Here is a 72,089-nt window from a genome sequence, read left to right as displayed (position 1 = left end):
TTAAAAAATAACACTTTCCATATTGCTACAGTATGCAAGGGACTTAGAATATTGGTTGGCACATAGAAAGCTTTCAGTCAATTTAGCTCCTAAATTTTAAATTATTGTTATATAGTGGCTGAAGTGGTATTATACAATGGGTAAGGTGCTTGCCTTGCACCTCAAACCCTGCCAGGAGAGATCCCTCAATTCAGAGTCAGGAGTAAACTCTGAGAACAGTTAGGTGTTGCCTGAGAAAAAAGGCAAAAAAATGTTATTTGTAAATAAAATCACTGTCTACTAAAATATTAAAAATTACATAGAATCATGATAGTTAATATCCATCTAATAAGCCTTTAAATGCAAATTTGTCTAAAAATATGCAGCTTCCTCAGGCTAAAGTTACAAAGAAAATAAAATAAAAAACAATCTTATCAATACTATAAAATGAAAGTTTAAAAAATGTAGTTTAACTTCTTATTTTAACTGCTTATTTGGCAGAGATTAAAATCAACAATTTTATTGATAGGAATATTAATATGTTCAAAATATTTATAATGTACTGTTTTTTTATTAGAATTCAAACTAATGATGCTAAGATGCAAAAATAGAAAGTATGAAATGAAAGTATGAAAGTATGAAATGTTGACCTATTTAAACCTAGGGAAAATTGCATTCTGAGGTACAGGGACTTGGAATTTCAACTTATTTTCCAGGTTTTAACCTTTAACATGTCAAAATCACTTATAATTGAACATTGGGTGACACCTAAAAATCCAAGAATAAGGGAATGATTATAGAAATTTCAGCCCACCTATATGTGGTAGTAATCTTACTAGCACTCATCTTTTCAGGTATACATTTTATCTATTGACTCTTTTATTTATTTATGAGATTTGGGGCCACACCTGTGTGTTCTCAAAGTTTATTCCCTAGCTCATGCTCAGTGATAACTCCTAGAAATGCTCAATGTCAGTATATGGTACCTTGAATGATATCCAGTTTGGCCTTATCCATTGTGATAACTATCCAGCTTTCAGATAGTAGTTTATGACATAGAAATATAATCACTTAATCACTTAACTTCCCGTTAGTCGTCAATTTGCTAGAGTGGGCGCCAGTAACATCTCCATTTGTCCCTGTCGTGTGCTAGTGTAGCCCAATGGCATCTGTTCGCTCTGGGAACATGACGAGCCTCAAACCAATCATTCATGATCTTGACGAAGAAATCTGACCATCTGGTAGGTGGGCGGCCACGCGGTCTTTTGACATCCCGTGGAATCCAGTCGGTAACAGCTCTAGTCCAGCGGTGGTCTTTAAATCTCATTACGTGACCAGCCCATCTGATTTTCGACACCTTGGCAAATGAGACAGGTTCCCTGATTCTTGATCGTGGACGGATGTCAGAACTCCAGATTCTTTCTCTCATTTGAGTGAAACGTGATATTCCAAGCATAGCTCTTTCTATTCTTCTTTGAGAGACCCGAATAGCGTTCTCATCTTGTTTGTGTAGGGCCCAGGTCTCTGAGGCATATGTTAATGCAGGAAGAACAGTGGAATCAAAGAGATGTGCCCGGAGCCGGAAGGTCTTCGTCCTGTTAGCTATTTCTTCGACGTTCTTGAAGGCATTCCAAGCCGCTCTCTTCCTCCTGCGCAGCTCGGGTACCAGGTAATTTCTCATTTTGACTTCTCGACCTAGGTATACATAGCTGTTGCATTCAGAGATGGTTGTTCCGTTGAGAGCGAATGGGGCGTCAGGAACAAGGCTGTTTCTCATAAACATTGTCTTCCTAAGATTCAGCTGTAGTCCTACCTTTCCACACTCACGGTCAAAGTCGGCCAGCATTTGTGCCGCTTGGCTGATGTTTGGTGTTATTAAAACAATGTCATCAGCAAAGCAGAGGTGGTGTAGTTGCCGACCATCTATCTTCACTCCTATTCCTTCCCATTCCAGTCATCGCATGATGTTCTCGAGAGTGGCACTAAAGAGTTTTGGTGAAATGGTATCACCCTGACGAACCCCTCTCTTGACTTCAATGATCACTTCTTTGTAGAATGGTAAGATCCTGGTAGTGAATCCGCAATACAGTTCACAGAGGATCTTGATGTATTGGGCTTGAATGCCCTGATTGGCTAGGGCTTCAATGTCCGCTTCCGTCTCAACAGAATCAAAGGCCTTCTTTAAATCAATGAATGTTAAACAGAGCAGCATCTTGAACTCCCGAGAAACCTCAATGACCTTGGTTATCGTGTGGATATGGTCGATGGTGCTGAATCCTTTGCGGAACCCGGCTTGCTCGCATGGTTGTCCTTCATCTAGTGTTCTGCCAATCCTATTTAGGATGACTCAAGTGAACAACTTGTAGATGACAGACAATAGGCAGATCGGGCGATAGTTGCCATTGTCATGGATGTCTCCCTTCTTGAACAGTAGTACGGTCCTGCTGGTTTTCCATTGGGACGGAGCCTTGCATTCAGACAGGTAGCGAGTGAAGAGCCGAGCCAGTGTACTGATGAGTACTGACGGCAGGTTCTTCAGGTGTTCAGGTCTGACCTTGTCTGGGCCGGGTGCTGTTTGTTTCTTTACCGACGAAATGGTGTGTCAGATTTCGGAAGGGAGAATGTTGGGACCGACATATCCATCCTGTGGAATTTGGTATGTCGGCAAGTGGACATGGCTATCAAAGAGATTTGAGTAGAAGTCATGGATAATCTTCTCCATTGCCGTTCTGGAGGATGTGATGGATCCATCAGGACGTCGGAGGGCAGTCATCTTGGTGTTGTAGTTGGCGAAGGACAGGCTGGCTTTATGAATACTTTTTCCAGGCTTCTGCCGCATCTACGAGTACTTCTGCTCTTCTCTCTTTGAGTTCTTCCTTGATCGCCTCTCTGCACTGCCTTGTGAGCTTTAGCTTGCGGTTGCCTGAGGCATGCGCCAAACCACGCTGGTGAATTAGCTCAAGAGTTTTCGAAGACAGGCGATTTTTTGTGGCTATATCTCTCTTGGCGTTCCTCGTACATTCATGGAGGTGCTGAACCAGTCGATTGTATTCCTCATCAATGTTGTCAACAATGGCATCTTCCCATGTTGCCACAATAGTGCTAAAGAGTTCCCAGTTGGTGGTCGTTCTGGGAGTTCTCTTTTTGAACTTTGCAGCCCTTTCTCCCTGCTCTGTGAAGTAGAATTTTGCACGAAGGAGATGGTGGTCCGATCCCGTTTGAAATTTTGGGACAACAGCGACATCGGTCAGGCAAAACTGTCGATTGAATATGATGTGGTCTACTTCGTTATGGAATCGTCCACCGGGAGACTCCCATGTCCAACGTTTAGATTCTGCCTTCTGGAACTGTGAGTTACCATGGATGGTCTTGGTCGACATGATGAACTCAGAGAGTCTCTCACCCTGTTCGTTCCATTCTAGGCCATGGGTCCCGATGTGAAGTTCTTCAGCTGATCTTCTTGGTCCTATCTTGGCATTAAAATCACCCACAATGATCTTGTAGAAGGTGTGGTCTTCTTTATAGAACTTCTCTAGCTCCATGTAGAACTTCTCCATTTCTCTTTCATCATAATGAGATGTTGGTGCGTAGACAACAAATATAGAAACTGCAGGCAGTGAGCCACATCTATTCAAATGTAAACGTCCGATTCGTGTTGTTAGGCATTCGAATGAATCAATGCTCTTGGCCAAGTTTGTGTTGACAAGGACACCGACGCCTCTGACACCTCTTTTATCGCATGTTCCGAGGAACAATTCTTCTCCAGTGTCGAAAACAGCATGGTGAGATTTTGCCTTCTTGTCTCGGTCAGACCATGATCATTCGTGCTTGTACCATCAGGTCCTCGATGGATGCATCTGATGCTAGCATACGTGCATTGAAAGTACAGAAATATAGATAAAATGTTTATTATAAAAATTAGATCATATAACCATCTAACCAAATACATCAACATAAGTTAGCGCATAAAAGACTTGAAAGAAATACTGTGCCAAAATGAAAATCTTTGCAACATGTACTAGTGGGTAGCAAGATTAGTTTAGTATGTACTTTAATTTATTGTGAATAACAAAATGTATACTTTGAAATATATTTTCATTAAGACATTAAAAAAATTAAACCCTATTTTTCTCAGACAATTATAATCTGTTTTTGTTTTATATATTATAGCATTAATATATTTTATTTTTTCTAGGTAATTCTACGTGATCTTCCTAAGGATTTTGCTGCAGTAGTAGAGGAATATAATACCAGAATTAAAAATCATTTTGTTTCCTTCCTCATAACAATTTCTAAGTTGGCTGACATGAGTAAAGAATATCAATTACCTCTCTCAGGAATTGGTAAGATTGTGAATATTCATGAACAGAATATAAAGTAAAAACTGTAAATACTTAAAATTGAACTTTAGAATATAGGTGACAAAACTATTATAAAAAGAATATCCCAAAAAAACTAACAAAATCTTTCAGATGTGAAGATTATTCATTGATGATAACATTTATGGCAAAATACTTATTTTTGAATTAGGTACGCTATCAAGAATTTGGTTTAAGCTTAATACTTAATATATTTCCATGTTTCCATCGCTAGGCTGGAGCGATAGCACAGCGGGTAGGGCATTCGCCTTACACGCGGCCAACATGGCCGACCCGAGTTCGATTCCGCCGCCCCTCTCGGAGAGCCCGGCAAGCTACCGAGAGTATTCGATATGCCAGACACAGTAACAACAAAGTCTCCAATGGAGACGTTACTGGGCCCGCTCGAGCAAATCGACGATCAATGGGAGGGCCTTTACCTTTACCTTTATGTTTCCATATTTCCATGTTTTCTAGACTTAGATCATTTTGTGATTTAAATTTATTTTAGACTGTTTATTTTCCTAGTGATGCTATGTGCCTTTTGACATATAAATCTATTTGCATTCTTAAGCACTTAAAAATTTCAAATTAGAATAGATTTGGAAATTAAAAACAGGATTTGGGCACATAAAGCTTATCAATATGTTTTGACAAGTTCATAAGAATTATGGGAGATCAAAAGAAGTTAAGGTTTTGCTCAGATATCTGAAGAAAAGACAGAACAAGTGAAAAAGAAAATATAAAATATAAGAAAAATTTTATTATTGACGCCATATGAAGTGAAGATATTGGAAGTAGAAAATATACTTTGTGTCCAAACAGCAAGATGGAGAGAAGAGCTGAGAGATGAGAGCTAAGAAAATGAGGTGGTGAAACTTTGTTTTCCTTCATTTTCTAAGAATCAAGGAGAAAAAACATTAAAAAAGGGAATTCTTTGATTTAATTCTATACCTAGACAGATTATTATTTTTGAATATAAAAGTCTTATAAAGGATAAAACAATAGGTAAACTTTTAAGAAGGGTTATATAAATAAAACAGTGATAAATAATAGACAATATTCCCTCCAGGTTTTAAAAACCTTGGGTGAAACTTGTATATCACTGTACCACTGTCGTCCCATTGTTCATCGTTTTGCTCGATTGGGCACCAGTAACATCTCTATTGTGAGACTTACTGTTACTATTTTTGGCATATCAAATACACCACAGGAAGCTTGCCAGGCTTTGCTGAGTGGGCGGGATATTCTCAGTAGCTTTCTGGGCTCTCCAATAGGCACAGAGGAGTTGAACCCGGGTTGGCTGCGTGTAAGGCAAACACTCTACCCGCTGTGCTATTGCTCTGCCCAAACACTTGTATAGCCTATATTAATGTTTTTAAGTATATTCTCCAGTGGAATTTAGCACATTAAAATATTGTACAGCCATACTCAATACATAAACCAGTTAATGTAGGATGATTATTTTGTAAATTTGGGGGTTACTTTTTTAATAAATCCAATCATGCATTTAATTTTAAGTGTTGAGGGGCCAGATGATAAGTTCTTATATTTGTCTCAGAGGCATTGAATGAATTGAACAATTATGATGGAAGCAATATGAATAGAGAAAAATTAGAGAGCACTGTTTTCACATTCATTAGAATGAGTTTCAAAAAGCAGAGTATCATATTTTCCTGACTCCCAAATGATGTGGCAGTTCCTTTTCTTGTATTCTATTCTGTAAGTTACTGTTTCTCTACCAGCTTCTCTCTTGGGGTTCCGGATATTCCAAGGGAGTCACAAGTGAAATTTGTGTAAATGTTGAGCTACAGCAGATTAGGGGGCAACCAAGAGAATAGGGAAGCACAGAAAGGTAACAGGGGGTTCCAAGGAGGCCACAGTTGGTAAAAAGTTGAGAAATACTGATTTAATGAGAAAATGTTGCATAAGAGAACAAAGAAAGGCAGACATAGAGACAGACCTGGAAGTAAAGGGAGAGAAACAAGAAGAAGAAGCACAAATATAGCAGACAGAGAAAGCAATGTGCAGAGATAAAAATAGAAATGCAGAGAAATCAAAACAGGGTTGGAGGGACAGCACAGCAGGTAGGGCCTTGCATGCAGCTGATCCAGATTCAATTCCCAGCATCCCATATGGTCCCCTTAGCATCTCCAGAAATAATTCCTGAGTTCAGAGTCAGGGGTAACCCTTGTGCATCGCCATATGTGACCCAAAAAGAAAAAAAAAGAGACACAAACAAAGTAAAGGGCAGGAAGAGGCAGATACATAGAAAGATGCCAATTAAAAGAGATCATGACATTGAGATGGGGAAATGAGTAGTGTTCTCCCATTCAGCCTCCTATTGAGGGAAGAAGGAATTTCACTATATTGATGAAAGCTCCTTCAAAACACATTTTGGTCAGAGTTTTCATCATAAATGGGTACTAGATCTTGTCAAAAGCTTTCTCTGCATCTATTGATATGATCATATGGTTTTTATCTTACTTTTGTTGATGTGATGAATTATGTTGATTGATTTTCAAATTTTAAACTATCCTTGCATCCCCTGGATGAATCTCACTTGGTTATGGCGTGTGATCTTTTGATGACCTGTTGGATTCTATTTGCTAATAGTTTGTTGAGGATCTTTGCATCTGTGTTCATCAGGGATATTGGCCTATAGTGCTCTTTGTTGGTGGTGTCTTTGTTTACTTTTGGTATTGGGGAGATATGTGCCTCATAGAAGCTGTTTGGGAGAGTTCCTGCTTTTTTCAATTTCCTGGAAATGCTTGAGGAGAACTGGCAAAAGGTCTCCTTTAAATGTTTGGAAGAATTCACTAGTGAGTCTGTCGGGGCCTGGGCTTTTGTTTTTGGGAAGATTTTTGATTACAGTTTCAATTTCCTTGATATGAATGGGTCTATTCATGTATCCCAAGTCTTCTTCGTTCAATCTTGGAAGATTATAGAAATCCACGAATTTATCCATTTCTTACGGCAAATCCATGGCAAACATTATGCTCAATGGGGAAAAACTAAGGGTTTTTCATCTAAGATCAGAAACAAAACAAAGGTGCCCACTATAAACACTTCTGTTCATTATAGTATCGGAAGTAATTGCAATAGCGACTAGGCAAGAAAAACACATTAAAGGCATCCAGATAGGAAAGGAAGAAATCAAGCTCTCACTATTCACAGATGATGCGATACTATATCTCGAGAATCCTAAATCCTCTACCGAGAACCTTCTTGAAACAACAGACTTGCACAGTAAAGTCACAGGCTATAAAATTAATGCCCCAAAATCCATGGCCTTCCTATATGCAAATAATGAGACAAAGGAAAGTGACATTAAAAAAAAGCAATCCTGTTCACAATCGTGCCGCAGAAAATCAAATACCTCAGAATCAGCCTAACTAAAGAGGTAAAGAACCTCTACAGTGAAAACTATAAAATGCTACTCCATGAAATAAGAGGACACGAGGAAATGGAAACATATCCCCTGCTCATGGATAGGAAGAATTAATATTGTCAAAATGGCAATAGTCCCCAAAGCATTATACAGGTTCACTGCAATCCCTATAAGGATACCTATGAAATTCTTCAAAGAAATAGATCAAGCACTCCTGAAATTCATATGGAACAACAAACACCCATGAACCGCTAAAGCAATTCCTGGGAAAAAGACATGGGGAGACATTACACTCCCCAACTTCAAACTCTACTACAAAGCCATAATAATTAAAACAGCATGGTACTGGAACAAAGGCAGGGCCACAGACCAATGGAACAGTGTGGAATATCCGTACACACAACCCCAAATGTATGAACATCTAATCTTTGATAAGGGAACAAGAAATGTGAAGTGGAACAAGAAAAAACTCTTCAACAAATGGTGCTGGCATAACTGGATAACCACATGCAAAAAATGGGCTTAGACCTCAACCTAATGCCATGCCCAAAAGTCAGATCAAAATGAATTAAAGATCTCAACATCAGACCAAAATTCATAAGGTACATTGAAGACAAGGTTGGCAAAACCTTCCCGGATATTGAGGTTAATGACAAAGATGTTCAAAGAAAATACTCCACTGACCAACCAAGTGCTAACAGAAATAGACAAATGGAACTATCTTAAACTAAGAAGCTTCTGCACTTCAAAAGATACAGTGACCAGAATACAAAGACAATCTACAGAATGGGAAAGGATATTCACCCAATACTCATCGGATAAGGGGTTGATATCAATGATATACAAAGCACTGGTTGAACTCCACAAGAAGAAAACGCCCAAACCCATCAAAATATGGGGCGATGAAATGAACAGAAACTTTCTCAAAGATAACATCCAAATGGCTAAAAGGCCCATGAAAAAACGATCTACATCACTGATCATCAGGAGACGGAGATCAAAACGACAATGAGATATCATTTCACACCTCAGACACTGGCCCACATTCAAAAGAACAAAAGCGACCAGTGTTGGCACGGATGTGGCGAGAAAGGGACCCTTCACTGCTGGTGGGAATGCCAACTGGTTCAGCCCTTTTGGAAAACAGTATGGACAGTTATTAAAAAATTAGAAATTGAGCTCCTATTTGACCCAGCAACACCACTCCTGGGAATATAACCCGGACAGGCCAAAAGGTATAGTGGAAATGACATCTGCACTTTTATGTTCATTCCTGCGCTGTTCACAAAATCCAAGATCTGGAAAAAACCTGAGTACCCGAGGAGATTACTGATTAAAGAAACATTGGTACATCTACACAATGGAGCACTATACAGCTGTTAGAAATGATGAAGTCATGAAATTTGCATACAAGTGGTACTACATGGAAAGTATCATGCTAAGTGAAATGAGCCAGAAACAGGGGGACAGACATAGAAAGATTGCGTTCATCTGTGGAATATAAAATAACAAAATAGGAGACTAACACCCAAGAATAGCTGAGATAAGTACCAGGAGGTTCACTCCATGACTTGAAGGAGTGGAAAAGGCAGTTTAGATAGAGAAGGAAGCACCAAGTAAAGGGTGTTGGTAGGATCCTCCCAGGATGGTAGATGTATGCTGAAAGTAGACTATAGACGGAACATGATTGCCACTCAATGCTTCTCTTGCAAACCACAGCACCCAAAAGAAGAGAGAGAACAAAAGGGAATGCCCTGCCACAGAGGGAGGGTGGGATGGGGGGTGGTAGGGGGTAGGGATTCTGGGATCATTGGTGGTGGAGAATGGGCACCGGTGGAGCTATGGGTACTTGATCATTGTATAACTGAAACCCAAGCACAAAAATTTGTAAGTCTACAACTGTACCTCATGGTTTTTCACTAATAATTTTTTTTAAAATAGAAGGAATTTCATCCTTTCTACTGGAATGTGATCAATAGAATGAAGAAAGTGGGCAATGATGTGAACTTAAAGTCATATAAAGAAATCATACATTTAATGGTATGCAATAGAGTATGCTTCAAACTTTATAAATGGTGTCTACTTTCTAAGAGAATACTCCAATAGAGTGGAAATAACAGACTGCCCAGTAAATCTTAGAATAAGTTTTTTTTTATGAAACATATTTCTCAGTGATGATCTAGCAACTCTTAAATTTTCAATTTTGATATTTCCCTTCTTGAAAAAACTTTTAGTTGGGCTGGAGTGATAGCACAGCAGTTAGAGGTATGCCTTGCACGTGGTCGACCTGGGTTCAATTCCCAGCATCCCATATGGTCCCCCAAACACTGTCAGGAGTAATTCCTGAGTACTTGAGCCAAGAGTAACCCTTATTCTTTTCCGGGTGTGACCCAAAAAGAAAAAACCTTTAGTAATATATATGGTAATAACAATATACATGTATTTTGGATTTATTAAAGTTTTCAATCCATTCATTTTCTATTCACTTCTTATTAGAATTTTCAGGTAAAGAATGTGAAGACTCAGAACTGGTCTCTTATTTGATACCTGGAACTGAAAGCAGAACTGCTATTTCTCCATTTGCTTGCCTGTCCAATATAACTGATCAAGATTTATATGATATTAACGTGATACGTGATGTATGTGAATTTTGGCGTAAAACTGTCTTTTATTCTATTTATTCACTCGAAATCAATCATTTTTTCATTATTATAATGCTAAGTGTTCTGTAAAACAGACCATCTCACTCTTATTCTAGAATAGTCTTACTTTTTCCTGAATCAAAAAAACCTTTATTGAGTAGTTCCGAAATAAAAAATTGAATTCTGTAAGGAAAAGAATGTTGATTTTTCAATTAATCACCACATGAGAATTATTATATGGATCATGTTATAACGTTCAGAGTTTAAATTGCTGTTTTTCTCTCTATGTACTTGTTTCACCAGCAAAATTCTTCTTTTGTTAACCTAAAATTACCACCCTGTATATTGGGACAATTAGGAGCATCGGAGAGCCCGACAAGCTACCGAGAGTATTCGATATGCCAAACACAGTAACAACAAAGTCTCCAATGGAGACGTTACTGGGCCCGCTCGAGCAAATCGACGATCAATGGGAGAGGGCCTTTACCTTTTACCTTTAGGAGCATAAGCAGGTAACTGGAAGCAGAAATCCTAAGTAACTAGTTCTAGGACCTGGGCAAAAATGAATAGTTCACAAATCTTTACATTATGACCAGAAGAGAAGAGTAGAACCAACCTGGGGCCACAGAAAAAAATTAGTAGATGTCTATATGAAGCTAAAAACTGATTGAGTTAGCCATAGTGATTTCTAGCAACAAGGACTCACTATATGTTCCATATTGCACCCTCTAACCTTGATGTATTGTTTCGGTGAACCAATCGGGAAACTCCATTCTTCTGCCCCTTTTTGCTCTGTTCCACTATTTTTCGGTGCTGCCAGAAATTTTCCTATATAAGCAGTCTTGTGCCACTGCTCCCGACTGCAACTTCTGCAGGTTGCCTAGTTGTGGACTGTCGGCATCTTGCTTTTTCACCTTAAAGACTCATTGTGCCTGAGTAAGCAGATTTTGATACAACAATAGAACCATGAGCCCATGTTACACAAAGTATGAAACAAAATCCAGCAATATCAATACCATTTGCTGGAAATAAAGAATCTTGAGCATCATCTCAGAACGTTTTATTTCAGAATGTAAATTAACATTTTAAATAAAAGCCTGTGGACAATTTGTTAAAAATAACAAGCTCAGTAAATACACAACAAATGGTTCAATTTCTAAAACTGATTAGTGGATCCCTTTGCTCATCACTGCAGGATAGAGTATAATGAGTATGATGCATATGAGAGTCCCAGGTTCAATTCTGACTCTGTGAGAAGTCCCCAAAAGTGTATGTTTCCCAAGAAAAAATTCTTTTTTGGAGGGGAGTGGCGCTTCTCCACCCAACAGATTGAACCAGGGTTTGCCAAAGTGTAAAGCAAGTATTAACCTTCCTGACCTTTCAAAACCTTTTTCAGGAAAAAAAATAATTTTAACAATATTTGTAGTATATTTCTATAATTATAGTTCTGAGAGCTTATCCATAGCATATTGATAAGAAATAACTTTTAATAATTGTGTTTCTATTGTTGCCCAAAAGGGTAACTTAAGAAGGTAATGTGTATGAAAATAGGAAAGAGCATGCAGTATTGCCAAATTTGTAGCATAAAGCAATAAAGGTTTGTAAACTTAAGAAGTCGTTTTCAGCTTGGTGATATGACTCAACAGAAACATTCTTATTTTGTATTTTATTTAAAAATAATAGAAAAAAGTATACTTTTATTGGGACCTGGGAAAAAATTCACAGTAGTGGAAAACATGTATTTAGGAATGCATGTGAGAGTCCCAGGTTCAATTCTGGCACTAAATGAGAAGTCCCCCAAGGTGCTTGTTTCCCAAGAAAAATAATCTTTTTTGGAGGGGAGTGGTGCTTCTCCACCCAACAGATTGAACCAGGGTTGGCCATAGTGTAAAGCAAGTTACTTTACCTTCCTGACCTTTCAAAACAATTCTTTTTCAGGAAAAAAATTAATTTAACAATATTTGTGGTATAGTTCTATAATCAAAAAGACTATATTGGAGCTGAGAGAGAGTAATATTGTGGTGGACAGTGAGCATTGGAACATAGTATACTTGAAATCTTATCATGAATAGAATTGTCAACCAAAGTGTCTAAAGTATAAAAAGTGTAATTTTTAAAAATTTAAACAATCATAGTATTAATCTTTTACTGATTTTATTTAGTCATATATATTGTTTGGATTACATTAAGACTTTTTTGATATTTGACAATACTTTAATACTTATTATTAGTTGGCTAAATGTAATATAATACAATAATCTAATTTTCTGATATATTAAGATATCTCTAGAAAATTCTAGCAATCTAAAAATATCTGCATATCTGCAGGCTATGTTACAAACAGTTAATGTGAGTATCAGAAATGTTCCATTCCTTGACTTGGATAAATATGATAACACTGGAAGGAAATGCCCATTAAATGCTTATGTTTTTGGACTTCTACAAGCAAGGATCTCTGTCAGCACTGACTTTGGATAATTGGTATGAGCTTTTACATTTTAATCTTTATAGGGACATGTGTGTAATAGTAATTTACTCTGCTATAATGTAATTTATGAAAACAAGTTAAAGATGCAATAATTTAACAAGTTATTGGTATTAAGTTTAGTAAGAATTATTTTAAAAATATTTTTATTTTTGAGTTGGTTCATATAAGATAAAATAAAACATTTTAAGGTGAAAAATTTAGTGACATTTGGTACATTCATAATGTCTTTCAATCACCACTGCTACTCAGTGGCTGAACATATTCTTTAACCTAAGAGGAAAGTTTATACCTATTAAAAAGTAATTTGTATTCCTTTATTGTCCCATCTGGCAAATACCAATCTTCTCCCTTTTTCTATAAATTTACCTAACCTGGACACTTACATAAACAGAATTAGATGATAATATAAATAACCCTTTTGTATATGACTTCTTTTTCTATAAAATGTCAATGTTTATATAGAATTATCTATCAAAATTTAATAATTAATATTTGTAGCTGAAAAAAGGTACCATTATATGTATATTTTTCCAACTTTTAGCTATTGTTAATTAATCGACTATAAACATGTAGGCCAATGCACTTGAGTAAACATTTTCAATTTTTATGGCATAAATTTAAGAACTATGAGTGTGATTTCTGGGTCAAGCCAACAAGTTAAAAAAATTTAAAATTTTAACTTTTTTTAGAAATTAATAAACTATGTTTCAAAGTGTTTGAGCCATTTTACATACCATCAACAATATACAAAGGATCAAATTTTTCTCACTACTTTTATTTTTCCTTTTTATTATTGTTATTGTTATCCTATTCATCAATATAATAATCTCCACGCCTACTCGAATTGGAGTCGAGCATCTTCCACCCAGATCCTCCAAATTCCAGTAGGCGGGGGTCACACCCACCGCCTGGCCCCCTGGTGCCGTGTAATCCCATCAGCGGCCAAGACTCAGAGACTATAAAATCCAGATCCCGGACGAGAGCAGTGCAGTCTCTGCCCCCGCGCCTGGGTGTTCCTTCCCGGAGTCCCTTGGAGGGGAGCGGGTTGAGCTTTCCTCCCCGCCCCGACCAGGGCTACGGCAGCCGAAGACCTCCAGGACCAGCCACCACCTGCTGAGACCACTCTCCGCACCCATGAAGGTACTGGCAGAGGGACACAGCCACGCAGGTTCCGGGGCCGAGACCTCCACGCCTACTCGAATTGGAGTCGAGCATCTTCCACCCAGATCCTCCAAATTCCAGTAGGCGGGGGTCACACCCACCACCTGGCCCCCTGGCGCCGTGTAATCCCATCAGCGGCCAAGACTCAGAGACTATAAAATCCAGATCCCGGAACCGCGCATCCGCATTCGCGGCCGCGCGACATCTTAACAGAACTTTTTTATGACATCTTATTGTCTTATTTCTACTTTGGACAAACTTGCAGGCTATCGAATGTAGCCTGCCCACAGGGCAGAGTCTGGCAAACTCCCCGTGGCGTACCAAATATGCCAAATACCAGTAACAATGATGGGTCTCACTTTCCTAAATAGCCTTGAATATAATCTCAGGGCTAGGATGAAAGAGACGTTACTGGGGCCTGCTCGAGGCAATCGACGAATAACAGGATGATGAAATGAAATGAAATGAAATCATTCTAATTGGTGTTAAATTCATCTATATCCCATATGGTTTTGATTTTGCATTTCAAAAAATAATTGTGATTTTGAGCATATTTTTGTTAAAATATATCTTTTCTAGATATCTGTATACATATATATGGAATTGATAGATACCTCTCTTTACACACATATCTGTTTATCTACACACACACACACACCCCCATATATGCATACTTTGGAGAAATGCCCTTCTATTCCAATTCCTGGCCCATTTTTGAGTAAGGCATCCCTAGGTCTGCTCAGGAGCTTAGGAGCTTAGCTACAATACCCTAGGTCTGCTCAGGAGCTTAGCTACAATACCTGGCCTGATCTGACTGCAGTGTAGCGTGGGCCTAGCTATGTTGGGGGCCACCAGCACTACACCTATCAATGCTAAGGTATCATGCAGTGGCAGTGTCAAGGACTGTATATTTCTTTTGCCCATGTTAAAGATTTAGCTCTCATTTTACAGAGATACTTCAAAGATAGGAAGTGTGGGGGGAGAGAGACAAGAGGGAGAAGTAACATTGCAGGAGGGTTTGTGGACTTCTTTCAGTACTGTCACTAACAACCATGCTTTATCATTCACATCCTGCTTGGACTAATCATAAGTCTTTTAGATGGAAAGCTTAGGGTCTTCTCAAATCTTTACTGAGCACATGTCTGGCTCTGGGAATTGGATGGCTTTCTTGGTCCTCTAATTGCACAGACAGAGTCTCCTAGATCTTCCTCACTGATTTCAGTCATCTGCTGCACCGCTTCAAGTATGCTCTTTGGCCCAAGGCTGCTGAGAGTCTTTTGTTTCTCTTACAGTCTTTTAGCAATACCCATTCTTTTTTTTCCTTTGGAAGTGCTAGTTAGTTAAAACAAAGACATCTCTGTCCCCTCAATCCTTCAGGCAGTTCTGGGACCTGTAGAAATAGACAAACATGTACTTTGTTAGGAAGACCAGCTTTACTACCCTCAAAACCAAGAACCTGTGTGGCACACTATTTTTAAAACTGCTACTAAACTGCTCTAGTGGGAAAAGTGCAAATTAAAATGTCCTAAAGCTTTCCCACCCTTTCTGAATTTTTGATTCAGAGTTAAGTCTATTTTCCAGAGTTTGACCAAGGCGATTGGGTAGTTTTTGCTTGATTTGAATTGAAGCCTTTATGGGGAAATGGGATCCTAAAATTGCTTTTTTCAGTGACCATACTCATGACACATTAATACAGTGAAATATTGCAATAATATTTGGTAATAATAATCTGCTGCTGTGTAAAAGCGTTGAATTGGTTGTTTTTAACGAAGGGTGGGGAGTGTCTCCAAAGCAGTAAGCAGAGAGTCTACAGCTATTTCCAGTAATACTTGAACAACATGTGGGATGGCTCAAGGATGGTTCAATGTGAGACCAGAGGATGTGCTGCTCAGACTCTAGGGTGCTGGGGGTGACCTGACCCCACCCCTGGACACTCAGGTGAAAGTCTTCTATTAAGACAAATAATGAGACACTTTACTTGTTCAGTCAGTAAAGGGTGAAACTAACAATTGGAAAATATTAGATGTTTCAAAGGGCATGAACAATTACTCACAGTCCTTCTATATCTGGCTTTATTTAATACCTGGAAAGGCCAGTAATTCTATGCTATTTTTCTGTTTCATTTCTGCATATTAGGAACACACCAAAACAAATTAATCATTTAAAATGTTACCTTTTCTTCTTATTTTAAATGTTATTTTGTCTTTTTTTCTTAATAGTTTAAATATGGGAGATGCTTTTAATTTAATCAGAGACTTCACACTTGTTCTTCAGTCCATCAGGTACAGTAAACATTTCCTACATTTGAGGATCATGTAACCAGCTAAAGATTATTAAGAATGAATAAGGATGACAATAACATAAGCATTTATTCTTTTGTAGTATTTCACTAAGTGAATTATGCGATGATGAAGATGACAATGTTGTACTGGCATTTAAACAACTAAGTGAAGCATTCAATAAAAAACATTGGAGAAGATATTGATAGTGTCAAACTAAACGTTATGCTTTAGAAAACATTCATAGACAAGAAATTCATCCATACTTTTGTAGTTCAGTAAATGGCTGAAGGCAAAGAACACTTTCTATATGATGGGTAAGACTTGAAGACAACCCTTCATTCATTTATGACAATGTACAGCGCACCCTCTGTATATCCTTCCTTGTCTGGGATTGCTGCACTGATTTCCCCTGATAACAAATCAGAGCAAAATACCCACAAATTTAACCTGGTAAAACTTAAGACAGTCTCCTCCCTTATCCATAAATTCCCAACTTCCCTGATATTCCTCCCACAAAAAACCTTGGAGCAATTTCCAGATAAGTTGTACATCATACCACACACTCTCCATGCCCCCAAACCTGATTCTTTCTATACTTTTTTTTCATCTCTATATTTGAAGGTAGAGTGTGTATGTGTGTGTTTGTGTGTTTGTATGTGTTTAACACTGAGACCCTATAAATCTCAAGACCAAGGTCAGGATGTTTCCTCATTGCTTTTCCCAGAGTCACTATGCTGAACTTAAAAAAGTGCAAATTTTAGCTTGATATTGCAATATAATGTTTAAAAATAGAATTAAAAAAATTTAAAATGATGTACATAATAATAGCAATAAGTTGAAAGTTATGTAAAAGTATAATTATTTTAAAATGTTTACTGCTTTGACAAAACATTGTGTGTAAATTATATTAGGTTTTTTCTTTTCCCAGGTACCATATTCCAAGTACATATTTTATTTTTTTTTAAATTTCAGTAAGAGCGAATCTGTGGGGACTAGGCTGCAGATTATTGAAAATTGCTCATGTGAAATAAAGTGCTTCTATCATTTAACCTAAACTTAATGCGTGTGTTTCCTTATTTTTTTTTCTTCTGCCTTACTTCATTGAATATTGCTTCCTGTGATCTTGGTTTTTGTGTTAATCCCGTTTTGTGTTGGGAGCACTCTATGATGAAATACTTCCACTAGATCTCAACATTTATTGTTAGCTGAATTTGAGCATCAATTGAATTCTCCCCCAATTCTTACTTCAGTGAGTATTTGTCAATTGTTGCACCTAACTTACTGAATTCTGAGACTCGCAAAACAGCAGGCATACAGTAACTTCCAAAAGACTACAAAATGAGGATGTTAATGAAAAATGTCTTCTCTTGATTAGGTCCTAGCACAAATTCGCTAGAGGTATATTGCACTTATTAGAGCAGTTGTCAAATTACATACACAGGCAATAGACAGGAATATCTCTACATGCATGTACACACACATCTATACACACTTCATTTTACATCAAATTATTTTACACCTCAAATTCTGTTAAGCTTATATCTCCTGCTAAATTTTTCTATTTCATAAATTCATTTTGGGGACAGACTTAAATGTTCAATTTAGATTTATTGCATTTGTACAAGAGTTTTTGTAATTCTTCTAAGGAAATTGGCCATACATTCTATTTTCCTTGGTGTCCTAAGATCTACTACAGATGTCTGTTGTTGTGGGTAATTAATAGTTCATATCAAAGCTAAATCTAGTCCAGTGAAATACTTTTTTATTATCCTGTTATACACAATGTAATGAATTGCTGCTGATTTTGATAATAAGTACAATTCTGGTCTCAACTATTTTATCAATAGATATTTCTTTAGCATAGATTAATTTTAAACATAGAAGAAAAATAATTTTATAGATTTGTCATAATGTGAAGAATTCAAATTTATCACAAAATCTATATTTTGACAAATTTATAAAGAGGACTATACAGTCCTTTGTATTCTCTTGATTTAGTAGTCCTCAACATCACCAGCACAGATGGCAAGCAGAGCTTTCTCATAATGTCCTGAAGCATAATTCTGGAAAGAAACAATACCAGTTATTTGTAATAAAATGCCACTTTATTTCTAAACACACACACACACATACAAACACACGCACACACAAAGAAACATGAAATCCTTCTGAACAATAGTATTAATACCCATGGGTCATTCTATATTCTCAAATTATGTATTTTTGCCATTTAAAGATTTAATATATCATGAGAACTATCTCAAGTGATAGCTGTTGAAAAATAACATAATTATTGTAGTTTATAGAATGAAGCTTATATGAATGTACTGTGCAATATGGATGTTTCAATTTCCTGTATTATGGGGAGTGGGGAACACCCAGTGGTGCTCAAGCCCACTCCTGACTTGGCCTTTAGGGATCACTCTCGGTGGACTTGGGGGATTATATGGGGTAAGGAGAACAATCCCAGGTTGGGCACATTCAAGAAAAGTGCCCTGATCACTGTATCATCTCTTCTTTTACGATATGTTTATAGAATAAAGCTATTTCAGTACAATTAATTCTCAACTTTAGAAAAAGTGCCCTGACATTATTGTTATAAATCAATGTAGAGTTTAGAAGGCAAACTTACATTCTGCCTTACTGTTTGAAAATGTTTATACTCACTAATGTAGTAGCTGAACATCTTATATAGTAAGAAAGTAATGTATCAGCTATTTATAAGCACAGTATTATGCTTAAAATAAGCAAAATATGCACCGGGAGTGATAGTACAGTGGGTAGAGTATTTGCCTTGCACACAGCTGACCCAAGTTCAATCCCCAGCATCCAAGATAGTCCCCCAAACACTGCCAGGAGTAATTCCTGAGTGCAGAGCCAGGAGTAATTTCTGAGTATCGCTGGGTGTGACCCAAAAGAAAAAAATATGTTGTAAAATAGTAAAAGATGAAAAATTTAAACATTGTATTGTGGAGTAGTTTGTGAACTTTATATTCTATACAAGATACCATAATTAAATAAAATTATTTCTTAAGTACTAAAACATGCACATGTTTATTTATTTAAAAATGGAAGACTCTACAGAAATGTTATTACCACTTATGTGGTAATACTGGAGAATTGTGCCAGATTTTCTTTGTGTGTGTGTGTGTGTGTGTGTGTGTGTGTGTGTTTTAAAGAATCTTAAGTCATAATAAATGGAATTATGAAGAGTCCTTTGTTAAAAATTAGTATCTTAGCAATGATCTCTTATTCAAAGTTCAATAATTGTTATTTACTGCTTTATACAAATTGTAAAATCACATTAATTACATGGAAATAGTAGACTTTAAGGTGGCTATAACTAATTGCAGTAAATTTATTAGAATTTATTCATTTGTAAAATGAATTGTGATACACATTATTCAATGTAAAATGTCTAATATCAGAAAAATTTAAGTGTTCAACGTGGATGTAAAGAGAACTTATCAAAGAGAGGGGAATAATATTTCTCTTGACTGTTTCATCAATACTTTATACTTTAGGAATTACTTGACTACCCAAGTTCCTGTTTTTTCCTGTAATCTCTCTGTCAATCATTTGTAAATTTTTTTGAATCACTCTTTATAAAATACACTTTTGTATTTTTATTTTATTAAAAAATTTCAATGTGAACAAGTTTTCAGTACTGAGGTATAAGAAAAACTGATAAGATACTTTCTAACTCTTGTTCTTTGTTTAACATTCTTCTATTGCCTTTCTGAAATTTGAAATAAATTGTTATTCTTTGATGTTTAGGTGACATTATCACAAAGTGCTCATTTTTATGGTCTTTATATACAAAGTTCCTACATTTCACACTACTAAAGATCCTAAGGAGTCCCCTCCCCCAACCCTGACACCCTAACCTCCCCTCTGCCCCAACTACCCTCCCTGTCCTCACATCACTCTTCTCTACCTCTTTCTCCCCTGCTGCCACCTTCATTCATTACTTGGCAATCTGAGTTCTGCAAAGACCTAGGACTTCTCCTCATTCAACCTTGCCTATTTCTTGTTTTTTTCTTTAAATATTACAGTCCTCGGAGATCTTATGGTATCTGAACAGATGATATTTTCACCAACAGTAATTGGGGGTTTCATTTTCACCACAATGCTATCAACACCAGTTGTTTGTAGTACTCTCATTTTAATTGCATGTAAACATTGCTTTGTATCATTTGTTTCCCATTATTGTTTGTATTTACATTTCCTAACTAAAAAGTGATGTTAAAGACATTTTCAAATTCCTAATGGCAATTTCTATATCCTCATCAGGGATGTGTCTAGGGATTTTTTTTCCTGCTCATTTTTGATGGGATTATTGTTTTCCCTTCTCTCAACTGTTGAGCTTTGTGAGTTCCTTGTATACCTTAGATAGTAGCCCCTTCTGTGATATATGATGTGTAACTAGCTTCTCCTATTCATAAGAGTGTCTGTTAATTTTAGTTTGTTTCTTTTGCCATCGAAAAACTTTTTAGTTTAATGCAGTCTGATTTGTTTATTTTTGTTTTTGTTTTCTTTACTAGTGGAGTAAAATCATTACAGATACTTCCAGTAAATGTACCTTAAAGAGTTCTGCTTATATTTACTCAGTGGAGTTTATGATTGTGTCCTAATCTCTAGGTTTTTAACCCATTTTGAATTAACTTGTTTGTGTGGTATAAAAAAAATGGAACCAGTTTAATTTTTAAAAAAATCTGACTACCCAGTTTCTCCAATACCACCTTTTAAGGAGGATTTCTTTGCCACATTTCAAGTACACAGATAACTTTATCAAAAGTTTATTGTCTGTTAATATGGGGGTTTATCTTGGGATCTTATTTCTATTTTATAGGTCTGAGAGGTGATTCTTACTCCAGTATCTTTATAGTATAATCAAAACCAGTAAATGCAATACCACCCAATTTCTCTTTTCTCTTAAATAGCTTTGACTATTCAGGGAGATTTTTCATTACAAACTAATTTTAGTTGTATCTGTTCTAAGTACTTGAGGGCTGTTATTGGCATTTTGATGGGGATTGCATTGAATCTGTATAAAACCCTGGGTAGAATATTAATTTATAATATATGAACATGGAATACTTTCCTATTCCATGTTGTCATCTTCTAATTCTTTCTAAAGTTACTTAGAGTTCTCTCTATATAAAGCTTTGTATGTCCCCTGTTAAGTTGATTTCTAGGAACCTGAAATCTATGAAAACTATTTTATTAAAGCTGTGTTTTTAATTTCTTTCTCTTTTAGTGTCTTATTTGCGTATAGAAATGCAATAGATTTTTATATATTTATTTTATATTTTGCTGACTTATTACTTAGGAGGTCTTTTAGTGGATTATTTAAGGGTTTTTTATGTGTATAATCATTAAATTCTTTATAGTTTTTTGATGAAGGGTCAAATTTTGCCAGTTCCTACTGTACCCACCAAATTACATAGATGACTCAGCATAAAGTTTAGAATTTCTGAAGTGGAATGAAAAAAAATAACTTGTTTAATTTGGAGTAATTGTCACATTACCTTCTAGGGTAACATGACTACATTATATAGAATTTTACAGAACTAGTGGAAATTCATGGGCCAGAGTGATAGCATAGAAAGTAGGGCATTTGCCTTGCACGCGGCCAACCTGGGTTCAATTCCTCCATCCCTCTTGGAGAGCCCAGCAAGCTACTGAGAGTATTCTGCCTGCACTGCAAAGCCTGGCAAGATACCCGGGACATATTCAATATGCCAAAAACAGTAACAACAAAGTCTCACAATGGAAACTTACTAGTGCCTGCTCGACAAAATCGATGAACAATGGGAAGACAGTGCTATAGTGGAAATCCATCAAAAATACAAGTTTATAGATTTCATAGACTTTCATGCTTTCTGTAATATTAATAGAGGCAATTTAACCATACTTTTAGTTTATTATTGTTAGTAAAAAACTGGATTAGTTCCCAACTGGGTCTATGTGAAGCACAATTACATAATTAGAGGATGGTATTTTTACATAATTAAATGAATTATTTTTATTTTAAAGGTATCAAAGAGGAAAAAGTTCTGTAACTGAGGTGGAAGGAATATTGTCCACTGGAAACTGCAGATGCAATCAATGCTGTCTGATATTGAGAGTTCAGTTAGTTAACTTATTTGAATTCTTTTTAATACAAAATATAAAATTAAAAATAAAAACTTTTATTTTCATTTAAAAATATAAATTATGGACAAAAATGAATCAACAGTAAGTAGAGGTGACATAAGGGAAAGTGGTAGCTTGTCTTGGCCACTTTGGTGGCAGTGGGTACAGTGAATTTGTACATAAATATCACAAATTCTAAATTTATTATAACCATGTTATCTAAACTATAAAAATATTAAAAAGACCAGAAGTTATCTTCTGAAGAAACTTACTCTGATATCATGAAACAGTGATTTTCCATATCTTTCTTTATACCGTTTTCTTATGGTCATTAGGTCTATTTCACTTCTGGCAATTAGAATCCTGATTACAGTTTTATTATGGAAACCAAAGTCCTAAAAGATACAGAAAAGGAAACAAATAAAAAATGAAAATGAAATAAGTTGTACTTTAAAGTGAATCAGTCTTAAAAAGACCTATCCACTTTTACATAGCAATGTACTCTTCATCCTGTGTCCCTCAAATATTGACACCAGCATCTCTGGAACATGCTCAAATTGGATTCTGAGACATTTAGCATTCTTTCTCTTTATGAAAAAAAATCTAGCTCTTACTCTTATTCTCTTCCCTCTCCATCTCCCTGTGCCAGCTCCACCACCCCCAGCCTGCTTAGCATTTAACAAAACACTTTTTTTTAATATCTCTTTTATTTCTTAAATGTAATTTCCAGTGTCCCAGACTTGACGTTGGCCTTGAATCTTCTCCTAATTCTGGAACAGTCCCTCCCTTTTCCAGTCTTGTCAATCTTCACATTCCACTTCTAAATAAAATACAAATAATATTTTATACTTTATAGACAAAACTTTGTTCTCGGGGCAAGGAGGGGGATTCTTATCCCTATTATATGAATATTGATATGTCTGAGTAAAACAGTAGTAGTATTTTAATTTTAAAATTATTGTTGCATATTCTAAAAATAAGAATTTCAGGTTCCCAGAATACTTGCTGATATTGAACTCAAACAGCACATGAAATAATTGCTCTCTTCTAGCTCGAGAAAAATACTGCCTGAGAATGCAGGTTCAAGTTGTCTTTTCCACTGGAGTACTGGTGACATCCAGTGGCCAGTAAACATAAGCCAATCTTTAATTTGTGAATTCTTTGGATGTACAACTACCGACAAACTTCATAAATAGAGATGATTAAAATGAATAATATAGTCACTGTCACTGTCCTCCTGTTGTTCATTGATTTGCTCGAGTGGGCCCAGTAACGTCTCTATTGTGACATTTGTTGTTACTATGTTTGACATATTAAATACATCACGGGTAGCTTGCCAGGCTTTGCCATGTGGGTGAGATACTCTTGGTAGCTTGCCAGGCTGTGCTATCACTCCAACCCGAATAATATAATAAATTATTAATTTAAATTATATATAATTTACTTGAAATGTGGACTGGAGCAATAGCACAGTGGGTAGGGCATTTACCTTGCACTTGGCTGACCTGGGTTTGATTCCTCTGTCCTGCTTGGAGAGCCTGGCAAGCTACCAAGAGTATCTCGCCTGCACGGCAGAGCCTGGAAAGCTCCCTGTGGTGTGTTCGATATGCCAAAAACAGTAACAACAAGCCTCACAATGGAGAGATTCCTGGTGCCCAAATTGAGAGATTCCTGGTGCCCTGAACAATGGGAGGACAGTGCTACAGTAACAGTTACTTGAAATCCACTGGAGAAAAACATAGGTTTTCTTGGGTGTTGTGATAGTGAAAAAAGTTTTGGCCAATTTAAAATATTTAACCAGTTGAATATATAAACTTCTCTATTGCCTTACAGTTTGTGATCATATGTATTTTTATCTCATTGTATTGCAACACATATAAACACAGATGGTATACAGTTTTATTTGTTATTAAAATCAAGTAGCCCTTAGATTGAGAATAATTGGTGTGAGAACCACTAGAATTCTTTTCCTATGACTATTCAGAAGTGAAGCTTTATTTTGCTTATTGGAGAAGAAAAAAAATTAAGTGACTGAAAGTATTTACCAATTCAGAATCTATTTAGAATTATTACCTAATCAGGTTTACTTTTGTTGCTTGGAAATGGAATACCAACAGATATACAATACAGGTATTATTGATAATTCACATACCATTTCAGTATTATGTTTACTTTTAAGAAGATGATCTACTAATATTACTTTGAAAATAGGAGTCAGATCAATAGTATGGTGAGTAGGTCACTTGCCTTATGCAAAACCAACCCAGATTAGATCCCCAGCACCCTGTATTGTTTCTGAGCCTGCCAGGAGTGATCAGGACTTAACCTGAACATTATGAGGACTTCTGAGCACAGTGCAAAGAATACTCCCAACCCATATATCCTTTGAGAAAGTAGACATGGTTTCTGGAGAAATATGCGGGTCAGACTTACATTGATGGCTCTATATAATCTGTAAGCAAAATAGGATGCTTTATCTCGAACACAGAGAACTGAAAAAGAAAAAAGAAAGCAAATGGCATTTTGAAGGTAACAATGTATCTTTAGATCATTGGGAAAACAATAAAAACAATACTTTTTATTGTTACAGTTCTCAAAGTGTGATCCTCTGTGATTTCCATGTTAACTTATTGAACCCTGTTTCAAAATTTTAACCCACAGAATAATGAAAATAAGCAAACAAACATAAGCTTAGAAAGCAACAATACAATTCATTATATTTGCATTTCATCTGTTTCCATCTACTGGAACAATCTTAGTCCTTCCTAAGATTTGAGAGGAAAATATGTCTTCCTGCCAACATTGATCTCTTTATCTCAAATTTATCTCCAGTCTTAAAGCTTTCATTATTATTATAGAATTTAGAGTAACTGTCCTTGTATACTTTTGACTAACTCTACAGTTCCTCAAGGAGGAAAATGCATGGTCATAACTGGTCTGGTCCAGTATTATGTCATCTAACCCAGACTACTATGACATCGAACAGCTTATAACCTAGACAGTGACTATCTTTTATAAAAGTTAATTGGTGATTGTAATAATTTAATAGCATTCATTGTATATATATTTACCAGTATAAGAAAGACTATCACTTCTCAGGCAAACAATAATACCAACCACTGTTTGGTTTGTTTTGGGAGCCATACTTGCTGGTGCTGAGGATTGTCTCCTGGCTGTGTTCTCAAGTTTCGTTCCTGGCAGTGATTGTGAGACATTAGTAGTAACAGGGATTTGACCTTGCATGTAAGACAGGTTCCTTAACCTCTGTACTATTTCTCTAATTTTCTTTAGAGTCTCATGTGATTGGGGCTGGAGTGAGCGGGTAGGGCATTTGCCTTGAGCGCAGCCAGCCCAGCAGTGCTGGGTTCGATTCCTCCACCCCTCTCGGAGAGCCTGGCAAGCTATCGAGAGTATCTCGTCTGCATGGCAAAGTCTGGTAAGTTATCCATGATGTATTCAATATGCCAAACACAGTAACAACAAGTCTCACAATAGAGATGTTACTGGGCCCGCTTGAGCAAATCAATGAACATACAGAGGACAGTGCTACAGTGCTCATGTGATTGTTTTATATTGCATTTTCCCATTTATTTCAACACCATTGATAACAAGGTTGTTTACAATGGGTTCTTGGGCAGTCAATGTTCCCACCTGTGTCCCCATCCCTCTACCACTTATCCCAGATTCCCTTGCAACCCCCAACCTGACTTCTTGACTGTTACTTTTTTTCGGATATATCTGGTGATGCTCAGAGCTTATGTCATTATCTTCCATCAGGGATCATCCCTGGCAGGTTTGGAGGACAATATGGGGTGCGAAGGATCAAACCCAGGTCAGCTGCTTGCAAGGCAACACCTTAGCTGCTGTACTATCACTCAGGCTCATTGACTGTTGCATTTTTTAAGTTTAATCATTATAGGTTGAGTCCCATGCTTATGGTAGTGTTGTATCCAGTGTTGGATCTAATGGTTTAGATATTTACATATACTTTGCGTCTCTACCCTGACATGTATTACTACTGGGCCTCCAGCTCTTGCGTTCATCTTCATTTTCCTCTTTCCATGGCATTGCTGTAAATTTTTTATTAATTTTTATTAGTGGAACACCATGAGGTACAGTTGTAGACTTACAAATTTTTATGCTTGGGTTTCGATTACACAATGATCAAATACCCATCCCTCCACCAGTGCCCATTTTCTACCACCGTGGATCCCAGTATCCCTCCCACCCACATCCCCACCCCATCCCACCCTGCCTCTGTGGCAGGGCATTTCCTTTTGTTCTCTCTCTCCTTTTGGGTGTTGTGGTCTGCAAGAGAGGCATTGAGTGGCAATCATGTTCGGTCCATAGTCTACTTTCAACATGCATCTCCCATCCTGGGAGGATCCTCCAAACACCCTTTATTTGGTGCTTCCTTCTCTATCTGAGCTGCCCTTTCCCCTAGAATGCCTGGCTGGCCTCTAAGCCATGGAGTAATCCTCCTGGTACTGATCTTGGCTATTCCTGGGTATTAATCTCCTATTTTGTTACTTTATGTCCCCCAGATGGGCATTTCTGTAATTTGTAGTGTAAAGAACAACATGTGGAGAGAATAATAGGTAGCAATGGTTGGTCAAACACGGGTTGCATTTTATGTGATTATTTCAAATTGAGTAGATCAATTTATTTTTAATACTTGGACCCTCATATACTTTTAAGTCCCTGCTAAAGTGTAAAAACTTTAAAAATAGAAATCTTGGGTTTAGAGGGCTGGAGCGATAGCACAGCGGGTAGGGCGTTTGCCTTACAAGCGGCCAACATGGCCGACCCGAGTTCGATTCCTCCGCCCCTCTCGGAGAGCCCGGCAAGCTACCGAGAGTATTCCATATGCCAGACACAGTAACAACAAAGTCTCCAATGGAGACATTACTGGGCCCGCTCGAGCAAATCGACGATCAACGGGAGGGCCTTTACCTTTACCTTAGAGCTATAGCTATAGAGGTGAATTACATGTTGAGAAATTCTATCCTCAGCATTGCATATGACTCCAAGAACTATCAACGTGACAACTGGACAATGCCTAGGAATCCTCTTTAAGAGACACAAATATTTTTGTTGGTTCCACTCTTTTATCTCTAATGTCTAAATTAGGAGCCAGAATACATATAAATTAAATGTTTATTTATGAATTAATAAGTCAGCAACAATGTTTTCTGATATTTCTTATATCCAATATTTCCTATCTCATGCCAACTGCTTTGTCTATGACTATCATCTGCTGTGTGAAGAACTTTCAGGAGATTCAGATAATACTTACTCTAGTATAAATGTTATTGAAGAAATGATTTTTTGTTACATTTTATTTTTTAAGTATACAAATTTTTATTTTAATTGCTAATTATAGTATTGATTGAAGTAATTGTTTATAGTTACAGAGCAACTGCACCAATCCCTATGTCAGTATTTCAATATCCCATCACCATTTTCCAATGGTTCTTTCCTCTACCCTATAACTGATAGATTTTGGTACAGTCAACTATAAAATGGAAATTTTGATGCACTATATGAGCACTGATTTATGTTGAGAATCTGCCAAAATACATGCAACTTACTCTCAGAAAAATACACAAATATTCATTATCTTGTTTTATTACTTAAGGATTTTCATGAAATCCATAAAATCCTTTTTACAGGAACTTAGATTAAGATTCCTTTATGAGAAAAACTGTAGAAAGTCTATTACATCTCAGTTCTGTGTATGTCAGTGTCGTTCTAGGAATAGAAAATCACAATGCTCACTTATCTGACAAGTATCTAGGTGCATGTTTGATGTGTGTTTTCCTACATCTTAATATTTTACAATGTTCCCTCATTTGTGTTCCAGAAATCTACATTGTCAAGTCATATCACATCACAATGTGGTAGACTTCATAGTAGTTTTAATGGTTACCTACCACTCTTCCTCCCTCTATAAGGGAATTTTCTTAGAAAAAGGAGAGCAGAGAGCATATCCTTCATAATACCCTGCAAAAATCACAACTAGGTAATAATTTGTTAACATTTTATGGTCGCATTTACCCTGTATGGTAAATATATTAGAAATAGTGACAAAGGGGGTAAAACAGAAACAAAAGAAAAAACTTAAAAACAATATTCCCTCTTTAAGGGGAAAAAAGCCATATTTATGGAGTTTATTTGCTACTAAACAAGGGAATGGAATTCAGTAAACATAATTTAGTGGTGTGAAATCCCAATTATCTAAGACAGACTGTCTGAGAAGCTAATGTTTCCTAGAATCAACATTAATTCAGTTATTAAGGAAGGATATTAATTTATTAAGTGATTAGGTGGCCTCTTGAATACCTGTGTCTATGACTAATGAACTTTTCTCTAAAGTGCTAACATCTCCTGAAAAATTTAATTCAGGGGAAAATAGTCTGATCAAGAATTTACTCATGCACTTTCAATTCAATCACAGGCAATCAGCATTTATTATAGGAGCTGCCATACACCAAATAAATTACTACTTACCAATTGCAACTAGAAGCTGTTGAAAATATCCATCATAACATTCATTAATGGCATCTACTATGTCTTGCCCAGAAATATTTTGAAATTCCTGGAAAACTTGAACAAATTGTTATACATCAGATGTTAATATTTTAAAGTTATGCAAGAGAAAAATATATATATGTGTGTGTCTGTAGTGAAGTAAGTAAAATATATGTTACATATTGACTTAAGTAAGTAAAATGTATGTTGCATGTTGACTTGAAGTAGACCAAGATATTTTCTTAAGACTTTAATATACTTTTATGTAGAAATAAAATATAAGACGTAAAATGTAAAGGCACAGGACTTTGGTAAAGTTAACATGCAAGTTAATATTAGTGTTCTTTTGAAATCAATAGAGTAGCATCACAGACTATAATAATAACCTTGATTCATTATAACTAAACTAGCTTCACTATACTCTTTTCAATACAACTTTTAATATGCTGCTTAGGAAATAAGTAATATATTTAAGTATGTTCTTCATAAAACAACAATAAAACTGTTTTTAAGGCCTCAGTATTTAAAGTGTAAATAATTAAGGTATGGAATAAAATAGAATTATATGGCGTTTTTAATAGTAATGTCATTAGATAATGTATATTTGTAGAAAGAAAATAGGTGCTTTTGAGATAACTGACTTTATTCTGTTTCTATGTAAACTTTTTTGCTGTTTTTTTCCCGTTAGCTACTTGCCTTGTATTATGTAATCTAATCAGTTACGCAGCCAAGAATAGATTGGATTAATAATTACCCAGCCAGAGCTGTTGGTAGCTCTTGTTACATAAGATCATCTGCAGCATGGTTTTGTGTTCTCCTGTCTTCTGCTGACAGGCTTCCCACAGAACCTGAAACACCATACAGCAGAAAGGAGCACCATAATCACCCCATAGCAGTTTATAAGGGTTCATTAAAGCAGTTTGAGAGCTGGTTCTAGTTACCATTGCATCCTGCCCAGCCATAACAGGATCTGTATATCCTTCCTCTCTGGTTCCCTGTAAATTAAACAGAGTTTTGTCTTTGTAAACATTCTTAATTGAAACCTCAGATAGCACCATCAGGACTAATCTCTTCCAGTTATTATTTAATGGTCTTAATTTACACCGGACAACAAATCCTGAAAACAATAGACTATATCTCCTATGTTAATTGCCATTTACTTTATAATAAAATTTGCTATGGTAATTCTTAACCTTCATTTCATTTGACAGCAGTAAGATTTGATGCATCCAATCACCTCCCCGTTTCACTTTGGCTTCCAGCATCCTAAACTCTTTATTTTCTTCTTCCTCAATCTTCAGCATTTGCTAGTTCTCTGACATCATTTTTAACTACCTCAGTACTTGCCCTTTGCTCATATGATATCAATTGGCCTTTTTCTTTCTTACATTCTTTAAGCATGGTCTTGTCTGAGACTTTTCCTAGCTCTGGTTTATCAATATGTGAATATGTTTATTAGGCATCAGGTTTAGCAATATGTGAATAAGTTTTTGATTTGTTTTTTGTTTTTTTTCTACCAAGGAAGAATCCCACTGACTTTGTCATATATTCTCAAAGAGGGACCGAGGAGGTAGCTTGAGTGTTCAAAGGCCTATCACTTGCAAGGACCTGTGGAGTGTGGGTACAGACACTGGAGCAGATAAAACCCAACCTTGCAAAGCAGCACAGAAGAGCGGCTCTGCATAAGGTAGTATCTGGGCAAATTGTCAAGAACAGAATGTCAGCACCACATGTCTGGCCTTGAGCCTCGCTTGACCTCCTAGTCACCTGAGCCCAAGACACAGAAACTGTCATGTATGCTTAGCAGGTCATCCTAATTGCAGCATCTAGACTTGATTGGGATTGGACAAGGCAAAGTAGAGTTGGAAAGGTGACAGGCCAGTAATACTGAACTTTATTTGATTAGACCTTTCCGTAAGTTGAGACCTTCTATAAAATATGTGTGTATTTGGCAATGAAGTGAACAGCCATCAGCTGCTCCCAGAGGGTGTTTCTCTGCAGACCCTTCATCCTTTGCCTCTCATCTGCCTGGTCCCAGTGTACAACATGTCTGAGAACCTTGGGGAAAAACTTTTCTCCAACAAGGGCCCGAGTCTGATCCCAGCACTGCTTCATGTGGTCCTGTGGCTCTGAGCACTCTGGCTCCAGCAGAGTTTGTTGTATCAGGTGAAGCTCTGCAGGAAATGTTCCAGGGCCCATTACTATTTTGTGTGGCCACAGTTTTTTTTTTTAAATGAGAAAAGAGTCTAACATGACTTTTTAAAAGGGTTTTAAAATAAAGTTAACATGTTAAGTATGTTAAATATCAAGAAAAATAGAAAAAATGAATATAGACTTTAGGAGAAGATAAATTGTGAAAGGAGGAAAATGAGGGAATTAAAATTTAACTAAAAATATTTGGAGCATTATGTTCACTACAGATGATTGTATAACAAACCCATAGGCCTCACTTTCAATGTTTGATAAACCGACTAGAAGAGAATCCTGGAAATCAAGATAATGAAAAAGCATCCAATTGGTTCATTTATAGTAGATGTGTTTACTCTGTAAATTCTTTCCCATCATCTCCAATGTGATTTACACATACTGAGTAATTAATCTCTAAGTAACTAATTTCTCATTATTTGACAGATAATTAGAGAAGTCTTGTAAGAATTCAGGAAGTGTTGTGAACCAATTCAATGATTAGCATTAGTTTTCAAGAAGAGTAACTTCTTGCTGACTTCTTTACAATAAATAAAACTGTCAGAAAATATTTTATTGATTAAGTAAAAGATCGCTCCTGGAAAGTATGACAATGCTTTTCAGCACTTCATTTTGTAATACCTCAAGGTCCTTATACTCTAATTCCCTCAAGCCTTAATTCACAAAAGTAGAAGTCACTTTCAATCTTCATGATGTTAAAATGATATCATGGGAAGAAAACTTTCCTTTGACTGTGACATTCAAAAAATAGAGGGAGAAGGAGGAAACATTTATAACAATTGAATACATTCAGAATATTTATACAGGGGAAAAATTGAATCAAGAATTGGTTTATATCCCTTTATTTACAAAGATCTATAATTGAAATATCAAAAATATTAATAATAAATCCAAAATATATCTAAATTATAACAAAGTATAAAGAATATTTCTTTTTGTTTTATCCAGAATTTCTATTTCTAATCTGCTGTGTGTCTTGAGAGAGACAAGATATATAAGACAGAAGGATAGATAGTGGGATAGAGAAGGAGAAAGACAGAGATTGGTTTCAGAGGATAATGATCCCAACTAGATGGGAAATATTTGTGCAGTTATGTGTTTGGAACTTATTAGCTCTAAATATCATGATCCATTAGGAAATAATTGCATATTTATTTTGTAAAATATCAAACATATTCCCACTGAATGATGTATAGTACAGACACAATATTTAGGAGAAGTAATAGACTTCCCAATTCCTATTATATCTTGTATCTTTTCCCAATATTATAAATTTTTAATCCAAATCCTAAATCAGGAGTTAAATATTGCAGAGCCATTACTGTCAAATTTAGAAATCTATGGAAAATCTTCAGAGCTCAAAAATATATATATATATATTTTGAGATTAGCACCAGAGAGATAGCAGAGGATGTTAAAGCACTTGCTGATTCAATCCCCAGCACTGCATATGGTCCTCCAAGGGGCCAGACTGTCAGTAAAGCAGATAGAGCACTTACCTTGCACATGCCACAGATGATGGTTTGATCCCTGGCACTCTTGAGAAAGGCTTAGTGGCTAAATGCACCTGCTTTGCTAGCATAAGGTCATGAGTTCAACCTTGGTGCCACTCACATGTCCTAAGGGTGCTCTCTGCAGCTCTGTGGTCCAGGATCCCTAATGTTACAACAGAAAGTACCACCTCCAACACATAGCCAGAAGTGTGCTAGCACAACAGTTTAGGAAACGCAAGGTCAAGATGAACCTCTCAGAGTTTGGAAGTTGTAACCACATAATCAAGTGATTCATAGAAAAAAGAAAGACTAGACAAGTTTGCATTTCATCTTTGGGCTTTGAATCACACCTGGCAGTGCTCAGGATTTATTCCTGGCTCTGTGCTCAGAGATCACTACTGAAGGAGCTTGGAGGACCATATGCAGTGCTGGGGATTGAATCAGCAAGTGTCTTAACATCCTGTACTATCTCTCTGGCCCCAATCTCAAATTTTTATCTGGGAATTTTTAAAAAAAATATTTTATTAAAAAATACCATGATTTATAAAGTTGTTCAACACTGTTTCAAGCATTTAGTGTTCCAATATCATCAGTGTGACTTTTTATTCATAAGTATCCCCAATTTTCCTCCCAATTTGTCAATCTGGGAATTCTTAATTTCTAGCTAACGGTTATTTACTGAGGTCAAAGCAGCTTTATAAATTGAGACTCTTCATTTGGGTTCTGGCTCTCTCCCTCAATGGACCTATCTTCTCCTTTCTTCCCACTGAAAGGGATCCTGTTTCTTCTTCTTTTTTTAATGTCAATGGTCTTTTATCTTAATTTCATATCCCTTATGAAACAAACTTCTATCTTTTTATAAAATCCTATGTAACTATTCGGTTATGTTCTTGAAATAAAAAGAGGAAAACCTTAATTTCTTCCTCATAATCTCAAAACAGAGCAGTTTTACTTCAAAAAAGATTGATAAAAGTCTGTTTTATTATAATCACACACATACCTAGATATAACCTAATCAAAATATGGACTCTTAAGCTCATTTCCCTGGTTACAAATATCTAGATTTTCTTTTGGTGGTTAAGAATGTACACTTACTCTCTATATTCTTGAATATTTTTGCTGAATTGATAAAGGGCACGTTTAAGAATTTGCCTAAGATTAAAACAATTATATTTAAATCTATATTATTATTACATTATTAAGTAATTCATGAATAAAACATACATAAAGACATTACTGAGGATTATATGCAAGCACTGAGATTTCATTCAAATCTGGATTTTGACCTTACTAGCTCTTTAAACAGAAATCTAGGTACTAGTACTTCTTTATTTTCTGATTTTCATTTCAGTAGTGCTAATTAAACAATATTATAGCTTTTAATAATGATTTCCTGAGAAAAACACTTCTCACACTATTTCAGTCACATAGTAGAACCTTGAGAAGTTTATATACAATATTTATTTGTTCTAAAATACAGAATTATAATTTTAACTATCAATTATGCTTATAAATTATAACTATAATATTTTAATCTTTAAAGTCCTCAGAAGAATATATACTTACTTGAACATAATTGTAAATATCTTATATATGGTAGGTATTATTGAGGCATCATTGAGAACAGTGATGGTTCATTATTCTTATTTATAAGCTGGAATTCAATATATATTCTTATACAGATTTTACCATTAAATTTCTTAAAGTATACTAGAGTTTATGTCTCTTTTTTGGCCAGACCAAATGGAGTTCAGGGAATATTTCTGGATCTGTCGTTGAGGGGGTCATTCTTGGAGATGTTTAGTAAACTATATGGAGTGCTGAGGGTTGATCCAGATTGGTCTCATGCAAGGCAAGTATTGCAATCCTTGAACTCTTATTCTTTACCCTGCCCTAATTTTGGAAATAAAAAATTAATAGTTATAATAAAAATAAACATTAAGTGCTTGTTTTCTCCTTTCGTGCAATCAGTTCCATTTTGATTCCCAGCACCACTTATGGACCCCTGTGCTTTATCAGGAGTAATCTCCTAGCAGAGAACCAGGAATATTCCCTAAACATTGCTAACCTTAAATAGTATGCTTTTAATATGACAAAAAATGATGTGAGTTTTGGAATTTCATACCTGGACCAAGTTTATGAGAGTATCTCTGAAATGTCCTGAGGTCTCTGAGTAAATGTTTTCTTGAAGGTTATTATTGTATTCTGGACAGAAAAACATGCATGTCAAACATATAATTTATTATACTACCACATTTCAATGCACCCTGGATATGTTAACGCTACTTCCTCAGGTATGAACAGTCAGACAAAAATTACAATTAATCTGTTGTCATTTGTCTTTGATACCTTACTCATATTAGGTAAGCTGCCCACAAAATAAATCTATTACCTAATAGTAATATCAACGCATACCTGTTGTCCTAAAAATGTTATCTTTATTTTCAAAAATTTAAAAATGGTCTTTTTATATTTTCTAAATCTCAAAATTTAGAGAATTTTATTTACCTATTTATTTTATCAACATATAATCCATATAAGCCCAGTGCTTTTCCCAAAATCATTTGTTTAATTTTGATTTTTAAATGAGAAATCCTTCATTTCCCTAGGAAAAGCTTTTTTTTTTGTTTAAATACATTAGAGCTGAGTGTCTAGAACTTTAAACATTCAGTGTCACACAACATGTGGTACAATTAAATTTAAGGTAATACTCTTTTTGAGAATAAAATAGCTAACTCTTAAAATATTTTAAAGACATATTTTTAATAGAGTGTAATAATTAAATTTATGTATAGTAAAGTAGCTAAACATCTATGTAGAATTTGCTTAGTGATTATTACACTTTGTCTATATTCCTGATCTTTCTTTGCTAACAGATAAAGTATTCCTAGAATACTTTATCTAGGAGATAAATGAATGGGCTTTCCTATTGAAAATACTGGCATTGAAAACATTGAATTCTTCTTTTTTAGAGTTTGGTTTTTCTTGATTACTCATTTTTATTGTCCCAATCATCGATTTTAGTTCATTGGTCTCTTGTGGGTCATATTTGAAGTATATCTCAAATACCTTAATATACATAAACTATAATAATTTTTGTCTTATATAAAAACAACAGCAGGGCCTGGCAAGCTCCCCATGGCATATTTGATATGCAAAAAACAGTAACAATAACAGGTCTTATTCCCCTGACCCTGAAAGAGCCTCCAATGCAGCAACATTGGGAAAGACGAATGAGAGGCTGCTAAAATCTCAGGGCTGGGATGAATGGAGACATTATTGGCGCCCGCTTGAGTAAATTGATGAACAATGGGAATATAGTGATAGAATGATATAAAGCATATATATCTGTAAAATATATTAACATATGTATATATCCTTACGCATAGAATAGGCTTCTTGCAACTGGAAAATTTCTCCATTTGTTCTTGAAGCTAATATATCTATAAGGCAATTCTCATCAGTACCCATTCCCTGGAAACAGAAAAATAAGGAATTATATAGGTATATTTATGGGGAATACAGTGCACCTTCTATACTAAAGGTAATATAATATCCTTAGAGTTTTGAGAGGTTGCAGAGGATAAAGAAAGTGTATTTGGAAAAGAGATAAGCCTAACTGCAGATGGGGTTCTGCTCTTTGACCATGAGAAGATATTTTTACATAAATCTCTTCTTCACTTACAATCAATACTATGGGCAATTTAAAATAATATGAAAAAATAATAAAATCTTTTTGACACTAATTACTTCTATTTTGCCTCTAGGATATTAGTTTTGGGCAAGCTGAAATTAGAACATGAGTCTCTTAACTCACCAAGGATGTTTTATTCCTGATTTTTATAAATGTCAATTATTTTTTACCTTTTGCTGAAGCATTTGGATTGCACACTTTTATTAACTCATACATCATGTAAATATTCATCTCTAATAATTATTTTCTTGACAGTATATCATTTTCAGAAGGACTTTAACATTCTATAATCCATTATAGAATGTTAAAATGGAAGCATTTTCATCTGGTCAGCAACAAATAAAAATGTCCCCTATTTTTTTTACGATGTCCATATCAAATTTTTACATGAATACAATTTCACAAAGAATTTAGAGGTTCATATGTTATAACTTTTCCACTTAATATATGAACACGGAATGGGGATAGAGAAATATAAATTGTTTTTTATTTTCTCCTTTTAGTAGCTAAGCTTGGATTTGGATCAGTGATTCTGAGTTCATACAGCAAAAGAAAAGCATGAGTCCAATCCCTGGAATTTGGGGGTGGGTGGTGGTGATAGTGGTGTTTTTTTTTTTTGTCTACAAATTTTTTTTATATTTTTTCTTAGTTGTTTCCACCTTTCTCACTTGGCATTTGTATTTATATGATAGGGAAGTTCCCCACCTACCAAATTATTAGCTTGTACTTGTTTTATAAATATATATATATATATATACATCTACATCTACATATACACACCCACATATATATATATTTGCATCAGAACACTACCTTCATGGCATGCCAGAGTTCATGAGCATCGTAAGATGGAGGTGGGTACATGAGGCCAACCATAACATCTTTGAAATGATCTGAGAGATTCTCCTTCAGGTCACAAATCAGGTCCTAGGGAGAGAAATAGTAGATGCTCTTATCATATCTGTCAAATTTGTAAGAGAAAGGAAATAAATATGCAAGTCTCCTAGCATTATATACTTAACTGAGTAGCTTCTCATATCTCTCCTTTTGATTCACATATATAAACATGAGACCTGAGGCTTTGAACAATATATACGTTATCACATCTCTGCACAAGATGTCATCTCCATGTTCACTCGTGTCAGGCATAGACATAGTTGTAACTGGCCCCAGACACTACTCTTTTTTGATCTCATTTTTAAAATAAAAGTTACAGCCTGATAGTATTTTACTTCTGAATTTTTATTTTATTGTGTAGATTAAATGAAACATCAATTTTCAAAGAATATATGCACATGATTTTCCCCCTTGCAACAATCCTTTTTCTTTTTTCTTTTTTTTTCTGTGTGTTTCTTTTTAAGCAGGGAATTTTTATTAAATTTCTAAAATTTTGTTAGAACACCATGATTTACAGAGTTGTTCATTTATTTACAATTGTTTTAAACATTCAGTGTCCCAACACCACCAGTGTGTCCTTCTCTCCATCAATGTACCCAATTTCCCTCTCACTCCCAGCCTGCCCCCTTATTCATACAATAAATTTACTTTATATTCCAACAAAACTTAAAGAAATGGCAAATAGAATGATTATAAAATAAATCAGGAATCTGTGGTGATAATATAGTGGGGAAGACATTTGCCTTGCACCCGGTAAGCCTAGGTTCAATTCTTATAACCCCATATTCCCTGAGCACCGCCAAGAGTAATTCCTGACTTCAGAGCCAGGGGTAACCCAACCCCAGTATCACAGGGTGTGGCCTCCAAAACTAAAAAAAAAAAAGAAAGATAGCTGCTTTATAATTGCTATATGATTTTAACCTATATATATAAGGAAATTAAAACCATTTCATACAATATAATAAAATGCCTATACTCATTTACATAAGTAAGTGTTCAACTCTAAAGTATATTACATTAAGTTTAATTTTATACTTATATCCCTTTATGATAATAATCATGCCTTACCTGTCACAAACAACTCTGCAAATCACAGTGTTTAAATCAAGTGGAGGGAAAAAATTTTACATATGTAAGCTCATATTTTATATTTTAAATTTTATATGAGCTTACCTCAGAATTTAAAAATTTTTAAACTAACGACAGGTAAGGCATCTGCTTGGGTGAGTGAAATCCCCAGAGCCCCAAGACGGTCCACAAGCAGGGAGTTCTTGGCTTTCTTATTTACCAAAATTATGCGTGAACTCATTGAGTAATCTTACAAATTTCTTTAAGTAGCCATATTTATACATCCATTTCAAGTACTGAAAATTAAGCATTGAAAAAGAAAAACGAGTGTGTTGGAATCTTGTCCCTGGAATACAGGTATAAATGTATGAAATAAATGATTTTAATTTTATACACAGAGCAGATATTTAAATATATAACACTGTTACACTGTCCTCCCACTGTTCATCAATTTGCTCGAGCAGGCCCAGTAACGTCTCCATTTTGACACTTGTTGTTGCTGTGTTTGGCATATTGAATACATCACGGGTAGCTCGCCAGGCTTTGCTGTGCGGGCAAGATACTCTCGGTTGCTTGCTGGGCTCTCCAAGAGGGTTTATTAATACATATTTTAACGTTAATTTTTGTAGGGTTACAGGGGTACTGGAATGATACTTTGCCTTTTTTTTTTTTGCTTAAATGTGCAGAGAATACTGAATTTTACTTTAAATATGAAGCACTTTAATTTTTATGTGATACATCAACAGATTTCAAGTGAAGGACTGTTAGTTGGGCAAATTAAATTATATTTGAATAAAACAAAGTACCACAAATTTAAATTTTACTTAGTACAACCTTACACCACATCTGCTAACAGTGAATGTTCTCTTTTAGCAAATAATAGCATTCATCCACAGGTGTTAATAGAGATTCTACTGAATTTTTGCTAGGGTCAGTGCAATACACATGATGAGCAATTAATACACATCCAGGGTTATGTCAAGTACTTGAAGCATATATAAGAAGAATAAGAGCTCCTCTTTTGGGGAGGTATGGGGCACAACTGGTGGTATTCAGGACTTACTACTGACTCTGAGCTCACAGATCACTCCTGGTGAACTCAAGGTATAATATGGGGTGCAGGGAATCAAACCCAGGTCAGTTGGGTACAAGGTAAGCACCCTTTCCGTTGGACTGTCACTCAGACCCCTAAGAGCCCCTCCCTAATAGAAATGTATAGTATATTTAATTCCCTCATTATTCATCATTAACTACTATGTATCTTTCACCATAAAGTTATCAGAGAAATTGAAAAACAAGAAATAAATGTAGACATAAGTTTGTGAAGCTTATAGTGCACACAGAAACTCATTATTTACTGACTAAATATTGCAATTATTACTGTTTTCTTTACATCACAGAGGTTACTCGTAAAATGCATCCTTATCTCTTTTTCTAAAGAGATTCACAGGTCATAAACACAGATAGAATAAAAATGTGTACTAATATACCTTCTAATGCTTTCAACATCATTTTACGCCCTGTAATTCCTTAACACAGTAAAAAGGCTATAAGAATTCAGATAAGAGATAAGAATAGATTTATAGTGTTAGGGAAGTAGAACATATTTGGACAAGGAAGAACAGTAGCACTCTGATGGAGGAGAGCGAACCTCTCATGATGGCTAATTTCATGAATTTGGCTAGACTACAGCACCCAGACATTTGGTCAAACATTATTCAAGATGTTTCTGGGAGGGTATTTTCTTTAAAAAGAGATTAACATTTAAATCAGCAGAACTTGAGGGAAGTATATTATTCTTAAGAAAGTGATGAGCATCATCCAATTAATTGAAGGCTTTCATAGATAAAGACCATCTACCAAAGGATTAAGAAATTTGCCAATAGACCAGCACTGAGTTTCCATGACTTTGAAGTTGCCAGTCTCCAGAGCACGTGAGCTAATTCCTTAACACGCTCCTTTATATCTTCTACCTCAATGTGTATGTACAGCATGTATGTGTGTATACACACACTTTTCATATATCAAAGACAGCAAAAAAATTTCCCTGCTTTTTGTGGGGTATGGTGGCACTGAGTACAGGGTCTGGGTGTGTGTGTGTGTGTGTGTGTGTGTGTGTGTGTGTGTCTTACATTCGTCTCCGTCCTATCTTTATCGTGAATATCTATGTCTACATTTTTTAAGTACTATAAGAAAAAAAATCGTGCGGCCCTAGAATAATTTCGAGATTCACTATTCATTTGGAATTTGTGGCGGTGGCTTGTGGGGAAGGGAGGGGTGTTGGCCATTCCCGGGGGCTCCCAGGGCGCGCTCCTGACTCTGAGCTCAGGGATCCTTCCTGGGGGCAGTTCCCGGACCAGACAGGGTGGCAGGGAGAGAACCTGCCTGAGTCCTGTGCCAGACGAGCACTTGACCTGCTGCACTGCACATAAATCCCAACATTATCCTTAGAATCATGTTTTCACTTCCTAGAATAGAAGTAGAGGAGCTGCTCCCCTAACTCTGCTGTCCTGGTCAGGCTTGCTTTGCTTTCTCCCTACCACAATTTAGAATCCGCCTTCCCGCTGCTGCTCTGGGGCCTCTATGTGTTGCCAAGGATGTAACGAGTTCACTCACTTGACTTCCTTTGGCGCCTTCCTGATAATGAGGACGGATCTTGTGTGATTGGAATACTATAGGATTGAGATATTTCTAGCAGTGCATATTCTAATATGCCTGTTTCCTATTGCAACACGATAAATTTCAAAATTGATAGTAGATATATTGCATGATTGCAAATACTTGAAGAGTTTTAAAAATATACCTTTATATTATCCAGGAATCAAAGACTAAACCACAAGATTTAGATTTTCTTTTCAGTTTAGGGAAGGTAGAAACGAAAATATCAGTGAGGATGCAGCTAAAACTGTGGTTAAAGTAAGTTTTTAGCTTTGGGTATTTGTATGTAAGGTAAAAGGTAAAGGGCCTCCCGTTGTTCTCGATTTGCTCTAGCAGGCCCTGTAACGGCTCCATTGGAGACTTTGTTGTTACTGTGTTTGGCATATCGAATACGTCACGGGGAGCTTGCCATGCTCTGCCGTTTGGGCGAGATACTCTCGGTAGCTTGCCGGGAGGAGAAAAATCAATTGCCCAAGTAAGATATCCCAAAAACATAAACGAGAAAAAAGGAGATATAATAAATTTGGAATAAGAAAGAAATGAGTGAATGCCCCATGTGAAGTCGCATGCAATTTTAATTGTTTCTTTGACTTTATGGCTTAAACTTGGCTCCTTCCTTCTGAAGAAACCCATGTTTTCACTTAAAAGTATGTCTCTATCTCTCACCTTGCCTTCACTTTCTTACCTAAAATAATTTTACTTTGCTTAAAAAGGGGGAAAATAATATTAGAAACCAATTAAATCTAAAATTGAATAAATACAAGATGGCAATAAAATCATAACTTAATTCCCCAAAGAGATCAATAATGTTACTGTACTTGCCAATAGAGGTAAGTATACATATATCTTTTTGAATTAATGTTTTGTGTTATGAGGGTAATTGGACTATTGGTTCATATGGAAGTTCTATTACTATGTATTTTAGGGGATTAATTCTTTGACAGATAGAAATATTTAAAAAAACTAAAAAACAGGCAGAATTAGAAAATTGGAATTTTCTTTTTTAAGTAAAGAAATTAAATTCATATTTGATTGATTTTTGACAATTTTTAGATCCTGGTTAAATCGCTGACAAAAATCAATCAAATACTTAATGAAGAAATAAAACCAATTTCACAAAACATTGGAGAGGTCAGTAATAGTGTTAAAAGACAGAAAGACACTGGTCTAGGGAGTATAGAATGTACTTATGAAAGGCATTTGCTAGATTTAAATAAAATATTGAAATCAAGTTTTTTAAAAGAGACTTTAGATAGTAGAGATATCATGTACTTTTACTTAAGAAAAGAAAATCTAAGGTCAAGAAGCGCACAATGATTATAATGATTATAATAACTAATAGTATTTATTGAGCATTTGATATCAATATGACAGGTAGGATTCTTCATATGAAAATAGCTGTAACAATCTATAACATTTATAGATTGTTATATATGATAATCTATAGCACTATAAAATAAGATATAGTGCTATATAATATATAGTGCTATATAAAATAAGATATAGTGCTATATAAGATATAGATATAAGATATAAAATAAGAACTATAACCACTACAAGTTTTCTATAAATTCCACAAGTATGTAATGAAGTCTGAACTTTGAAATTAAGTATTTTAGTTTCTGGTATCCTTTCTATGTTATGCAGATTTTAGGAAGCCACTAAATGATACAAATCCAATATGAATGGAATATATAGGTGAAGAATGTGGCATTTAAGAAAATTAAATCTAATGTGCATTTAAGTGCATTGAAAATTTAATGCAAATGGTCTAAATTTACATTCTTTTATAATAATTGGGCAGTGGATTTTGGCTGTTGTTTGCAGTCAAAATATTGTATCTGTCACCTTTTCTATTTGTCTTCCTCTGCCCTAAACGATGCTTATTCTTTCTGTGCCACCACTACCCTATCTTCCTGTTTTTAATGTCCTGTTTATTATGACCACAAATATGTATTTATTTTACCCCAAAATCTTCCAGGACATGTACTTTTACATTTTAAAAAATTCTCATCATCTGGCTTTAACAGTGCTGAATATACAAAGTGTAGATTGTATAATTTGTAACTTAAATATATCTATGCATAAACAAATGAAATAATGACTGTGGAAAGAGGAAGCCTCTAGTTTACTAATTATGTAAAGGATCAAGGAAGTTTTCAGACTAAAAGTGACTTGTGTTATTTATAACATTCTTAACTCTTTATAGACAATATATAATTATAAACTGATGCTTAATACTCTATGTATTCTAATGTATACCCTATTAGAAATGCCACTAAATGACAATGGTATATATTTTTGTTTGTAACTGTGTAGGGTATAATAATTTTATTAAAAATAATGAAATTATATAAATTAATTATTATCTAATAAGATTGAATGTTGGCTGCCTAAAATACCAGTTATGAGATTACTGGTATGTTAGAAGGTTACTCTGTATCTGTTTTCCTATTTATAAAGTGAAAATAATAATACATTTATCACATAATTGGTAGCAATATTAAAATAGTATTGGTAATAATATTAAAAAATCAGGTACAATTTAAAAAATTATTTTCTGCCTCATTTCAAACTCTCAAAATGCCTCCCTCTTAAACATTAAATAATTTTCTACAGATTTAAAAATGATAGGACTGTTTTGTTCTTTCTCTTTTCCCACCACAGAGGATTGTTTGTTACACTTTTTCTGTATATCTCACAACTTTTACTGTATCCAATTTTCAGTAACTTCCATTGTCTTTCACTATAGACATTCAAAAAAAAGTGATTTCCTACCACTTTAATTGCTACAGCCCTACCTAGGTTATCTTATAATGGCCTCCAAATGAGTTTCCCTTTTGACATTGCACCTTATAGTCTACCTATTTTGTCCAGTTCCTGTTCAGGCTTCAGGATAAAGTGTAGCACTCATCTGTACAGTTGATAACAGTGAAAAGAAAACATGCCAGAAATTCTTATTCAATGTAGTTACAAATAGTGGTATTGTTCTGCCCTCACCAACTACTACTATTACTTTTTTTGACTTCTCTGTTCTATTTCCATGTACTTCTTGTGGATTCTGGAGTAACTGATTTACTCCCATGTCAGGTCCTGTGACTTTTTCTTGCATTTCTCTTGAGTGTTAATCCCTTTCATATTCACACAGCTCGCCTCATGCCTACATTACCAAGTAAGCGCTTACAAAATCATTATAAAAGTGGAAGAATCATTTAATAAGGATCAGTTATAATTTAACAATTATTTATTTACAGTCATTTTTGGCTCTTCAGAGATAAATATCTTTTCCATACTATAGTGGAGGGGAGTAGAAATAATAGAGATACAGTTATATTTTATAAAGCACTGAATACTATAGTAGTAGACATAGTGAACAGGTCATCAGGAAGGTGATTATTCAATTTAAGAAGATAAATATTGAATATTATGTTTAAGGTAAAGGTAAAGGCTCTCCCGTTGATCGTCAATTTGCTCGAGCGGGCCCAGTAATGTCTCCATTGGAGACTTTGTTGTTACTGTGTCTGGCATATCGAATACTCTCGGTAGCTTGCCGGGCTCTCCGAGAGGGGCGGAGGAATCGAACTCGGGTCGGCCATGTTGGCCGCGTGCAAGGCAAACGCCCTACCCGCTGTGCTATCGCTCCAGCCCTATTAAATATTAAATATTATGTTTAAATAACTAAAATTTACAAGTTCATAGAGGAGACTTCAAATAGGTACTCTAATTAGAATCTTAAAACCTTACTTGGACTTCTATAAATAACTTTGCTGATGCAACATTTGGAGTGTGACTTTGCCCAGCTTGGCTGCCTTTCTTTCTTGTTTTTCAGACTTGTCCTAAAAGGGACTCTGTGGGAATCACAGTTTGGCCTTGCATTAAGCTAATGAGTACTTTTAAAATATAGCTATTCTATGCTGCTGCTGCTGCTGAAACTGTAGATTACACATATAGCAGCTCTTCTAAACACCCCATTTAAATTAAAATGGCAATTTCTTCTTCCATATTCCTCTTACCTTTATCTAATTATGTGTAATCAGGGGCAAGAAACAGAAGTATGACTAATATTTTCTTTCTCTAACTTTGCTCAGGGAAACAGTTTTATATGCTTTTAATTTATATGCTCTTTTCCTGGTATAAAAAAATGATACTGCGACATCTGCAATTGTTTGTTCATTGCAGCACTCTTTACAATGGCCAGAATCTGGAAAAAAACCTGAGTGCTGGAGAACAGATGACTGGTTGAAGAAACTTTGGTACATTTACACAATGGAGTACTATGTAGCTGTTAGAAAAGAGGAAGTCATGAAATTTACATACAAGTGGTACTACGTGGAAAGTATCATGGTAAGCGAAATGACTCAGAAAGAAAGGGATAGACATAGAAAGATTGCATTCATCTAGGGAACATAAAGTAACAAAATAAGAGACTAACATCCAAGAATGGCCGAGATTAGTACCAGGAATTTTACTCCATGGCTTGGAGGCCAGCCACCCATGCTAGGGGAGAAGGGAGCTCAGATAGAGAAGGGAACACCAAATAAAGGTGTTGGGAGGATCCTCCCAGGATGGGAGAAGCATGCTGAAAGTAGACTATAGACCAAACATGACTGTCACCCATTGCCTCTTTTGCAAACCACAACACCCAATAAGAGAGAGCGAGCAAAAGGGAATGCCCTGCCACAGAGGCAGGGTGGGATGGGGGGATGGGGGTGGGAGGGATACTGGGATCCGTGGTCGTGGGAAATGGGCACTGGTGGAGGGATGGGTATTTGATCATTGTATAATTGAAACCCAAGCACAAAAATGTGTAAGTCTGCAAAAAAAATGATACTGCTATTTAAATACCAATGATACAGGCCTGTATAAAATACAAATTAGAATTGACTTTAATTCTATCTTCCCCAGTAGTCACTTGTATGCTTTTAATTAGAAACATTTGTGCAAGCCATTTTGTCCGCTCATTGTTGAAAGAGCATATTCTTTGGAACACTTAACTGCTATTTTCACAATTTAATTATTTAATTTTCAGGGGATTTCTTATTAAACTTAGTTAAATAGAAACAAAAGATACTACTTTGGGGACCAGGGATGTGGCTCTTGGTAGAGTGACTACCTTACAGGTATGAAACTACTGATTCCTGAAACCACCCCCAAGTGGTTGAGAGTCTGCAGCACTGCCCATGGGGTCCCAGGTATCCCAATTTTTTTTATCTCCAGTACGCTACAACCAAGTGTATGTTGGCACCGCAATCACATGTGTGACCTTGACAAGCACTGTTGCTAGGTATGTGAACTGCAAACCAAGTGTGGGACTCAGTGAAACAATAGCAAATGTGGGGGTGGGGAGGCAGAAAGAGAAGAATACTACTACTCTGGTCTTCAGGAGAGGTGTAGCATATCAAAGCTAACACCATGACCCCTTCCCTGACCACCACCCCTTTAAACAGCAGGATAAAATATAACAAATATTCATTTGAGGCTGTCCTTGATCTTAGAAGAAAGTGAAACCCTAAGTGTGAAACCAGGAAATGAAAAGAAAAGGGTAAGCTAATGAGCTGCTGAGCTCGAATATAACCTTGCAGGTTATTGGGAAGAGGAAGAGTTGGCTAACAACTATTTGCTTTGAGTTTCAATGCTTAATGTAGGACATTATAGGAGGACAGCATAGTATTTATGGAATCAATATAACTCAGGGAAATAAATCCGAAACCTTTGTTGTGAGGTTGGATCTGTAAAGGGCTCTTCTCTGTAAAAGTGTATAGTAGAAAAAAAATTACCATTTGGAGCACTGGGAAATAGGCAGGTCATTCACACTTCATTGACTGGGGTTTGAGTAGAATATTTTCCTCAAAAGTTGAAATAATATAGCTGTGTTTCCATTAGGCTGAATTTCAAACTTGTTCTTCCTGACTCAGATGAGACCTCCATGATACCAAATCATTATGAAGTTAATCCTGAGCTAGTGATTCTCCTGGGACACCAGGAAGAAACAAATACAAAACCAACTCAGAGAAATTCTCCTATTCTTCTAAACAACAATAACAAAAAATCCCAGAAGTTTCAGCAGATAATGCATTCCATGAAAGGCACTTAGACACAATTTTCCAGAGAATAGGGAGAAGTTTTAAAAGTGCAGATTTGAAACAATAGTAATTGAAAGAGAATGAAAAAACTAATAGACTTAAAGGTAAAGGTAAAGGCCCTCCCGTTGATCGTCGATTTGCTCGAGTGGGCCCAGTAACGTCTCCATTGGAGACTTTGTTGTTACTGTGTCTGGCATATCGAATACTCTCGGTAGCTTGCTGGGCTCTCCGAGAGGGGCGGAGGAATCGAACTCGGGTCGGCCATGTTGGCCGCGTGTAAGGCGAACGCCCTACCCGCTGTGCTATCACTCCAGCCCAATAGACTTAATAAAAGTTTTTTAACTAATACAATTCAAAAATAAAAAACTTCTGGAACTTAAAAATGCAATTATATTTAAAAATTACCAGGCTAATAGCCATATTTGGAACTACTAAATAAAAATATGGTAATTTATAAATACTAATTTTTAAGTTAGTAATTAGAAAAAAAGTAAGTATCACAGAGACAGAAATAGATTACATTAATATAAGTTAAACTCGTAAGATTGAAGTAGAAAACTTCTGTTGAATAGAATTCACAACAAAGAATGTAAAAAATACCTACAAGACACTATTTCAAATTGTATATAGTATGTAAATTTTATTATTTTGATATATAATTAGACTAACATGTTAATGATTTTAGAGAAACCACACAATAACAAAGATTAAAAAAGAAAGGAAAACTACAGTGGAAATTAGATCACAAGTGTCAGATTCATACCAGTCAAGAAGTACAACTCTTTGATTCTGATAAGATAACAATTTGACTTTGACCGCTAAATCAGGCACATGACACTGAAAGAAGTGCCAGTGTTAATGAACATACAACTTGTAACAGCACCGCAGGTGTCCTGAAACTGTGGAAGCTGGTTCACTGAGGTCTGTATGTCTGTCACACAGAAAACAAATGCTTTGTACACTGATGTAGTGTTGCTCTTTCTCTTATGATCTTTCCTCCCCCCTATATCAGTCTGTGCTGCTTTTAGGTAAAAAAAAAATAACACTGTAGCACTGTAGCACTGTCCTCTTTTGTTCATTGATTTGCTCAAGAGGGTACCAGTAACATCTCACAACAAATTGTGAGACTTGTTGTTACTGTTTTTGGCGTATTGAATACATCACAGGGAGCTTGCCAGGCTTTGCCATGCTGGCGATATGCTCTTGATAGCTTGCCGGGCTTTCTGAGAGGGGCAGAGGAATTGAACCTGGGTTGGCCATGTCAGCCACATGCAAGGCAAATACCTTACCCACTGTGCTATCGAAGGGTAAAATTGAAGTTTTCCTGCCTCCATTGTGTCTAACAGGCCATTTTTGCTTGTTTGTATATGCTAAGGGAGTTGGAATGGGTAGAAGAAGTCAAAGATTTCTAAAGTTGTTAGGTGCCTAAGTCACACACAGTTCTACATGGTTGCATTTGCTTCCTGTAGATTGAAATGGTGGGTGTGAACAAGATTTGCAATTGAAAAGGAGAAGTGATTATTTCCAAGCTTTTTGATACATGCTGTTCTTTGTGGCATACAGTGGCATCTCATTGTCATTTTGATTTTCATAATACTACAATAAGTGACAAAATGTTTTTCTTAAAGACTATACATATGTGCTATTCATGAAAATATTTCTTTATCTCCTTTCCCTATTTTTTTTCATTTTTGGGCCACAGTGTTCAGTGATCACTACTGACTCTGTGCTTTAGGATATACTTGGTGGGCTTGAGGGACTATACGTAGTGTCAGGAATCAAACTCAGATATGCCTCATGCAAGGCAAATATCCTATCCACTGTGCTATCACGTGGTTTCCTCCTTACCTCTTTTTTTGATAGGGTTATTAGATCTTTTTGTTATTGAGTTTTGTGAGAATGTTATATATTTTGGATCTTAGCCCTTTTTCTAATGTATTCTGTACAAATATTTTCTCTAGTTTGGTAGATTGCTTTTTTATGTTAACCAGAGTTTCTTTTGACATGTAAAAACTCTTCAATATGATGTAGTATTGGCAGAAATATGATGAAAAAGAAAGTCACTGTTAGTGAGAATGTTGTTTGGTTCAGCTGCTATGTATAACAGTATGGTGATTTATCAAAACAGTAAAAAATAGAGCTTCTGAAGATGAATACCCAAAGACAATGAAAAGAAACAAGCAAACAAAAAGAATAGAGCTTCCATATGACCCAGTAGTACCACTTCTTGGTACTTACCACAAAATACAAAGCATAAATTCAAATGCATACTTATGATTACCGTAGCACTTAGTATTAATAGCCAGGATATCAAATAACCAAAATGCCCAATGATAGATGAAGGGATACAGCAGTTTTATTATATACAAACAGTAGAATACCATGTGGCAATGAAAATATGAAATAATGCAGTTCATTGCAGCTGAGATGGAATTGGAGAGTGTCATGTTAAGAAACTCAGAGGGAGGACAGGTACTGGATGTTCTTATTTATCATTGGTATAGAAGAAACAAACCCAGGTTATAGATTACACTAAACTGTGACAAACCTTGGCCTTGAATTATAGAATTGACACTACCAAGGTAGAGAGTGGTTATAGACAAGTTTTAGGGGACAGCAATTTTATTTTACCAGTTAGTGTTTGAGCTACACCGAAGATGCTCAGGGATTATTCCTGGCTCTGTGATCAGGAATTACCTGGCAGCCTCCGGGATCCATATGAGGTGTCAGGGATCTAACTTGGTTGGCCATTTGCAAGCCCTTCCCACTGTATTATTACTCTGACCCCAGGGGAAAATAATTTTAAACTTTACATTACTGAAGTAATGTAAGGAAAATCATTGATGAAGGGTCTTGGGCAGTTTGTCAGTGGTGAGGTGAGGTAATTGTGCATTAAAACCATAAAAGTTTAACATTGTAAACATGTGAACTAAACTATAATAATTAAATTAAAAATAAAACAATAAAAGGAAGCTGAATTGTATTCTTGTAATTGTGGTCCTTTGGACTGATCCATTGTGTTAATAACTTTCATTGTTGACTACAATAGGTCTTTGTTTTGTTTCTTTTGAAAATCCTTCTAAGTACCAAAGCATACTTTGGTACTTAAGATACAGTCCCTTATGGGAAAGTATCACTTTCCTCAAATAGCTCCTAGTTGTATCATTTGAGAAACAAAGCAGCTGTTGTCTTGCTAGTGGATTGACTGCTCAGAGGCTATGACTTTATACCTGGTCCCTTTCTGGTGAAACACTGCAACTTGATAGCCAAAATGTACCCAAAATTCCCTTCAAATGTACTTAATGAAATACTTTTTATCTGTTAAACAAAAAATGTGTAATAGTAATAACATGGAGAGAATTTGAGGTAATTCTATTAAGTGAAGTTAGGACATGTAAAACAAATGCAGGACAGTTTTATTTATGCTCAATATAAATAACCAAATCCCAAAAGTGCAGAGCACAATAAAATAACTCTACAATTCTATGAAATATATTGGTGTTTGCTAGAGGAAAGAAAACTAGGGAGTTCAGGAAGTCATTTTGATGGTGTGATAGCACTAGACTTTGATGGTGCATGTGCAGAGACATTACATACAGAGAGGTATTTAGCTCTAATTAAAAAATAATAGTATTGTATATAAACGGCAAATGATTAAAATTTAATTTAACATAAAATTTAAAAATTAAAAAGGAATGCAACTACTTCTCTCAGAAAAACTTCAACCCCACAGTGCTGTTTGAAATAAATTATTGAATTAATGGATATTTCAGTGTTTCCCTTAATAGCTTGATCTTGTTCACTTGATGGTTCAGATGTGCCATCGCCAGGTGGTGTCGACTGGACTATTGTAACCAATTCATTGAACAACTATGCAGAATTCAAAATGTCATTTTTTGTTACATGAACAGAAATTAAAGCTGTTTTCAGTTTCTTGTTTTGGGGGCCACACCTGCATTATTTCTGGTTATTAACTCAGATATTTCTCTTGTTGAGCTCAGGGGATATTATAGGGTACTGGGAATTGAACTTGTATTGGCTACATCCAAATTCATCAACCTTGCCTGATGTATTATCTGTCCAGATCTATCACTTTTTTGGTACCTTACTCTGTGAATCTCTTCCATCAGGTTGTTTCAGACATACTTTATAATCAACCAGTAATTAAAAGCAAGCACTTTCCGAAATTTTATTAGCTATTCCAGTAAATTATAAAATTCAGAGATGGGATTGTGGAACCCCTGATTTATAGCAAGCCAGTCAGAATTATGGGTGCAAACCTGAGACTGACAGTTGATATCTAAATTTGGCATCAGTCTTGTGTTATGCTGCACACAACTTGCAGTGGCTATGTAACTCCTGGTAATTTGATGGAAGTCATTTAATATAAGGGAAGAACCTCATATGCTGGTGTCAGAGGTGTATAGTTATAGAGAAAAGAAGGTATTTTTCATTAGTTATGTAGTTATAGTTTTGAAAATTTAAGACTCTACCCTAACCATTCTTATGTTATTTTCTTTCTTTTAACATCGCCAAACTTAGGGTATTTGGTTTAATCTCAGGTTGTCAACTTAATAAAAAGTGGGCACAGGACATCTAGTTTAGTTACTGGGGTATCTCTGTATTCCTCATAGTGCTAAATCATAAGAATAACAATTTAATGCGCTGTTTATGTAGAAGATATAGTAGTTTTCTGGGAGTTTTATGAAAATGCTTTTGTCTCTTCTGCACATGATGCTTTCAAAAGAAGTGTTTGAAAAGAGATGGGCATGCTAAGAGAAAAAAATTAAATTGCAACTACTGGGGTAATAAAATTATCCAAATATTGGAGCTAGGACAGTACCATGGCACCTAAGAAGTAATGAATAATTACACCTCTTTGGCCTTAAAAGCTGTTCAAATAAACCTCAACTCTCTGAGCAGGTTTGTAATGGATGATAGATTTGCCCTCAACTTCCTTCTTGTGGGCTAAGGTGAATTCCATGCCATTGCTAATATACCTTGCTGTATCTTGATGAAAACTTCAAACCAAGTGGAAAGGTGATTAGTAAAGCTTAAAGAATGACTTTTTTTACAATAGAACCTAATGATTTATGGGATTTGTTTAGCTCATTGGGCCCAGTTTTCTGTGGAGGTATAAGTAGGATCAAGACAATCACAGGATTTCTCCTGCTGCTTGTTGTCCTAACTAAATGCTGTGTCAGACAAATTGATGGATTGTTCTTCAGTCATTGTTGGTTTTGTAATAGGAGTGGCTTGATGTTTGGTGTGCTCAGGAAAATTCATCAATAGTAACGGTAACATAGAAATGAGAAGTGCTATTACTGAGAAACATTTCTCTGTAGGCCTCTATGTCTGAGTATGCAAGGTGATACTCTGACAGTCCTTTGTTCTGACTAACTTTCCAGGGGTGTTTTGTATAGTGGATGGCATCAAAGATATAGAGCCTCTCTGTGAGCAAAGAACAGATGTTCATTCTTTCTATAAGGATGATTAAAGCTTCTTCATTTACTGGTTTCTTATTTCTAGTACTATCTACTCCATGTGCAGTTATTATTTGGCTAACTTTACTTGAGCTGTAAAAAGTTAAGACTGAGTGAATTGGTGCAAAAATGCAGGGACTCTGGCTCTTACTCTTACTGTTAGTGGTAAATTGTTACTTATATTTAATAAGCAGAAAATTAATTATTAAAAAAACAATTGTTATTAATAAATAAATATTAATTAATTAATATTAATTAATAAAGATAGAAAAGTAAACCAGTGATACTTCGTGTGGCCAAGGCCATAACATTGTGTACAGAGAACTCTGGGATCCAGCAGAAAGCAGCTAGCCCAGGGCAAAGTGTGAGTGTGCTAGGCAGGGAAACTTCCGAGGGGCAGCTAAAAGCCAGTTGATTGTTTTAGGAAGATGTGCAGTTAACTATGCCCTCACATTGTCTTTCAACTAACTTTAATTAAACAGTCTTCTGGGGACACTGGTGGTAGAAAATGTGCATTGCTGGAGGAATGGGTGTTTGATCATTGTATGACTAAAACTCAAACATGAAAATTTTGTATCTATGTCTAGTGGTGATTCAATAAAAAAATTAAACAGTCTTGGTATATTAGACATTTATTTTAAATTTTAGGGATGAGCTAGAAGCATGTCTTTCACCTCTTAAGGACTTAGGTCATAGTTCCCAAGTTTTTAGCCTATCACCTCCTTTTCAGGAAAAATATTACTTAGCAACTCAAGTAAATATTTTTTAAGTAGTAATAGAAAGTTGATCCCTGGACCATAGCAACCTGAAGATAGTCTTCAGCATCATTGGGGCTCTTCTGTTCTAACATCATTGAGGGTTACATAAGCAACTTGGGAAAACGTACTTAGATTCTGGCAAAGAGAGATATATTGTCTCAGTAATGTTTCCTTATGTAGGTATATAAAGGATGCACTGGCAGCATAAGGCTTTTCAGCTAAGTGTGAGGTATGGTGGTATTATATAAATAAAGGTGGCCATTCGGTAGATCGAGTAGGGAAGTGTGTGTGTGTGTGTTTGTGTGTGTTGTGTAAATGTGTAATGGAGAACCAAAGCATTGAATATAGAGGAAATACAGTGAGAATGACTGAGGAGATCTAAATTAGAACTATAAAAGTGAGAGAAAAAGAGAGAAATATGACAGAAATGATTTATGTAATTTAATTTTGATTTGTTAAGAAGGAATATTTCAGAGGTTAAAGGCAAACATGACTCTTATTTTCTATTTGTATTATTTAGTATATTTTTTACACATGGTATGGATATTTCCAAATGTTATATAGTTATATTGTATGAGGTACAAAATTATATATAGTGCAATCTCAGCAAAAGTGCTGGATCACAGACTTTGAAACCTTATGTATATAGGAAAAGGTACATCACTAAAATATATTACTTTAAAATGTTGAATGATTGCAGTAATACTAGTATGCAACAGTGTAAATGTTTTTAAGTTTCAAGAGTTCACTGTTGTCATACAATGTTCATCATCAAAGTGTCAATAACTCTCCGTCACAGTTCATAAAATTCTTCAGTTTCTCTCTTCATTCCCTTACAAGGTAACCTCAGTTATGTTGCCAAAGTCTCCCTGGCTTGGCTTCTTCATATAATACTTATTAATAGATTATCTATACTTATCTTTCGCTTTCTAATGTATTAGCTTGTTCTTCTCAGCTTCACCCAATTTGTTGCAAAGAGCAATATTTCATATTTTCTTATAGCTGAGCCATATTCCATTATATATATTACATTATTTTTTATCTACTCCTCTTTATTAGACACTTGGGTTGTTTCCAGATGTTGGATATTCCAGTGTTATTATCTTCTGAAAAGATGTCAAAGTATGTTATTGCTGGATCACATGACGGTTCCATTTTTAATATTTAGAGAAATTTCCATACTTTTTTCAAATAGAGGCTAAACCAATTTACATACCATTAGCAGCAAATGAGGTTTTCTTTTTTATCAGCACTTGCTTCTGGATTTTTTGTTTTGTTATTGTTTTATTTATTTGTACAATAGTGCCAGTGCTATTACTTTATGTTTGCTATGCTGCTACACCTCACCTGCCACCCAAACTGCCAGGATCCCTCTGCTATTCTGCCAGGGTCTCCTAACCCACCTCTCACACCACACTCAAGCAACTATTTTATTGATCATACCTAATGGTTATTTTCTTCAGGGATTTTCTAGTACCTTACTTTGTTTCTTTGGATTCATTATATGAATGCAGTAACCTGGTGTTTTCTCTTTCATTCTTTGCATGATTTCCTTTCATTTCTGGTGGTTCAGTCTCTTGGAAAACAATATGTATACTTCTTTAAAAAATTAGAATAGAACCTCCATTTCTGAACATCTATCCCAACATTAATCAAAAAGACACATATATACCAGTGTTCAACACAGGATTATTTAAAGCAGTCATGATATAGAAACTACTCAAATTCTCAACAACAGAGGAGATGATAAAGAAATTGTGATCTAGGGGCCAGAGCCATAGTACTGTGTTTGTCTTGTGTGATTCCGCAGCATCCCAAATGGTCTCCCAAAGACCTCTTGGAGCAATTCCTGAGCAGAGAGCTAGGAATAACCCCATAGGATATTTAGGTGTGGCCCAGAAACAGACAAACAAAAGTTGTGGTTCATATACACAATGGATACTCATCAATGAAAGAAAGAAAAATACATATTCTTTAATGAAAAAAGGTTTTTGCCCTGAATGTAGTAGCTCATTTCTTAATTTTTTCATTTGTTTTAATGTTGTACTTTGAAAAGGTTGCTGAAGTAATGTTTTAAACTATATTAACTTGATGTATATAAAACAATAATAGTTTGCTGTCCTGTTCTTAATAAACCAAATTTCCAAAATTACAACCACCATAAAAATGAAAATATAGTTTACAGACTGGGAAAATATATTTGCAACCCACATGTCTGACAAGAGATTCCTATTTTAAATATATAAAGAACTCATAAAACTAAACATCAAAACAGTCATTAAATAATGGACATTGGTTTCCATGGACATTTTTGCAAAGCAGACTCTAAAGATGGATTACAGGTATATGGAGAAAAGTATTCATTGCAAGTATAAAACAATAAATATGGAAGCTGTTGTAAACCACAGTAACTTAATAAAAATAATTCTAAAGTAATAAAGGTAAAGGTAAAGGTAAAGGCCCTCCCCTTGATCGTTGATTTGCTCGAGCGGGCCCAGTAACGTCTCCATTGGAGACTTTGTTGTTACTGTGTCTGGCATATCGAATACTCTCGGTAGCTTGCTGGGCTCTCTGAGAGGGGCGGAGGAATCGAACTCGGGCCGGCCATGTTGGCTGCGTGTAAGGCGAATGCCCTACCCGCTGTGCTGTCGCTCCAGCCGCTGAACCAAAAAAGTAATAAAGGAACATCAGAAAATATTTAAGATAATTTATTATTCGCTAAATGCAAATCATTACCGCAAGATAGCTTTTCTACTCTGTCAAAATGGCCTAGATAAAAAAATGTATGTAATAAATAATATTGGCAGTGATGTAGAGATAAAGGAGTACTTACACATTGTTATGTAGGAGTATAAATTGGTGCAAGCACTTTAATAAACAGTATGAAAAGCCTCAAAATTTGAAATTAGAATACATAAGATTTAGCAATTCTACTGCTAGGTATTTAGCTGAAGAATATGAAAATATTGATAAAAAAAAGAATGTACACCCATATGTTTATTACAGCATATTTATAATATTTAAGATATGACAACATAAGTGACTAGAAGTGGCTAAATGGATAAAGGGGTAGTTATATAGAGAGAATATTATTCAACTTTTTAAAAAAGAATTTTTGTCATTTGTAACAATTGGATGGAACTTGAGGGGATTATGATAGGGCAATAAAATAAAATACCATATAATTTTATTCAAATATAAACTGCAGAGAAAGCAAAATTAACAACAAACCAAAAATAGACTCTTATGTTTTAACAAAAGAACTTTGGTTAGCAGAGAGGAAGTATAGGGGAATGAGAAAAATGGATTGAATAGTGGTAGAGAAATAGGAGAATTTTGGTAGTAAGGTATAGTACCTTGGAGGAAGAGTAGATTTGTTTTCCTAAAACTTACAAACTTGCAGGGTTTTCACCCAATGTTATCTCAAAAATATGGTCCTATAATTTAAAATACTTGGTCCTGGGAGATAGTACAGGAGTTAAGATACTTGCCTTGAATGCAGCCTATCTGGGTTTGATTTATGGCACTGCTTCGATTTGCTGAGCATGCCACATGTCACTCCTCAACACTAAACAAAGAATAGCCTCCGAGCCTAGATGGTGTGTTATACTTCCCAATTAAATAAAAAAATTAAAATGCTTAAATTTCACTGTCTATAGCAGTATGCATAATAAGGCATATATTATTAATATTACATGTTTAGCTTACATTTTCCTTCAAAAGGAAACTGGCACTGCTATCATGGGAATTTAGTTTTTACTCTGATGAAATCATAACTATTTTTCTTCTATAACTTAATTAAACTAATTTGATTAGTGGTGATGACTTTTGATTATTAATTTATTATTTTCTTTTTTATTCTAATAGAGAAAGCTGTCCTTTATCATGTACCAGTAGCTATTGAAAAACTGAAGTTTAGAAATGGAGTAAATTTATATGGACTAACTCCATAGAGAAAGTTTTATGATAGAGTTTTATCAATAATGTTCAGTTTGAAAAGTAATTGCTATTTCAGGCCCCTTTGACCTGAAGAGTTTTTGTTCTGAATCTGTGGTTTAAATGCATAACAATAGAAAGGAATCTTTAATGGTACTTGCTTTGAAATTAGAGTGTGATTACTTTAAAGTACTATGGATAGTTTTATTGCCTTAAACTATATTTAAACTGCCATTCTTTTTTAATGGTCTCTACAACTACATGCTGTGAGAAGAAATGCTAGCAGAGAATTCACTCTGGCTGAGTTAGGGAGTTAGGTGAGAACCTGTGGAGATTTACAGGAAAAGGTCTTATTTTTTGACTCTGTGATCATTAGTTCTTTTTCTGTCTTTCCTAAAGCTCCACGCAGGGTGTTTCCAGAGCCACATTTTTAGCCTAATTGGACCATCTGGCAGTGAAATCTTATAAAATATTTTTATTTTAGGAGGCAGGATGGTTTTTGAGACTGGCCTAGTGGAATTCATGTGAATGTGAACATACCTCATGTATAACTACATTTGATGATACATCTTTCTATTATTTTTTGAAACATGTTAGAGTCATATGAAATTTCTAACACACAGAGAGGTCTGCCATCTTTTACTCTCTTAGACCACCAAAAAAAAAGAGAGAGAATCTCAATATCTGTTCTCTGAAAGTGTTATTTATCAGAAGTTTGCTCTTGAAATAGGTGATGATTATGAAGTGCTCTTACCCGACCATACATGCTCTGGTATGCCTCTGCAATCATTTGCCTTTGTGCATTGCACCGCTGAGTTAGAATGCCAATCAGCATGTCTTTGTCACAACCTGGAAAAAAGTAATATTTAAGATTAGAAATGGTGCTACTTTGTAGTTAGGAAGAGCCATTATCTGAGGCTCATTCCTAGTGATGCAGCAAACTGTACCCGTTAATGAGAAGAAAGAAAGCAGTAAGCTGTTTTAACTAAAATTGGAAACCACATAGCAATACTTGATAAAACTTCAGTTCGTACTACTTTTTATTTTGGTGGAATTTCTACAGATTTTCTTTTCACAAGATCCAGTATAAATACAGAGGAGTAAAGGAATTTTATGGTCTTTCTTCAACTACTTATCCAAACCTAGGAAAAATAATACTCCCCTTTAGTATTTAAGGGATATCATATTTCTCTCAATTTAGAGAATTAGGTCTTACAATGAACATACATTAAGACAAAATACTCACTCTAGTTCAAGACCTCCAGAAAAAATGGATTATGGAAATTATGCAAATACACGTGCATACTTCTAATAGACTCTGTGTGCCTTTCACGGTTTGCATCAAACATGGTTCCCTCAAACAAAATAAGAATTGTTTCTGGGCTGTGATGAAGTATAGTCTTATCATGTACTCCTACTTAAGTCAATTGATATATCACTCAGATACATGAGTTTAAATTTAGTTGTAATTATGGCTATACTTTAGTAACCAAAAAGTCCTTGACAATTCCTTTAACTTGACTAAAATGTAGACAGGTTTGTGCCTCACTCTATGTCTTTGATAGCCCATTTTATAAAAAAAATAATTTATTTTGTAACTCTTACACTTTTAAACTCTCTTTTTATGCCCTTGAGATATAAATCTTCGAGCCTCTTGTGAGTTTTCAACCCATAAATGGCTTTCTCAAGGGCTTAGGAGGAGTTCCTTTGAAAATGTAATCATCCAGAAAGAGAACTCCCATGGGAGGATAGGTACCTAATCTTTCCAAGTGCTGTTAGCAAATACTAATTTCACTAGCTTGCCAGAGTGCTTAAACACTGTTGCTTTGGTTCTTTCAGAAGAGTTGAGTTCAATATCATTCTTCTGTTACCTGGTCTTGAATAAAGACTCCTTTGCCTTTTTAACTTCGTTGCATTTTTCAAAAAAGGAGAGACATAAATATTGTGACAAAAACAGACATAAATAAAATTAAAATATTTTATTATTATAAGTTATGTTCACTTTATAAATAATAAAAACACTTAGCAGAGGAGGGGCAAAAATGCATGGAAAGGCTTGGATAGTAAGCAGACACTCTTTCTGGAAATTGAAGCCATCCTCGATGGCCTGAGTTTCATAGTGAAACTCTAGTTTAGCTTATGGAATATCTAGTAAATGAGAGTATGTGACTAGGATTTTTTACTAATTACTATATCAATGAAGAACTAAAGCAACAGTAGTAAGTTTATGCAGGTCAAATAAATGGGTTGTAAGCTGTAAGATGGTGAAAAGAATGATAGCAATAAGTTCCAAACAATAAAGTTGATGATTTGTGAGAAAAAAGGGTGACCTCCAGTAGAAAGCATAGAACAGTGATATTCTTGGGGGCTAGACCAGTTAAAGTCTTGGATTTGAAGGACACCCAGTACTTATTTTGGGGAATGGATTGCTCCCTACTAGTGCTCAGAGGGCTCCAGTGACCCCAGGGTCACTCTGAGTGATGCTCAGCTTACAGGACATGGTTCAATACTAGAGCCTGAGGTTGCAATCCTGATCATCTGTATAGAGTCAGAGACCACCAGGCCACCCTGGCAGGATTGCTTGATAGACTCCCTAAAGTACTATAGTAATAAGGCCCTCCCGTTGATCGTCGATTTGCTTGAGCGGGCCCAGTAATGTCTCCATTGGAGACTTTGTTGTTACTGTGTCTGGCATATCGAATACTCTCGGTAGCTTGCAGGGCTCTCCGAGAGGGGTGGAGGAATCGAACTCGGGTCGGCCATGTTGGCCGCTTATAAGGCAAACGCCCTACCCACTGTGCTATCGCTCCAGCCCACTATAGTAATATAGTAATAAATAGGGAAAATTAAAATATTCTGTTGATTGTTTGTTGATTGCCTCGAGCAGGCACCAGTAACATCTCCTTCTTCATATCCCTGAGATTTTAAAAGAGCCATATTCAATGCTCTTTCAGGGTTAGGAGAATGAGAGCCATCACTGTTACTGGTATTTGGCATATTGAGTATGATACGGGAAGTTTGCCAGACTCTGCCGTGCGGGCAGGATACTATCGGCAGCCTGCCAGGTTCTCCAAAGTAAGAATGAGATAGTAAGATGTCGCGTGGCTGCAAATGTGGCTACGAGCTTCCGGGAGCTGGGTTTTACAGTCTCTGGGTATTGGCCGTTGATAGGACCAACCTGGCACCGGCGGCAGCTGGTAGATGTAACGCCTACCTACTGGAAGATGGGGGATCTGGGTGGAGAAGGCCCAGTCCTGATCCGAGCAGGCTTGGAGATCTCAGCCCTGAGATTCTATTCATAGGGACCCGCATTCTATTCATGATTATTTATATCTAACCTTTATGTGTCATATTCTTATTTTTCAATAGCACAATAGAGATTATTCACATCTTACCAATTTGATTTACTTTTTATAAACATTTAGAGATGGAGTGATAGTACAATGGGTAGGGCATTTGCCTTGCACTCAGCCGATCTGTTTTTGATGCCCAGCATCCTATATGGTCCCCTGAGCACTGCCAGGAGTGATTCCTGAGTGCAGAGCCTGATGTAACGCCTGAGAATCACAGGGTGTGACCCAAAAAGCAAAGAGAAAAAAAGTTTATAGTAATTTGTATCCATTTACAGAGGTATTTCAGAGTATAGATAGATTTTGAAATTAAATATTTTTATAAAAAATTAAAATGTAAATTTAGGAGTCAACGTAGAAACAGTTGACTTCCTGTCATTAACAAGTCTGCCAAATTATTGGTTGTATTTTCTAAGAGCAAAATAATGTAGTTTCAGGTGTGATGAATTACTTTATTTTTAAAGCTATTTATATTTGAATTTCTATTTTAGTAGATAAGTATATTTTAACAATATCTTTCTAATTAACATTGAATATTATGATTCCTTTGTATTGAGGGAAATTATATTCTTACTAAAATAAAAAATGAATAAATACAAAAACTGCCACTTTGTATTTAAATTTATAAGCATCTACCTATATTAATTAACAAAAAGGAGAGAAGATGCAATTACTTCTGTATGAAATCTGGGATGTAACATTACCAAATTCACAGATATTAAAGTGATAATAAGGGGAACTTTGTAACCCAAATTTGATACTCTAGATGAAATTGCTCAGTTTCTTCAGACACTGTATTCCCAAATTAACACAATTGGAATTTTCCTTATTCTATTGAGTTATAATCAATATTGAATGACTTTCCAAAAATAATACTAGGCCATGATGGGCTCATGTGAATTCTATCAAACTTTTAAAGAATTAAATTATACAATTAAAAAATTACCGAATGTAGCCTGCCCGCACAGCAGGGTCTGGCAAACTCCCCGTGGCATACCCAATATGCCAAATACCAGTAACAATGATGGGTCTCATCCTCCTAAAGAGCCTTGAATATAATCTCAGGGCTAGGATGAAGGAGACGTTACTGGGGCCTGCTCAAGGCAATCGATGAATAACAGGATGATTTGTGATTGTGATTTGTGTGAATTAAAAAATAATCTTTTAGAATTGGAAAGAATGCTTTCTAACTGTGAGAATTAGCATAATACAATTTAGCATACCAACAGACAAATGAAAAATCTTTATAAATATTTATGATTGTCAGATGATGAAGAAAAAATCTTTGAAAATATTTATCATATTTTAGATGATAACTTTCAGAAAAGTATGAGTCAAACGTAATAGGCCTCAACTTTTATGAATAACTTCTGCAAAATCACTATATCTAATATCATATGTAGAAAGATAAGGAACAAGGTGCCTTTAATGGTGCTTTAATGAGCGCTTAAAAATGAAATAAATTTGAATTACATGAAGTTGTTTCAATATTTAGGGTTTTGAATTAAAAATAATTTCAGTTTTTTTCTGTGATTCCATAAGGGTTACTTGACAATTATGTGTGTTAATTGAGATAAAGTAAATGTATCTGTTCTAGGAAAGATGATTTGCACAGGAATTGTAACTTCCAATGGCAAGAAATTGGAAAGTGAGAATAATAATTGAGAGATATTTATTTTAAATTTTATTTTTAGATTCAAAACTACTTTTTTTATGACTATATTCATTTACTTTGTACTCTGGTTGTGCACTTTATTTCTCTAAGATAATCATCGTAGCTAATTTAATAATCAGCAAATTGTAATATATCAAAGTAAAAAACTTTTGTTCAGCAAAAGAAACAATCAATAAAAAGCAGGCTATAAAATAGAAGGAATTAGTTGTAAATCATATCTGATAAGAAGTTAATATCAGAAATGCATAAGATCTAATATTACTCAATTTTATAAAAATATATTTAAACTGAGATGAGACATTTCAAAAGGTGAAAATCAATGATTAACAAATAAAAAAATTTCCTCAATATGACTAATCATCAAATAAATGTAAATCAAACCACAATGAGATATTACATCAGACATGTTAGAATATTGATGAACAATGGGAGGACATTGATATAGTTATGTTAGAATAGCTATTATTAAAAGGATGATATGAAGAAAAGAGAATACTGGGAACCACAGATAGAGATGTAAATTGGTAAAACCATTATGGAAAACATTATGAATTGTTCTCAGAAAACTGAAAATAAAATTGCCTTATGATATTTCGATTCTACTGCACATATGTCTGAAACAAGTAGAACCAGTATAATAGTAATATCTCTGGTATAGTAGTAATACCTATGCTCCTATATTCATTGCAGCCATCAGTCACAAGAGAGAGAGAGACAGGACATCAAATTGAAAATTGAAAGGATAAAGAAAATGCCACTGACTTATTATTCAGTAATTAAGAAGAGAGAATACTCCATTTAGAACAATATAGGTAAATCTTGAGGGAATTATTTATACTAGGTGAAATAACTCAGAAAAGTGTTATCAAAAAGGGCTAAAACACTGCTTTATAAGTTTTAATTTAATTCATTGAGCACCTGTTTGCAATGCTTCATGCTCAGAGACTAGTCAGCAATTGAGATTGAAGCACTGAAAAATTCCATAATGACATCAGACTGCTGAAGAAGGGTACCCATAAACTGGCATAGGTGAATGAGTTTCCAAGGAAAGATTCAAAGGAATCCTTTTTTCCTTTGAAAAGGTAAATTTGAATAGGTTCCTGAAGGAAGAGAATTTGGTTGCAAATGAGACAGGAGAAGATAGTATATCTGAAAGCTCATTTGAATAGGTTCCTGAAGGAAAAGAATTTGGATGCAAATTAAACAGGGGATAGCATACAAGGATCCTGGAGTATTGGGTCAGTTTACAGAAATATAGAAAACCAGAGCTATTTGAAGAAATAGCAGAAGTTTGATTTGGTTGGAAATAGTAAATTAAAACAAAAATGGCTAGAAAACAAAGTCAAATAAGGATTATTCAGAGAAACTAAGAATTTTTAGTGTGGGTATATTAAGTTTAGATTGTCTATTGACAAAATTTTATCTATTTAAGAGTACATTCCTTGGGGGCCGGAGTGATAGCACAGTGGATAGGGCATTTGCCTTGCGCACAGCCGACCCAGGTTTGATCCCCGGCATTCCATATGGTCCCCTGAGCACCACCAGGAGTAATTCCTGAGTGAAGAGCCAGGAGTAACCCATGAGCATCACTGGGTGTGACCCCCCCCCCAAAAAATAAGAGTACATTCCTTTCTATTTTTATTCTACTTTCCTTAGCCCTTGATTCAACACATTTGTCTTCTGCTAGATCCAACCCGTCTAACAGTATCAGAACAAGGGAAAGTGAAAAAAAATACAATTAAAAGTGATCAGATTTACCAAATCCTTGGAGTGCTCCTCCCAGCATTTGGGCATCCATTATGGGATTGAAATTGGGAGCTGGGAAGATGGTTCCTTGAGCCTGTTGGAAAAATCCAAGAGAGAGATTATGGTACTCCATAATGAAAGATTTCAACAATGTTTTTAGATAACTAAAGATAAAATCACATTTACATTAAATTATTCTAAGACACACAAGTTCATTAAACAAATATGTTAATTGTATGTTAATTTCTGAGAAAAATTTGGTTGTATGTGTTTGGTTCTTAATCCACTGGCCTCTTCTATACTGTTACTCATCTAGGAAAGAAAGATACAAACCAATAGTAGAAAAATAGAAGAGTTATGGGGCTGGAAAGAGGTTAGCCATCTTGCATGTGGCTATTTCATCTATAAAGTGATCTGGTGGAATCAATCCAGATGACTAAAGTTCTGCAAGGAAAGTGCCTGACCTATTATACTTTATTTCCAGTCCCTGTGTTTATTATTTACTAAGAAGAGATAATTAACACAGGGACTGGAGATAAATTATAATGGGTTATACACTTCCTTTTCAGAACTCTGCCCTGGGTCTATACCTGGAAACTGATATGATCCCTGACGTCCTGTCATGGGTGGCCCTGAGCACAGAGCCAGAAGTCTTGAGTATAACTCGGTGTTGCCCAAAATCCAAAAAATAAAAAAAAAATGTAAGCATTTCCTTAGGATTTGCAAAATTTAATTTATATTTAAAATAAAATTGTGTTTGTCATAACTTACAGTTTATATGTATAGAGGTGCATCACTTTTCAGTCAACTTTAAGTAAACATCTTAATTTCTATTAAAATATTTTAAATAGACGCACCTGATTTTATTATTTTTAGTACAAATTTATTAAAACAAATGAAATGTCATAATACTGCAAAATGTTTTCCTAAACAATATATTATTGGGTATAAGTATTTTTCTGACTAGAAATGATTCCTAAAATTATTATTAACCTCTAATTAGTTAATTTTTTTACTAGTAACTCATTAATCCTTCACCTTTAACTAAAAAGTTTTGCAAAAGAGCGAATGCCTGAGTTTACAATTCTGGCAGATCAATTTGTAATAAAAAGACATTTTTTCTCAATGTTACTGTGTAGACTAAAAACCAAAAAGTGTCGGGGTCCTGGCCAGTCCACCGGCACTCTGGAGTATGATCCCCCTGGTCGCCGGACTTACTCCCTATAGGAGAATAAGTGAGAAGGGGAGAAGCCTCTGTCCTGGCCTTCCCCACACCGGTGAATTCCCACCTCTCACCGAGAAAGCTGTCGGTCAATCAGCAATTAGCTCTCACACAGGGGTTTTCATACATACATTTCAGGGAGCAATCCACGTGTATCACATTTACCTTGTCAGGCTCAAAATAGACGATGATTTACATCTCCTACTCTCAGGGCCAGGTGTATTAGCTCAGGTAGATGGTAATTATTTCACCCTTCATCCTCAACCAGAGTGCCTGTGTGTGTGGAGTGCTGGAGCAAACCCCTGGGCCCCTGTAAACAGGGCCAGCTCTTTCTTTCAGGCGCAAGGGTTTTAGTCAAAATTTTTAGGCTGGCTACTGAGACCCTAGCATCTTCCTCTTTTTGTTTTATATAAGAGCCAGCTGCCAAGGGCTACCAGGCAGCCTCACGCTGGGGCCTTAGGGGTCGGGCCTGTCTTAGGTTGCCTCCTCTGAGATCTTACCAGTCTCTGGCTCTCTAACCCAGTGTCTCTCCAGTGTGGCTGCTATATTACACTTTCTCACACTCCTTCCGTGGCCATACGCACCCATGACACATCTCCTGGTCAAGCGTCTGCAAGCTCATCTACTGCAGTTTATCTACCACGGCCCCAAATTGGGTTCTTATCATATGAACAAGACGATTTACAATACATGGCCCAAGTGTTACAAGTAGCAATAGTAAAATGAATCATCCAGCCAAGGCAGTCACAAGTGTGGTAAGCATAAAAGAAACACTTTTCCCCTAAAATTGCACTCAAGTCCCCCTTGCTGCAACAGTAATAAGTCCAGTCACAGCTTTTACAAAAGTAGTTGATACTCCTCCACATCTCTCATAGTTTCTTGTTCCTGGGCACACATAAAATTAATGCCTTTGGATACCCACTTTAGATACTGGACCTTGATATCCATAGTGACATATCCCACTCATAATGTAGATCAAATTTAATCATCAGGAACCAGGTCCCAACCGGATGTTATTCTGTGATTGAGACTACTAGTCTGTAGCTCCCCACTCGACTGAGTTCCCAGGTGAGGTTGTACGCCAGGGTGACCGGTAGCATCCACGGCAACCGCAAATGCAATTTTCACAGTACCTATAAAAGCTTATTTGTAATGGCTTTTATTCTCCTTTCACTTCAGTATTATTATCTGCTTATGAATTTTCTTAAAATAGTATACTGAAACTTTTTTAAATAAATTGAATAGTAAAAGTAATAAAATTGTGATATATTGATAATTCACAACATGGTGCTATCAGTTCACGATTTTACTTATTTGCCCCATCACTTAAGTATTTGAAAAAAGTAACTGATTCATTGCTTTAGATCATAGAACATATTTTCTAATAACCATTTAATAAGTGTATTTCCATATGTTTTAAGATATTGTCATTTGGATTTCCCCTACAAATTTGTTCTTAGCTGTATTCTATGATTTCTTTGTAGTCTTATGACGTCAATCTCTGCTGAACCTTTCTTTCACTAACTCTTAGCACTCATTTCTGTTTTTTTTTGTTTGTACTCTGTTCATGTTTTTCCATTTGCAATGGCTACTGAAAACTGGAACTTTCACTGGATCTTAGAGTTGTTTAATTGTCATATCAAATGATTTATGACTTTACTAGTTATAGTTTGTTTCCTGTATGATAAAATTATTTAAAATTTATATTATGATTATTTATATAAAATATTTAAAAATATTTTTATTTCTGGGGAATATTGAGTAAGGCTTGCCTTTCACACAGTCTACTTAGTTTCCATCCCTGGCACTGCCAAAGCACTTCCAGTAATGATCCCTAAACTGAGAGCCAGGAGCAAGTCCTGAGCAGAGCCAGTCATAGTCCACCCTCACCACAAAATAATAAAAATATTTTTTTTATCTTCTATTTATTGTTGCTGTCATTTGGGTTGTAATTTCTTTCAAAGAAATCGTAAGATTTTCTTCATTGAATAAATTCACTTTGTGTAAAATTGACATAATAAAATAATCACAAATGCAGAAAATGTATGAATTATAATGACTTATTATTATAATTATTTTTTGTCTTAGCTGTTCCTGTGTGATAGGGAAATTTTCTTCCAACTATAAAGTATGATCAATGGTGTTTCACTAACAAAAATAAAAAAAATGTAAATGATAGAGAATGGGCACTGGTGGAGAAATGGGTACTGGATCATTGTATAACTGAAACCCAAGCACAAAAATTTGTAAGTCTACAAATGTACCTCATGGTGTTTTACTAATAAAAATTAAAAAAAAATAAAGCATGATCAAGTAAGTGATCTAGGAAATAGAAGTAGCCAGAGGAAGGCTTAATAGTTTACTTATATTAGAAACCAAAGACAGAGGTGAGGAATGGCAAAGATATTACTACTGAAGGACATTTCAAAGTTTTAGAGAGTTGAAATATCTGATTTGAGTTCTGATTTGAGTTACACTTCATAGCAATATTAAAAATATGAGACAAATATTATGGGGTTTCTAAATTAGAAAACCAGTTGAGATATAATATACACATAAATTGAAATTTATATTATTAGTAAAAATACATTTCTTGGTTAACTGAAAAATGTATTAAATATATTAAAAATATATTACACATTACATTTTGAGTCTCCTGCCCCCGCGCCTGACTGTCCTCGCCGGGGCCCCCTGAAGGGGAGTGGGTTGAGTTTCCCTCCCCGCCCCAACCAGGGCTCCGGCAGTCAAAGACCTCCAGAACCAGCCATCACCATGCTGAAACCACTCTCCACACGCATGAAGGTACCGGCCGAGGAACAAAGGCATGCAGGTCCCGGGGCTGAGCTCTCCAAGCCTGCTCGGATCGGGGCTGAGCATCCTCCACCCAGATCCTCCAAATTCCAGTAGGCAGGGGTCACACCCACCAACTGGCCCCTTGGCGCCGTGTAATCCCACCAATGGCCAAGACTCAGAGACTATAAAACCCAGCTCCTGGAAGCACGTGGCTGCTTTCACGGCTGCGCGACATCTTATTATCTCATTCCTAATTTGGAAAAGCTGGCAGGCTACCGAATGTAACCTGCCCACACAGCAGATCTGGCAAACTCCCCGTGGCGTAACCAATATGCCAAATACCAGTAACAATGATGGGTCTTATTCTTCTAACCCTGAAAGAGCCTTGAATATGGTACTTTTAAAAAATTCTCAGGGCTAGGATGAAGGAGACGTTACTGGGGCCTGCTCAAGGCAATCAACGAACAACAGGATGGTCATGATCGTGATCGTGACACGTTTTGAGAGGGTTTTTTTTGTTTGTTTTATGCCTCACTCTGTGATTTCAGGATTTACTCCTGGCTCTGTGCTCAGGGACAGCTCTTGACTGGGCTCTGAGGACCATGTTATGGATTAAACCCATATCAGCCATGTGAAATTCAAGTACTTTACCTGCTGTACTATTGCTCTAGCCCATTTTTGAGAGATATTTTAAGTTATCCTAATAATGGTAATTTAATCTCTTACAACAATCAGAAAATCTGTCATACTTTTCAGCATTTATGCCTTATTTAAGCTATATCCTTTTATCATACATATTCTTGGTTTTTAATGGTCATAGAGCAAATAGAAAATTTTGAATAAATATATATATATTTTTAATGTGACATGAAAAAGAATTTTGTGATTTATATATGTATATATAGCCTTGAAACCTGACATATTTAGAAATAGTGTCACTTGTCTAAGGAAAATAAATTATAATGCTTGTCATTTCTATTTGAATTCTTCTCACAAGGTAATCAAAATACAATATTTAGTTCTGCTCATTTATGTATTATATTTTGACAGACGAATAATATTCCCCTTTGAAAAGATGAAATAAACTGCCATATAAACTCTGTGGAAGAGCATGAATAACTTTTAGATTTGAATTTGGTTTTAGAATCTTCCTCCTGAGTAAATAATGAATGAATTCCTTTTATAAATAGAAAAATTTCAAAATTATTATCTGTAGCTGAATACAGACTGAAAAATATAGCTGATCCTTTGTTCATAAAGTTGATAAAGTTATTTTCAGCAGCTTAAATTGATAGGTGTATATAATTATATGCTTCATTTCTTTTTTTGCTATTCTAGGTTTAGTGTCCAAAAATCCATACACTTGCAAGTACAATATGCCTAGGCTACTCATATTTTATTCCCTTTTCTCACATTGGTCTTAAGGCACTCTCATAGAAATAACCTGAGTGCCTCAGAACTTTTAGGCTTTGAAATGGTGGTTATGAGAGTTAACAATTTGACAACGTTGTTGTCTATTGGAGTAATGGTTTCCAGTGAATAATATAGAACCACAGATGTACTTTAATTTTAATGTAGCTAAGATGATTGAATTTCTAGTTAAATTAGGATTTTTACAGTTATGAGGAGAAATTCTACAGAAATTTTGAGATTCCCCTTGCCGAAGGCATTTCCCTAATTCTAGGCTCACCAGTTTCTGGGTACTGATTAGCTGAGGCTCAAATGCTTACACTCTCTGAAGTCAGACACCAGAATCTCCTCTATTTCATATCTCCAGAAATTGTTCTGAAGTGGTTATAGTGACTTTAAACAAAATTGATGCCAAAGGATGCATAAACAAGATAACATTGTTCCTCTTTTAACAGTTCAGGATTGTTCCATCCTAGGCTCACAATAACTTCCATATGATTCCTTTCTAGTTTTAGTTTTAACTGGCAATGCAGACCTTTACCACTTTCTTGTGGATTATATACAATAGGATGCTAAAAATATGATTTGCTTTTATAATCAGAATGAGTTTTTAAAAACAGAAGTAAGCAAATTTATTTGGCCTATTCCTCCCTTTTCAGAAAAAGCAAATTACCTCTTTTTTTTATTTATTTTTTCTTTTTTTTATTAGTGAAAAACCATGAGGTACAGTTATAGGCTTACAAATTTTGTGCTTGGGTTTCAGTTTTACAATGATCAAGTCCCCATACCTCCACCAGTGCCCGTCATCCATCCCCATGGGTCCCAGCATCCCCCCCCCTCATCCCCCCCCCCCGTCCCATCCTGCCTCTGTGGCAGGGTATTCCCCCTTGTTCTCTCTCTCTTCTTTTGGGTACTGTGTTTTGCAAGAGAGGCTTTGAGTGGCAATCATGTTTGGTCTATCGACTACTTTTAGCATGCTTCTCCCACCCTGGGAGGGCCTGAAGATCTACCTTCTTTAAGTGAGCAAATAGAAAGCATCCCCAGTTATGTCAGAGACTACTACCACACCTCTCTCTCATTCCAGTGTTCCCAAAGACAGTATTTACGCACTTTGGGAAAGACCGATCTAAAAGATTGATTTATCATTTGTTTTTCCATGACTAAAATCCTTAATGCTCAGAATAGTATAGAAATACTTAATGCACAGCGTGTTTAGTTTTCTGGTCTGACCAGAGAGATGATTCTCACATGAAATACTTTTCATTTTCACATACCTAGGAACATCTAGCTTTATGAACACATTCCACTTTATTAACTTTAATCGTATTCTGTTTTTGCCTAGCTAATAGGATGTTGTAATGAATCTACATGGAAATAATGATGTTATAGGAAAAAACATAAGTGAAAAGGACAAATGTTTCTTATCAGTATTGATGCCAATATTTTTCATGCACAATATTTTTCATAGCAATACTATGATAGAGGATAGAGAATTTTTAATTGAATGTATTTTAATAGATTATAGTATTTTTTAATATAACCTGTTTCTCCCCTCACGGCAAAGCCTGGCAAGCTACCTGTGATGTATTTGATATGCCAAAAACAGTAACAACATGTCTTACAATTTGTTGTGAGATGTTATTGGTGCCCATTCGAGCAAATCGATGAACAACAGGAGGACAGTACTACAGTGTTCCTTTTTTTAAATTTTTTTTTTTTAGTGAAACACCATGAGGTACAGTTGTAGACTTACAAATTTTTGTGCTTGCGTTTCAGTTATATAATGATTGAGTACCCATTCCTCCACCGGCGCCCATTCCCCACCTCCAATGCTCCCAGCATCCCTCCAACACCCTACGCCCCCCCCATCCCACCCCACCCCTGTGGCAGGGCATTCTCTTTTGTTCTCTCTCTCCTTTTGGGTGCCGTGGTTTGCAAAAAAGGCATTGAGTGGTTATCATGTTCGGTCTATAGTCTATTTTCAGCATGCATCTCTCATCCTGGGAGGGTCCTTCCAACACCCTTTACTTGGTGCTTCCCTCTCTATCTGAGCTACCTTCTCCCTCAACATGTGCCTTTACTACTTCTACATTTTATTTTCTCTGCTAAACTTATCTTTTTCTACATCATAATGCCAAAGCTCCATGAGTTTCCTTTAAAATATTTTTATGGTACTATTTGCCTTATTTCATATCACTTTCCACTCTATGTTTTCACATTTTTGAACTTCACCTTATGATCTATTAAATATATTAATATCTGCTTAAGATTTAATTTTCAAATTTAGATTCAGTATCATCTTTTGTTGAAAGATACTTCTCATAGAATTTTCTGTCCTTCTCAGGGCATGTAGTTTATTCAGAGTTCAGAAATGTAGTACATTCCACTAGAAGACTTGTAACATACAGCACAAAATACTCACTTCTAATTCTACCTGTGTCTTAAATATAATGTACCCTATTCACTAACCTCTTGTTGGAGATCAAACAAAAAATGTATATGGTTATGCATACTCCTTCATTCTTTTTGAGTAAGGAAGATTATTAGATCTCCAGGAAATATTTTGGAATAAATATGAGAAATCAAAAGGGCGGAGAGTTAGGTTGAATTCCTTTCTTGATTTCCCTTTTGCTATTCATAACTTATTA

General features: G+C 35.6%; 1 protein-coding gene across 1 annotated transcript; it reads right to left on the bottom strand.

The window, feature by feature from the left end:
- Positions 1–18,295: 18,295 nt before the first annotated feature.
- LOC130023748 (annexin A10) lies at positions 18,296–66,186 on the bottom strand. Its single transcript, XM_056114339.1, has 12 exons — positions 66,157–66,186; positions 64,029–64,110; positions 58,000–58,094; positions 37,176–37,289; positions 36,052–36,142; positions 34,794–34,873; positions 29,912–29,965; positions 29,725–29,818; positions 28,950–29,045; positions 24,873–24,931; positions 22,712–22,834; positions 18,296–18,364 (listed from the first exon to the last, which is right to left on the bottom strand). The coding sequence occupies exons 1-12, from the start codon at positions 66,184–66,186 to the stop codon at positions 18,296–18,298; spliced, it is 987 nt and encodes a 328-aa protein (XP_055970314.1).
- Between the last annotated feature and the right edge of the window lie 5,903 nt (positions 66,187–72,089).

This window comes from Sorex fumeus, unplaced genomic scaffold (genome assembly GCF_029834395.1).
Source record: "Sorex fumeus unplaced genomic scaffold, SorFum_2.1 ptg000024l, whole genome shotgun sequence".
NCBI lineage: Eukaryota > Metazoa > Chordata > Mammalia > Eulipotyphla > Soricidae > Sorex > Sorex fumeus.
The sequence above is the reverse complement of the archived record's forward strand: the minus strand, read 5'-3'. Positions and strand labels throughout refer to the sequence as shown.

Bases quoted from the DNA above. Each gene is read 5' to 3' on its own strand.
- LOC130023748 (XM_056114339.1), bottom strand. From the start codon at position 66,186: ATGGATATCAAGGTCCAGTATCTAAAGTGG. The intron at 36,143-37,175 runs GTAGTGTTCTGA...TTCTGTTTCCAG, and splicing joins AACTCTGGCATGCCATGAAG to GGAATGGGTACTGATGAGAA. The intron at 22,835-24,872 runs GTAAGTCTGACC...TGTATCTTTTAG, and splicing joins GATTATATAGAGCCATCAAT to GACTTTGGTTTCCATAATAA.